This window comes from Rosa chinensis, chromosome 5 (genome assembly GCF_002994745.2).
Source record: "Rosa chinensis cultivar Old Blush chromosome 5, RchiOBHm-V2, whole genome shotgun sequence".
NCBI classification, from domain to species: Eukaryota; Viridiplantae; Streptophyta; class Magnoliopsida; order Rosales; family Rosaceae; genus Rosa; species Rosa chinensis.
In genome coordinates, this window is record NC_037092.1 from 25,814,776 (window position 1) to 25,886,864 (window position 72,089).

The 72,089-nt window shown below is 40.1% G+C and overlaps 2 protein-coding genes and 1 pseudogene across 7 annotated transcripts; all 3 read right to left on the minus strand.

Moving 5' to 3' along the window:
- Positions 1-534: 534 nt before the first annotated feature.
- On the minus strand, positions 535-6,642 carry LOC112201492. Of its 6 annotated transcripts, none has more exons than XR_005800842.1 (9): positions 6,225-6,642; positions 5,639-5,785; positions 4,327-4,403; positions 3,766-3,919; positions 2,406-3,672; positions 1,616-1,787; positions 1,409-1,478; positions 1,061-1,159; positions 535-861 (listed from the first exon to the last, which is right to left on the minus strand). XR_005800842.1 is itself a non-coding variant. In XM_024342374.2 (8 exons), the coding sequence occupies exons 4-8, from the start codon at positions 1,656-1,658 to the stop codon at positions 769-771; spliced, it is 375 nt and encodes a 124-aa protein (XP_024198142.1). In that variant the 5' UTR covers positions 1,659-1,724; positions 4,327-4,403; positions 5,639-5,785; positions 6,225-6,642; the 3' UTR covers positions 535-768. The 6 variants fall into 6 exon arrangements, 1 of the variants encoding a protein (XP_024198142.1); XR_005800843.1 differs by having other exon boundaries at positions 2,406-3,207; positions 3,342-3,919; XR_005800844.1 differs by having other exon boundaries at positions 1,616-1,724; positions 2,406-3,919.
- A 14,703-nt stretch (positions 6,643-21,345) lies between these two features.
- LOC112167682 lies at positions 21,346-27,417 on the minus strand (annotated as a pseudogene).
- A 27,630-nt stretch (positions 27,418-55,047) lies between these two features.
- On the minus strand, positions 55,048-56,637 carry LOC112201591 (F-box protein SKIP23). Its single transcript, XM_024342498.2, has 2 exons — positions 56,517-56,637; positions 55,048-56,225 (listed from the first exon to the last, which is right to left on the minus strand). Exons 1-2 carry the CDS (start codon positions 56,533-56,535, stop codon positions 55,075-55,077), a joined length of 1,170 nt encoding a protein of 389 aa, XP_024198266.1. The 5' UTR covers positions 56,536-56,637; the 3' UTR covers positions 55,048-55,074.
- Between the last annotated feature and the right edge of the window lie 15,452 nt (positions 56,638-72,089).

Consider the following 72,089-nt stretch of genomic DNA (forward strand, 5'->3'; position numbering starts at 1 on the left):
CGTCCCTGATATATATTTAACAACTGTTAGTAATTTGTTTGTGTTGTGGGATTTGCATAAGGTATAACAGTGCGCTGATGGGATATGTCGTCTAATAGGAACTCAGACCACAGTTAGTAATTTGTTTGTGTTGTAGGATTTGTATAAGATATAACAGTCCGCTGATAGGATATGTCATCTAATAGGAACGCAGACGACAGTTTTCATTATATTTAGTTATGCTAAATGAATCTTAGTCAACATATCATTGTTATATCTGTTGACTGAATTAAGTATCAGATGACAGTCATTTTGTTGTACATGTTACATGAATGGAGATCACACAACGTTAAATTTATTATTTCTGTTGTCTGAAATGAAGTTCAGACAACATGTATTATTTGCTGTTTTTAGATGTGTTGTATGAGTGGATCTCAGACAATATATGGTTTTGTGAACCCTTCAGTTGTGTGATATCTTTGGAAACTACAGTTATCTGACCTATATATGTTGTCTGAATTAACTTTACACAATTGTTGCAAATATGAACATTCATATCCCGAACAAATCCAAAATAAAACATTGTCATATATCAATGCCATCTGTTCTTACATTGCCAATCCAAAACATTTCCAAAAGTACATATCCATATCCAGATATGATCAAATCCAACAATCCTAACCAAAAGTAACCTCAATCTAGCAAGTAATAATATTGTCTATCTTGTAAAATCAAGGTTACCAAAATAAGTCACCAACCACTAACCAAAAGAAGTAACCAACCACAAGCTTACATATATGTTTTAACAACAAATTTTGCCCACTCATTTCTGACTTCATCAATATGCTGCTGGGTATATGCTGCTTTCCCTCTTTTCTCCCACTGAAACAAATTGATTTGCACTTAGTGTTCAGAAAACTGTCCAATAATTCATGACTATATATTTAAACAAGTCCAATGCAATAAGTTCTTATCCAGCAAACTAGTCCAAGTTGGTGACAGACTGACAGTCTACAATACCAGATGACAATAGTCCAACATAATCCATTAAAATAATAAGTAAATGCACAATTTTAGTTACCTTGCTGAAAAACTCTAAGTTCTTATCCTCCACGATGTCCTTCATGTATCTCATTATGAAATAGCTACAGTCTTTGCTGCTTTGTTGCTCTGGAATACCCTATAAACAGTAAAAAAAAGGAACTTGTGAGATACATGAAGGAAATAGTAAGTGGAGGATAAGAATGTTCCATAAACATACTGCACAGTTTTTCCACGTAGTTGGTTTTCGGCCTTGCCTTTTGACTTCAGCATTATGTATTTTGATGCCACTTTAATATTAACAGAAAATTTGAGTTAAATAACATAATAAATGCATCTACAGACATGATATAAAATTATTTACTGATTAAGAAAAACCACGACTTACTTGTTCACAATGTCCTTCCACTCTCCTGTAGCCAATCTTCTCTTCAAAGGATCCATGAAGTAGATAATGTCTTCATGAGGGTTTATCATAGTTAGCATCCAATGAGCCATTCCAAAAAAGAAAATAGCAGCATTCAATATCAGATGACAACATATTGGAGCATATCAATGTCAAAAAGCATATTTACAATATATCAAGATCACATACCCGGAGTTATATGGCAAGAAAAAAATATGGCCACGCTTTGCATTTCTCATCCCATTAGCTATAGCACGGGAACACTTAATTGGATTGCCACAACCAATGGCACCAATATCTGTAGGACAAATAAATCCAACCATTTTGACCATCTTTGACTTTTTCAACACCATGAAGATAACTACAAATCAAAGAATGCAACAATAAACCATAATTCAATCTCACAATATACATAAATTTCAACTAAATCAAGCAGATTACCTAATATAGATAGATATACAGCTACCCGATACTTCCTTCATGGTAGCAAAGTTATTACTATCCTTCTTATTAACAAAAGTTTTCGACACATTGCCAAAAATCTTTTCATCAAAGGTGCAGAAAATTGTCTTCCCATTTGTCAATGTTTCTTTGACCCACATGCATACTAGTTTAAGGGATGCAAGGGCTGCAGATATTATTTACATCGCTAGCATTTTCTAAAGCAAACTTAAGAAATTCCTCAACACCTAGCTCATACGTCTTTGATCTTCTATCAGCATGCATCCAAGACTTATCCATCTTAAAAAAATAAAAAATAAAAAATACAAACTTTTTTTTTTAGTTGAAAAGGTCGTCCATTATGCAATTCAGCAAGCAGTACAATGATGACTTGCCCGTAAAGGTAATTAGAAAAAGCCATCACACAGAGTACACATCAAAAGCACACTCATAACAAGCATACCACTACGCACACCCACATTTTAGGATTAAACGCAAAAACAAGAGAATAAAACTACCCCAAGAAAAAATAAAGTACCTAAGAAGCAGTCTCTCTCTCGTCAATCTTTCTCACTCAAGTAGAAATAATAACATTGGAAGAGGTAGTCACATCCTCAAACATCGAAGCACCAACAGTCTCCCCATGTGGGTTAGGGAGGACGCACTCTTCTTCACCCACCATAGCATGCTTATCCACTGAGCCCTCAGACGAACCCAACCCATCTGTAGACTCCAGAGGTATGTCCAGAGAACCGGTATCACCTTGAACTTCATCCACTAGCAATTTCAACAATCTTTTCTGACCCTTCACTCTGGATCGGGGCTTGCTCACTTCCACCTCCTTCGTCGCAGCTTTGTGCTTATTCCTAGAGCCTTTGGGACGACCCAGTTTAGTCTTCTTTGGAGAGATCAATAACCGGCCTTGTTCGTGAGGAAGCGACAGAGCAATATCCTCATGAACTAATAACTTCTGTGTCGGAATAGATGGAAGACGCTTCTCGGGTTTCAATAGAGTAAACTCTGTTTGTCGTTTATGACCAATGAGCTCCCCCTACAGTAGTTGCCAGATTTGGGATTGACAGAAGCCCATTCTTCATCAGCCCTGAAGCCTGAAAACCAACAGTCAGATGGGAGAAAAATGCCGCCTGGTTCCTATGCTTAAGAGCCTTCACTGCTACATCTTGGGTTAGAAACCCTAGATCACCCGAAATCCTGGGCTGTCTAGGAGACATAACCACTCCAAAAACCCTAGCAGCTGGAGAAGGACGAGACACCTCAGCCGCCGTCGTAATCGAGAGGTCAGCCATCTCACCAACTGGAATTCCATCCGGCAAAGCCTCCTGCTCCTTAACAAAAAGCAGATCGCAGCCCTCCACATCATGGACAAATAGACCACAACTCTTGCACAACCCCTTAACCTTTTCATACACAAAAGCCAAATCCACTGCCACAACAGGCGAGAAAGAAAACTTACGATAAAAACGAAAACACCGTCTTGTATCGATCACCAGTTGGATTCGTTGCTCTGCATCATTGCGGCGCATAGCCACCTGATCAAATTTCACGACCTCCCCAGTAGCAGATCCAATCATAGACAAGGCAAACTTGTTTCGTGGCTTTCGAGGTAACCCACGAACCGCCATCCAGATCTCCATGGTATGAAGAGGAACTGAATCAATGGGAGACACCCCGTCATAAGGTGCAATGACCAGCATGGCATTGCGATAAAACCAGGGACCGCCATGGAGATATTTATTCCAATCTGATTCGCGATCAAATTGGAATACAAATCTCTCCCCCACAACCTGCACAGAGAGCCCTTGCCTCATCCTCCAAATGGTGGTAATAGATCTAACCAAACCAGCGGAATTAGGATTATGAGATAGTAATCTTCCCACCATATAGTGGTAATTATCCTGTAGCGCCGCCGCACCAGCCCCCCAAGATCAACATGTGCCTCGTCAGACAGAACGAAGGCTGCAACCAAGGTGGAAGAAGGATCCGCCATGGAAGAAGTGAAAAATTGTCATAGACGGCCGTCTGCAATAAACCCTATTAAAGAGACTACTAGGTCAGGAAAAAACTCTTTTGAGAGAAAAATAACCTCAAAAAACAAACTTAAGTTCAAGAAAAATGGAAAAACATTCCAGAATGTATCAACACAATATAGCTGGTTTAAAAGAAGAAAGAAAAAACCCACAAAACAGATGAAGCCAATTCAATTCACATTTAAAAACATATAAGCATGTTTCCATATTCCGCAAAAACACAGAGACCTTGCATTAGCAGAATAAAACATACTCTCTTAATGTCCAAGTGTAAACTATTCATATACTTAGGATAAATGGTCATTATTGCAGGGCATATATATATCACATAACTCACAACCACAAACAGCAAACTACAAGGCATGAAGCCTATTTAAAGTTCATATTCAAAGAAGAAATTAAGACACATACCTTAAGGATTGAAAGCTTAATTTCGTCCAGCGACGCTAGCTAACCTTCTTCAACCCTCAAAGCTTTTGTTACACAACCTTATCAATCAAGAATAATAGAGGAACTATTAAAAAACAACTCTAGACAAAGCTGAAAGTATACAATTATCACTTTTGCACTTGTACCATTATCAGCTATACCAATGACCTAATGCAATATCAACACAAACATGTTTCGTCAAGCACACCATACATTTCAATATAAACCACAAGGATATTACAGTCGTACCAACCATACATTACATGTCATTGGACCTATATATGAATTTCAAGTCCCAAATTCCAAACAGAAGCTAGCATTATCCCAAACCCCACTTTGTGTTCCATTTAATTCAGCCAAGCACATTTGACAGAAAGAACTCCTTTGGATATCACTTTCCTTCACTTTTGACAACCACTAACTAACAAATAACTGCAATTTTATTTTCAATATATTATGAGCTCAAGTTTTTTTCCCCCCTTGAAAAACTCAAGGGTTCTCTTGCATGGTTGTTTTGTCCGCAATTGCCTGTAGTTGTTTTATTTTTGGTTTTGTACTCTTGTTTCTTGCTATTGCAAAAAAAAAAACATTATCTGTTACGATATTTGGTTTGCTAGAAACCAACTAATTTTTAGACATGTTAAAAAATATCCAATTCAGATTGATTTTGCAGCTACTAATATGATGAAACTTGTGATTCTTATAATATGAATCTGAGTAGGAAAAAGAAACTTGTGATGGCTTATGCAGCTGCTAATATCTCGATAACTTGTGATTCTTATAATATGAATCAGAATAGGAAAATTTTCAACAACCAAGAACCATTTTGAGTGTCGTCAACAAAAACAAATAATAGGGCATTATTTTGGTTTTTATGGGTACTTCTTCCTTCCAATTCAAAGGTACCCAAAAGAATAGCCAATTCAGTGGTTAAGACATTGGTTTGGTCGGTTGTATTGTGGGGAAATCAATTCAGCTAACTACCAGATCAATTATAGAAAAGCTAATTAAAGTGAACCACCCTTGGCCAACCACACCAAAAGTGTGAAAAAAGGCACGAAAGGAATGGACCATCACAAAAAGGAACAAACTTAAAACAGTAGGGTTACTAAAATCGTAAGGCCAGGTGCATTATTATGGTCAATTCTGCAGTAATCAGTCTATAAAGCAAGGATCATTCCCATCACAAACTCTACCAGTAATCAGTCTAGTGCATTATTATGGTCAATTCTGCAACTGTTAAGGTCAGTATATTAATAGATGTCAAACCTGATATAATATAGATACTACTCACATTCTTTGGAGCAGAAGAGAGGTAAGAGATGCTCAGTTCCCCTAGAAAAAGCTCCTTATCCTCAACCACAACCGTTCTTGCAGTAGCTACTAACACAGCCTCAGCAATAGAAGCTATAGCTCCTCCATGGAATCCACCAAAAAAGTTCTGCAGATTCATCAAACAAACGTCATTCCCTTGCTTCTGTTGCCAAGCCTATACATAGAAACAAATCAAATTGAACCCAGAGTTCCCTATCCTTTTCTTTTTTCAAGAATGAAAGACTTTGATACCAAGATCAGGTTCAATTAGAGTAACACATGGTGAGCAAAGTGGGTGAAATTCCAATAAAAAAAGTCAAACCTTTAGCCTAGTCTAACAAAGTATCATACTTTGCCTCAGATTAAGTAATACCCAGGTTAGAAATCGACTAAAAGGAACTGAATCTAAGTAATTTTGAAAAAGGGTCCTAATCTTTGCTTCCAATTTTCCCCTGTAGAGAGCCCAGTTCATAACCTTTTTTTTCTTTTTACCAAACAAACACAAACCAATGAAAAAGCTTACAAATTTAAATAAAAACAGAGAGAAGAAGCATGGAAAACTTTACAATAAAAGCAGGTTTAACGGAGAAAGGGGTAGATGACACAGCCTTGTTGAATGTTGAGGGGCTTAAGGATGCCATGAACGAGGTAGGAGTAGAAGTCTTTGGTGTCGCAGTGATCTGGAATAGAGTTGGTTGCAGATGATGAAGAAGAAGCTCCGGTCATCGAGCTCGCCGACAGCGTCTTCAATCGTCCTCTAGCAAACGATTGTGAGCTCTGGTCCAAGTACACGCAGAGGGTGAGTGAGAGCTGAGCCTTAACTCATCGAATGAGGGCTGAGAGCGAGAGGTTTGTGCTGGAATGGAATTAAGGGGAGAGGCTGAGAGCGAAGAAGGTTTGTGCGGGAATGGAATTAGGGCTCAGAGCGAGGGAGTTCTGTGCGGCGGGAATATTGGAAAGAGGTTTGTGCGGGACTGACCTAAAAAAAAGTCAAGGCATTTGAGTGTCTGTTTTGGTTTCGGACAATTTAAAATAAATGTAAATTTAAATTTTTTTTTTTTTTGGGCTTGTCAGACAACAGATGTTGTTGTTGTTGTCCGGAATTTGGTAATTTCATTAAAAAGATGGAATTTGACCATGTGTTGGCTAAGAAGAGAACAAACGACTGGTTTAACAAATCTGTCGTCTGATTGACTCAGACGACAGAAAAAACGCATGTGTCGTGTGATGAGTGTCATGTGATTAACTTATGCTTGTAGTGAAATGAATAACTAAAAGGTCTTCAATTTGATTAATTTTTTACAGAGCTAATCTTTGTATTACGTTATACAACATGAATGGTCGGATTAGAAAATTATAAAGTTATTATGCCTTAATCGCAAGAGAGGATGAATATGCTCATTCACCCTAGGGATGAACCTAAGAATTGTCCATTTGGATATCAGTTTCCCAGTACGTTCCTTAAAGTAATAGCAACTTGTAAAAAGTAGGGATAATGACCAATAAGGTAAAGTCCGTTGGTCCAAGAACCATGCGCAAAGTCAATAGGATTTGTTCCGTGCAGACCATTAATTAACAAGGCTTTCAAGAATAAACATTAAAGTTTCATAAAATTATGAAATTTGTCACTGAACATTCAGATCCTGTCAAACATAAGAAATAAGATATTCAGAATTATCTTGGCCCAATTAAATTTCCCAACAGTGTCTCATTACTTTCGCTCAATCATTTTCCAATCTCATTTCTTTCGCTCAATAATTTTCCATTCTCATTACTCTCAAAACCAAGCTAAAGATTATGGTCCATTTGATATGATTAATAAAACTATAATTCCCCTAAAAGATTTATTCATGAACCTTAGCTAAGTGATTTTTACCAAAAGTAACAAGCTAATAAAATAAATCAGAATGAAATGCTACTTTTCTATGCAATGCTACTGTATAACAATAATATTTACAGTTTGACAACAACTTTTATAACTACGTTTGGCCCATAGTTGAATGACATCCAAAAGTCACACAAGCATATTCTTCTTAGCAAACAATCAGATTTAGCTACTACTCCATATAGTTAGTAAACTATTACAAATTACTCACAAGTCTAACTTACAATAATTACAAATTTTCCAAATATGACAACAAAAGAAGCATTACAACAACCACATTTCTCAGGTAATCAAAACTTCTTTAGCAGTGAGTATCAAATGTTATTGAACCTCAACAATAAATAGTCATAAAAGATTGTCCTCCTAAATAAATAAGCCTCTTTAAATCCTTGCAAATAATCTCACATAGGAAACTCTGCAAAAATAGAATTACTCATCAATTGTTACTAATAACAAATATGCAAATGATAGTCAATAATGTTATTGGCATGCTATTGAGTGTTAATAGCAATGATGCTATTGAGGGTCAATAGCAATAATTACTTATCTCAAAACACAATTCAAAGCAAAGAAATAGTTGTTTTCTCTTATTAATTAACTAATAATGTCAATCACATAATTGATAGTCAATAAAAATTATAAAATTGTTAGTGGCAGTCATAACAAATATGCATGTGTCACACATAATATTAACATCCAGTTGGTTATAGAAGCAGGTAATAACAAGTGATACAAATATAATGTTATTCACAGTCAATAGGTAATGATGCTAATATAAATTATTGTTATTGACATTCAATACCAAACAATATCATTGAAGTTTAGTGTTAATGTCTAAAGTTCAGCGGTAGCTAAACCTTGGTTAACGCTGATCCGATGGGCGGACCGCTACTTGCGATATGATCGATACTCCCACTACCTGTCAAGTAAAATAGAAAGAGGCGTCAAAAGGGAGACCGCATTGGGCGGTCTTCTCTTCTCCGATGCCTAAGTTAGTCAATATATTTATGTTGACAACGTAACAATAGGTAAGTAGTAAATGCGTAATTAATGAGGAGAGAGGAAAGAACCTTTTATAGGTGAGGAAGAGGCTGACCTTTTCCTTGTTTTCGATGTGGGACTGATATGCTTCAGTTCCCAGCTTTTGGAGCTTCTGATGCTATCTTGACTCGACTCATGGTGGCGCGTCAACAGTGATCTGGGGATGAGCCGAGGCTCAGGCGGTAGCCTACTTGGCTGTGTTTCAGTAGGTCACACCGTTGGTGGTAGTTGGTACCGCTGGCGATAGCATGAGCGTGGCTCATTCTAGCTAATTATGCTTGGCATATGCTCATGTAAGTACAAGTCCCCCAAGTCCCCAGTCAAGGAGGGCAATCTTGGTTGGGGAGTTGCCTAGCGGTTTGAAGCGTTACTTCTGCTAGACTTGCAAGAGCATAATTAGCGTCAGTGCTTTGTCAACCATGGACTTACTGAGCAAACGCTTTATACCCTTTCGGGTGGGCCCCTGCTAGGCCCCCCAAGGAGTCCCCCACTCCCCGGCTAAAATAGACCTCCGTTTGGTCAGTATATTGTTTGTTGAAGGGAGCTACACGGAGCAGAGGGTGTTGGGTAGTGAGCCCAATCTTTGATACCCGAGTGGCGGGGGTCAACATGCCTGATCAGGGCCGTCGTAGACTGTTGATAAGTCCCCCTGTCCCGTAGGGACGTAGCTTCTGCCACACCACGTGGCGGTCGTCGTCAGAATGAGGCGTCACCTTGGGAATCGCAGTTGGCGAAAGTCCCTCCGCTGATAGTAAGAGGCAAGAATTGTCGCGGGGACCTGGCTGGTTGCCGTTCAGCGGACTGTCTTGGTTGCTAGAGGGAGAAGTTCCTATAGCAGAGTTGCGCTTAACGGAGATTCTCGTGTGCAAGAAGAAAGGGAGAAGTTCCGCTAGCGGGGTTACACTTAGCGGAGACTCTCGCTTGCAAGAAGAAAAAGGAGCGGTGTTGCGCTTAGCAGAGATTCTAGCGTGCAAGAAGAAAAGGAGAAGTTCTGCTAGCGGTGTCACGCTTAGCGGAGACTCTCACTTGCAAGAAGAAAAGGGAGAAGTTCCGCTAGCGGTGTTGGGCTTAGCGGAGACTCACTTGCAAGAAGAAAAGGGAGAAGTTCCGCTGGCGGTGTTGAGCTTAGCGGAGACTCTCGCTTCCAAGAAGAAAAGGGAGAAGTTCCGCTAGCGGTGTTGCGCTTAGTGGAGACTCTCGCTTGCAAGAAGAAAAGGGAGAAGTTCCGCTAGGGAGAAGTTCCGCTAACGGTATTGCGCTTAGTGGAGACTCTCGCTTGCAAGAAGAAAAGGGAGAAGTTCCGCTAGCGGTGTTGCGCTTAGCGAAGACTCTCGCTTGACGGTTGATATACCTGCTTTGTGGACGGTTACTTCGGATGAACACTTCGTCTGACGGCGCCTGACACGTGGCTGACATGTATTGGGTTAGCGTGTGGAATAACATCTCCTTAGCACGCCCGCATCCTCGCCATTAATGCGAGTAATTATGGATTTTGTAACCGAGGCGACGCCTCGGCTAATCCGGAGAGTAAGTGCGATCGTGGGGCACGTGTATGGCTATGGTGCGATGTCTTTTTATAATGGATGGCCTAGATTTGTTTGATGTTGACATAAAAGAGAGGGAAACTGAGTGGTTCAACACTTTGCATCTTGAACCAGTATCGTCATCTTCAAGCTTCGCTCTGAGATCCGAGAAGAAGATTCTACGATTCCGTGAAGTTATCGATCTGTGGAGGAAGAAAACCCCTTGAAGTGAAGACGAGCACCCTCGAGCACACCAAAGTTCCCATCTTTGAGGTTGGTAGCGTGAATCTCGTCCCTGTTTCGTTGGATTTTTTGTTGCTTCTATCAATTTCTGGTTTCGAAATGGTTTCTGCCATTTCCTGGTGTGTATAAGGGTCTAGAATTGTGTTTGGGGGTGGGTTTTAGGTGTTTGACAGAGGGTTGGGGTTTCTTGCCTTGCTAGATGGTCGAATCTGGGTTTGAGTGTAGATGCGTTTTGTTATTGTTTTGGCATTTTCTGGGTTTTCTGGGAATGGGTGTTCTTGATGTTCTTGGCTACAATCTAACATAGGCACAGTTTAGATCGTTGGTGAACTAACTTACCTGGGTTTTAGGGTTTGTGATGGCTAGCGTCGTAGAGATCTCGAGCAGTGAGGATTCCGGGTCTGATTTGTCGCTCAGCGTGGCCGATAGGATATTTATTGACTCATTGCGTCCATCTGCCCATGCAGGAACCTCACTGTCTGAACCGCTAGAAATCGAGCCGCTACAGACAATACCTTAGGAGGTAGCAATGGGTCTTGCCGGGAGTCCAGAGAGCTCTAGCCTCTAGGGCAAGGGAGGATGTTGCCTCGCGTAGTAGGCGCGAGGAGAGGCTAGCGAGCAATAGCTCCGCTAGCGGTTCTGCTGGCAAGGGAGAGGCTGGCTGTCAAGAGATAGAGTCTGCCTGGGTTCTATGTGATGGTATTGCAGTTGATGAGGCTGGAGGGCCGATGACTTTGGCCGTCGTCAACCGTCTGAAGCGAGTGTTTCGCCTGCCTGAAGTGGTGAAGTTGCGCCCGCCAACCACTGATGAGAAGGCTTCCATTCTGCCAGCAGGGTATGCTGCCGTACACGAGGAGATCTTCCTCCAGGGAGTGACGCTTCCCCTTCTGCCAAATCTGCAAATTTTGGTTTGTGAGTTTGATCTCGCCTTTGGGCGGATATGCCCTAATATGTGGCAGTTGTTAATGGCACTCAACTCGCTATAGCGCTTGTCCAGTTGCAAGGGTCCAACCGTGGCGGAGGTGCTACATTTCTACGAGTTGGTATAAGTGAAGCGTCAAGGTTGCAGCAGGCAGGTGAATTTGAGCCGCCGCCAGGGGGAGCCCAAGCTAATCGAGAATTTGAAGGATTCCATGTCTCCTTGGCGGGGGACCTTCTGCGTTGCTACTGCTGGATGGGAATATCAAGCGGGGTCGAATGTGGGGGCTCTGACATTCAGGATTAAGTCGGAGTTCCAACCTATCCAAGGTTGTCGCTAGCTTCCGCTAATCCGAGTTGTCAGCCTTGCTTATATGAGATGCCTCTGTACCTTGTTCTCACCCGTATTTCATTTTGTTTTTGTAGCGGGCTTGTTTTTCAACTTGACGCGCGAGGAAGAGTGCCGCGTGGCAAGGATTAGAGGCTGCTGGCAAAATCGCAACCTACTATATCTTCGCCTACTTATCGGGTGGGAGCTGCTGGTAGATCAACAGTTGACACGCGCCCTTGGTAAGTAACCTCCGCTAATCTGTGCCCTAGCTCAGTTTGTATCAGGCTAACCCGTTGCCTTTGTATAGATTCTCTGCCGGGTAACAAAGTGAGCCGCGACGCTTTTGCTAAAGCCATGAACCGCGCAGAGATGAACAATTTTTTGGAGGGTATGTACGTTGTTGGGTTGGCCGTTAAGCAAACCGTCGTTGACCCTCAGACACTGGCAGTGAGCCAGTCAGAGACTCCTATGGTGCTACCGATGCTGCACCACTCTCATCTCGGCGCCGATGGTTCTCCCGTGGTTCAGGCGAGAACTGGCGCAGATCGCGGGGCTGCCTGCGAGAGATGGGTACAGACCACCACCGAGAAGGTGAGGGAAAGAGTGCCAGCCAATCGTCGTGGGCCCCAGCGGGACAGAGTGGTGGCAGAGAGGGAATCTGTTACCGTTGCGTTATTGGAGGCGCAGGTAATTTCGAGGCCTGTCGCCACCGGTGCCACAAGGGTAGTTCTACGGAAGAAGCAGCTACAAAATGAGGCTGATAAAGAATAGGAGGGAGACGATATAAAGACCATCAGGGCCCGCCAGCAGAAAAGGGCAAAACAGGCCCCGCCGAAGGTGACTATGGTCGCCGACAGGGAGGCGCAGACGAGCGATCTAGATTCGTTTGCAGCGTATGTCGAATTCTTGATCGACCCCGAGCGGGAGTTTCTCTTCCACCTTTGCGAGTGGCTGGGGTTCGGCGGACTGGAGGGGATTGTGCGCTCAACCGCTATTGACCAATCGCCAATCAGTTAGGCCTTCGGGCATTTGTCTATTAGGCTACATGAGATGTTCCTAGTGGCGTTGAGCCAGCCTCGGGCTGCGCAGCAGCTAAGGGAGGAGATTAACGGTCTCTAGAGGGAGCTAGGGGAGGCCAAAGACAAGCTAGCGGAAGTTGAGCAGCGCCTGACCAAGGCAGAGTGCGACGATGCAGATGCCCGCGGCAAGCTGCATGTAGCTATTGAGCGGGAGCTCGAGCGGAACAATCGTGTGTCCCAAATGGAGCAAGACATAGCTCTGCTGAAGGATCAACTGGCGGCAAAGGTCAAGAAAATTGAGATCCTTCAGCGGGATTCTGCCGCCAAATCTGCGGAGGTGAAGCGGTTGGAGGGCGAGGTTACCCAGCAGGAAGAGGAGAGAAGCCGCACAGAGGCCGCCGCCGTGGAGGCGTTCAAGCAATCTGCCGAGTACAAGCAGGCACTAATGGGGGTGGCAAAGGCTGGCGCCACCGCTAACCTAGAACTGCTGCACCAGAAGGGCGCCATTGACTGGGTCAAGGCGTCTCAGTCTGCTGGGCCGTCAGGGCAGAAAAAATCTCCTACGAGCGGTGTGGTTCCCACCCAAGCTGAGGGTGTCCGCTCAAGTAGTGGCGAGAGCGGTAACCGTCTGGCGGAAGACTGTCAGCGGACTCCGCCCCCAACTCAATCAAAAGTCTCCCGTGCAAACTTTATGGAAGCCCACACCCGCGCGGATGGCACCATGGTGACGCCAAGCCCTACAGCTCATGGTCTGATCAAACAAGCCGCATGGTCGATCGACAGCCACCGGTGGATGGTGAAGAAGTTGCTGCCGCGCTCAACAATCCCTTAAGATCATTCAAGCGCTTGTTAACTTCTCTCTTTTTTTGTAATGCCGCTAAGGCTTCTCTGTACTTTGACAATATTTTTGGGCGGGGAGTCTCGACCCTAGATATATGAAACGTTGTTTCTCTGAAATTTTCTAAGTGTTGGATTGTTTCTAATGGATGCGTTGTTTGCATGTTGACATACCGCTAGAGTTTTGACTTAGGCTTTTGTCGATCAACGAAACATTAAAGGAATTAAAATTGTTCCAAGTGCACGATGTAGCGGACGTGATCCGCCGAATATTGTTGGTGTTGCCAGTTAATTCTTGTGCTTGGACTTGGTGACAATGGTTTGAATAATTCCTCATTTTATTGATAGCTGATAGATCAGCGTTTACAAAAGCGGGGTTGTACCCGTTGGGTAGCTTCCCTTAGCTAAATATTGCACAAAAATTTAGCTAAGTCAAGATGCTCTTGGGTAGCGGTATGACTATTTGTAATAATACCGAAGGTGTTCAGTATTCCAAGGGTGGGTCGTTGTGACGCCATCCTTGTCCATTAAGTAGAAGGTGCCGGGGCTAATGACTTCCACAATTTTGTATGGTCCTTCCCAAGTTGGGCGAAATGTCGTTGGTGGTGGAATGACTTCCTTTATTACCCAGTCCCCCAGTTGGAGGTTCCGGGCTTTGACTCTGGCATTGTAGAAACACAATACCCGCTGCTTGTTTTACAAGTTGTGCAAATAGGCCTTGTGTCGTTTCTCCTTGATGAGGTCCTTGTCGAGGTTGACGCCTTCATCGTTGGTCTCGGGGCAGTAGTCCTCCACCCTAGCGGTAGGTTGGGTGACCTCAATGGGTAGGACGGCCTCAGTACCGTACATCATACAGAATAGTGTTTCATCAGTGGCGGAAGTTGGGGTAGTCCTGATGGCCCACAGAACTTCCGGGAGTTTCTTCGCCCACAAACTCTTGGCGTAGTCGAGCTTCTTTTTTAGCAGCTTCTTGATTATCTTGTTTACTGCTTCGACCTGGTCGTTGGTTTGGGGGTGAGTGACAGATGCAAAGCTCATCTTGGTGCCCAGGTTAGTGGTGAAAGATATGAGTTCCTTGTTGTTGAACTGTGTGCCATTGTCTGTGATGATGGTATGGGGAATGCCGTAGTGGCAGTAGATATTCTTCCAGAAGAAGTGAGTTACCTTGGCGGTAGTTATTGCCGTCAGTGGTTCTACTTCGATCCACTTGCTGTTGTAGTCTATAGCGACAATGATGTACTTGAACTGACCCTTGGCGGTTGGAAATTTGCCGAGCAAGTCTAGGCCCCACATGGAGTGAATCCATGGGCCAATGATGATTGACAGGGGTTCCGCCGGTGCATGGGGGAGGTCAGCGTACTGTTGGCACTTGTGGCAAGACCTGAAAACCTTCCTGGCATCGTCGTCGAGCGTGGGCCAGAAGTAGCCCTATCGCATTGTACGGTTGGCCAGGAACTGGCGCCGGAGTGGTTTCTGCATTCTCCTACATGTATCATTGCCAGAACTGCCCTTCCCTCCTCTGGGGTGAGGCATCGGAGGTTGGGGTGGGTGAATCCCTAGCGGTACAGCTTGCCATTCTGGATGTTGTAGCTGGTTGCTCTCCGCTTAAGTTGCCATGCTTCGACCCTGTCGGTTGGCAGTGTTCCATTGCGCTTGTACTCGATGATTTCATCCATCCAGCTGGGATTGACTTCAATGTTGAAAATCTCCGCTAGGGTTTTTGTGATGCTGGGCTTGTCAAGGCACTCCACCCTTGTGTCCGCTGGACTTTGGTGAGGTTGGGCAGTTGCTAGTCTTGCCAGTGAATCAGCCTTGGCGTTCTTTTCCCTGGGGATATGTGTAATGGTGTGAAATTTGAATTTTTTGAGGAGCGTCTTGATGTATCCCAAGTATGCCACTAACTGCCGGTCTTTGGCTTGGAAGTTGTAGTTGACCTGGTTAACGACTAGCTGGGAGTCACTGAAAATGTTAACGCTGTTAGCCCCTGAGTAAATGGCGAGGAGTAAGCCTGCAATGAGCGCTTCGTACTCCTCCATGTTGTTTGAGGCTGTGAAATTGAACTTTAATGCGTATTCCATGTTTAGTCCCCCTGGTCCCGTCAAGATGACTCCGGCGCCGCAGGCCTTGGTGCAAGCGGAGCCGTCCACATGGAGGTTCTAGTCTGACTGTTGTGGGGCTGGTTCTCAGTGGCTACCATTTCTACGCTGGTCTCTGCCCTTGGGTTGGGTTCATCATGACGCTCGGTGAGCTCAACAATGAAATCTGCCACCACTTGGCCTTTCATGGCAGTCCTTGGCTTGTAGTCAATATCGAACTCGCTAAGCTCAATGGCCCACTTGCTAAGGTCCTCGGAGTGCTCAGGATTCTGCATTACCTGCCTCAGCGGTTGATTTGTTAGGACATGAATTATGTGGGCCTGAAAGTAAGGGCGGAGTCACCTGGCGACAACGATGAGTGCGAGAGCGAGCTGCTCCAGGAGGGGATATCTTGTTTCCGCCCCGTTCATGCCTCTACCGGCGTAGAAAACTAGGAGTTCTTCCTGGCCTTCCCGTCGTACAATGGCGCAGCTTACCATTGATGTGGATACCGCTAGGTATATGTACAGAACCTCACCCTGTACAAGAATTGAAAGAAGTGGGACTGCTGCCAAGTATTCTTTCAAGCTCTGGAATGCCGCCTCACAATCTAGGTTCCAGTCGATCACCTTCTTATGGGTTGCCTTCAGAACTTTGAAAAATGGGAGGCATCTGTCAATGAGCCTGGAGATGAACCGAGAAAGGGCGGTTAGTTTGCCTTGGAGGCTCTGGACGTGCACCTTCCACTCTGGGGCCTTCAAGTTGAGGATGGCCTGCACCTTGTCAGGGTTAGCCTCTATGCCTTGCTCACTGACGATGTAGCCCAAAAATTTCCTAGCGGTGAGGCCAAAGAAGCATTTTTCTGGGTTGAGGCGCATGCCATAGGCCAAGAGGATGGCAAATATGATGCGGAGGTTTGCCACGTATCTACTGGCCTTGATGTTCTTGACCAACATGTCGTCCACGTAGACCTCAATAATTTTTCCAAGGTGCTTCGTGAACATGGCATTCATCAACCGCTGGTATGTTGCCCCAGCGTTCTTCAAACCGAAAGGCATGACATTATAGCAGTATAGGCCCTCGTCGGTTGTGAAGGTGGTGTACTCTTGGTCGCCAGGGTGCATCTTGATCTGATTATAGCCGGAGAAGGCGTCCATCATGTTGAGCAGCTCGTGTCCAGCGGTTGCATCGACCAGTTGATCAATGCTTGGGTAGCGGGAAGCTATCCTTGGGACATGCCTTGTTAAGGCCCTTGAAGTCGACACACATCCGCCACTTGCCGCTAGGTTTCTTGACCATGACCAAGTTGGAAATCCACTGAGGATAATTGACTTGGCGGATGAACCCAATGCCCTGGAGCTTGGCGACTTCCTCCCCTATTGCACGATATCTCTCTTCGTCAAAGGCCCTTAGCCGCTGCTTGACTGGATAAAAGGATGGCTTTATGCTCAGCTTGTGTGTGATGATTTTAGGGGAGATGCCTGGCATATCAGCGTAGGACCATGCAAAGACAGCGACGTTGTCACGTAGAAACTGAGTGAGCAATGCCGCTATCTCTGGGGCTAGCTAAGCGCCTATGCGGACTGTCCGACCAGCGTGCTCGTCAGAGATGCCGATAACCCTCAAGGATGTTTCGGGGTTGACAGGCTCCTTTTTCACATACTTCGCCTCGTCATCCCTAGGGTCCTCAAAGTTATTCGGTGCTGGTGCATGGCCTCCTACAGTTAAGATCGGTGTTGGTGCATGGCTTCCTATAGTTAAGATCTCATGGCGGCTTGTCAACCACGACACAGTCATTGAATAACACTCTCGTGCCAGTTGTTGACTTCCTTTCACACAGCCTGTCCCGTTAGGAGTAGGGAACTTCATGAGAAGCATGACCCGGCTATGATACACTTTAGTTTGTTGAGCGTTGGTCGACCAATGATGGCATTGTATGAGCTGAATCAATCGACAACGATGAACTCTGTATGTATTTCCGCTGTGCATGGGCTTGCGCCAATGACCAGGCGCATGTAGTCAGAACCAAGTGGTTGCGTGACGTCACCGGAGAAGCTGAGCAGTGGCTCATGATCCTAGAGTAACTTTCTGTTCCGCTTGAATTGGTTGTAGCATCCATTGAAGATGACATTGACAGCAGAACCTCTGTCAACAAAGACCCTTCCCACGGACCATTTATCGAGCATGGTGTCGATCAAGAATGGATCGTCGTGGGGTAGATGCACTCCGCGCTCTTCTTCTTCCGAGAAGGTGATTGGTTCCCAACCAGACTTTGGGAGTTTAGCGGATCTCTCATAGCGGATGTTGCAAACTTCCTTGGGGTGGTTAGAGCGGAGATAGAGCTTTCTTGCCCTATGAGACATATTGGTGATTGGAGTGTCGTCGTCGATGGTGTTGATGCGACGCATGGGCTCGATGTTGGCGACTACAGGTGGCGGATGATGCACCTTGAACTGTTCCAACTTACCGTCACGATACAAAGTCTCAATTGCCGTTTTGAGAGCGTTGCAGTTGTTGGTGTTGTGACCGCTGTCCTCGTGGTACTTGTACCACTTGCCAGTGTTTCTTGGTTTTCCCACTCTTGGGTACTTTCTTGGGGGTAGCGGTGGGATATGGTCTTTGCACTGGTCGTATATCTCTTCATACGAGGCTGTGAGGACTATGAACACTACGTACCGCTGGGAGGACTCCGTCTGTTTGTTACAGTTATCCCCCTGGGATGAGCGGTTGCCCTTGTGGTAATGTTGGTCCTTCTGCCGCTTGCTCTGGTAGTTGCCCTGTTGCCACTCTCTCTTCTTATCAGTTGGCGGCGGAGCAGGGGTTTTGTTAGCGGTCTCCTGATGGGTGGAGGAAGGCTGAGTGGCCTTTACTGGTGTTGGCGGAGGCGGTGGGGTTTCTTCATATGTAATGAATTCTGCCTGTGCATGGATGACAGCCTCGCCCATGACGTGGTCATATGCAGCATTTGGATGGTTATAATTGAGATGATAGAGGAATGGTCCCTTTAGGAGTCCTTGCTTGAAGGCTGCCAGCGCCATTGTTTTATCAAGATCTCGGCACTGAGATGCCGCTGCTCGCCACCTGGTGATGAATGACTTCAATGTTTCCTCTGCGCCCTGTTTGACGTTGAACAACTGAGTTGTGTTGTGGTGTCCGGCAGCCAACCGGAGAGGAAAGCATTTGATAGTGCGTGGAATGAGTCAATGGATCCTGGCGGGCACTCAAAGAACCAACTCATTGCCTTGCTATCCAACGTTTCGCTGAATAAGTGGCAGAGGGTAGCATCATCGAACCCCTTGTTGTTAGTGACTTTCTTGCAGGTGTCCATATGGACAAAGGGGTCAGTCATGCCGCTGTAATGTGACATCTTTGGTGTCTTCGCATGTGCCGGGCGGATGACATGCAGGATCCTGGCGGTGAACGGTCCTGGCCTGGACGCAAAGAGTGGATTTGGAATTGGCGCTGGGGCGCCTGCCTCCCCCCGGATTAGCCTTTGCTCTAATTGTTGCATCCTTTCCAGAATTAGGGCGGTTGCGTCGCCAGCGGGCCCCGCCTGGAGGTTGCGCTATGCCAGCTCCCACCTGGGGGTAGGTAGATTACCTTCAGTTCTAGCCCTGATTGCCGAGCAGTTGGTGTGTGGCTATGACTCCGCTTCCTGCTCCAACATTAGTCAGGGCTGGGGAGGTGGGCCCATTTTCAATAGTTCTGGTGGGTTCAGCGGTACCTGCATCTATATGATTGGTACGAGTACCAATCTGCCGGTATTAGGTCGACTGCGTCTAGTGCTCCGCGATTGCTTGCTCTGCGCTGGGTTAGCATTTGCTTCCAGCGCCTTCTTCAGCTCATCAAATCTTGACATCAATATGGCCACCTGCTTTTGGGCCTCGGCCTTCTCTCTACGCTCCTGCTTGCGCTCCCTGTTTTCCTTGTAGAGGTCCGCCAGTGCCAGCTCATACATAACGGCGAGGTCCTGCACCGGTGGGTGACTGCTACTCGGCCGAGCCTCCGCCGTAGTTTGAGTTGGCGGGACCTGGGGTGTAATCTGGGATTCCAAGCTAGGGTTGACCGGTGTGTTGAACAGTGCACAGTTAACGTTAGTCGTTGGGTTGGTGGGATGGGGGTTGGCGGATTGATCGGCCTGCTCTTCAGCGTTTGCCCCGCTACCGTTAGTCATGGTGATTGTTGTGGTGGGATGACCTTTTGTTCAAGGATTTCCCACAGACGGCGCCAATGTTAATGTCTAAAGTTCAGCTGTAGCTAAACCTTGATTAACGCTGATTCAATGGGCGGACCGCTACTTGCGATATGATCGATACTCCCGCTACCTGTCAAGTAAAATAGAAAGAGGAGTCAAAAAGGAGACCGCGTTGGGCGGTCTTCTCTTCTCCGATGCCTAAGTCAGTCAATGTATTTATGTTGACAATGTAAGAGTAGGTAAGTAGTAAATGCGTAATTAATGAGGAGATAGGAGAGAACCTTTTATAGGTGAGAAAGAGGCTGACCTCTTCCTTGTTTTCGATGTGGGACTGATATGCTTCAGTTCCCAGCTTCTGGAGTTTCTGATGCTATATTGGCACGGCGCGTCAGCGGTGATCTGGGGATGAGCCAGGGCTCAGACGGTAGCTTACTTGGCTGTGTTTCCGTAAGTCACACCGTTGGTGGTAGTTGGTACCGCTGGCGGTAGCATGAGCGTGGCTCATTCTAGCTAATTATGCTTGGCAAATGCTCATGTAAGTACATTTAGTAACAAACAACAACACAATGCTATTGAGGTTCAGTAGCAAATAAAGCTATTGAAATTCAGTATCAAACAATGTTGTTTGGTATATACCTTTGAAGATCATTTTCAGAGAGATAATCATGTTATCTAGTGCATGCATGTGGTCTCTTCATCATAAAACTAGTGCAGAGTTAAGTCGTGTTCATTACTAAGATCGTAATACCTGAAAAGTAAAATCAAAATCAAACTCAAAAGACAAAAAATACAAAAAAAAAAGAAGAAAAAAAAAAAGATATTCAACTACACGCAGAGCAATCAATTACAAATTTAATAAATATAGAATTGGAAAATTTAAAATACAAAGACCCAAACCTTAAATGGTTGAAATTGCTTGCCAAACTCCATATATGGCTGATGATTCTACATTTTTCAGCCTTGAATTATCCCAATCTCAATGTGGGTTTTGTTCTCGTTCTTGATTTGGATCCGACCTCTCGTTCTCTAGCTCTCTCTTGTTCTTGATTTGAATCCTGCTCTCTTTCTCTCAGTAACTCACTGACTCGCTCTCGTTCTTAATTTGAATGTGGATATGGATCTGGATCTGGATCTAGATCATGATCTCTCTCTCTCTCTGCGTCACTATGAGCTTCTCTATCTTATGTATTCAAGGGGCAGTTATGTCAATTCTCATATACATAATAAAATAAAAATTGTCCTCATGTGCTTTAGCTGTTCACGTAGGCCTTATGAGCTTTGCATATGGGATGTAAAATTATTGGGCCCTGCGCGTGGTAAAAAGTGTGTTGGTTTTGTAGTTAGTGGTAATTTGCTATAAAAAGTAACGGACCTTGCACACTATCGCAAGGGAAATATGAAAAACATGCTTGCTAATGGTAAATTTTGGGCTAAAAGTGTATGTAGTGGTAATTTGCTATAAAAAGTTATATAGTTATTGGAGATTTAGTCCTAGCTAAATGTCTGATCATTAAATTGGTTTTCTTTGAACTTGTACAAATATGAGAGGCAGGGTAAATTATTCATATAATAGTCAATCTCCACTAGATGATCGAAGCTGCTAGTTTGCTAGGCTGACCGAAGAAATCAAGGAGCTAGCCGGCGCGGATCACGTGGGAATAAGGATGTTTTGCGGATGTTATTCAAACCACAGAAGAGCATCACAACACGCTCCAGCCCTGCTCCAGATCCACCATGGGGAGGTACACCATACCTGAAGGAATCAATATATGTTGATATTGTCTCGACTTCAATTCCACATGCTTCAGCACGTTCAGCCAACAATTCTGGTACATGGATATGTTGTGCACCTGATATAATCTCCTCACCTCGAATGAAGACATCAAACGAATTACTGAATTCAGGATTATCGTCGCAAGGCATGGTATAGAAAGGCCTAGCTCACAGCCAACGAATAGCGGGCAAGTATGTAGAACTCAGTACGTGCTCGTATTTCTCCAAAACTATTTGGCCCAACTTCCTCTCTGCTTCAGTATTTAGGTCCCCCATAGGATCAACTTCGACACCGGCATCCTTCAGCATTTGAACACCTTACGCAAAGGTAGTCAAAATATGAAATAGAAATGAAGAGATATTTGTGAGTGATAAATTTTCTCATATCAATTCAATGGTGTAAATGGGGGTATATATACAAGCCCTACACTACTATATTACACATCTTGTTCTCTAAGTAAACTTGTTCTCCAAGTGTACTTGTCCTCCAAGTTTCCTTCTTCTACAAGATCTTTCTCCTACAAGTTTACTTTATATGCAAGAAAACTTATTCTACACAACATGACTCACAAGTCAACACTCCCCCTCAAGTTGGGGCATAAACGTCACGAAGACCCAACTTGCCTTGTGAGTCATGGAACAACTTGCTAGATACAGCTTTGGTAAGTATATTCGCTAATTGCTCCTCAGTCGGAACAAAACGAAAGGAGATTAATTTTGCATCCAGCTTTTCCTTAATGAAGTGTCGATCAACTTCCACATGTTTTGTTCGGTCATGTTGCACAGGATTATGTGATATGTCAATAGCTGCTTTGTTATCACAGTACAATTGCATTGCTGACTTAGGTTTAAAACCCAAATCTCGAAGTAAATTTCGTAGCCACAGAAGTTCACACACTCCATGTGCCATACCTCTATATTCAGCTTCAGCACTTGACCTTGCAACAACTTTTTGCTTCTTACTTCTCCAAGAAACAAGGTTTCCTCCCACCAAGGTGAAGTACCCAGATGTAGACTTCCTGTCTGTGATAGAACCGACCCAATCTGCATCTGTATATCTACTAACATTGAGGTGCTGATATTTAAAAAACATTAAACCTTTTCCTGGTGCTGACTTTAAGTACCTCAAGATTCTTACCACTGCCTTCATATGCCGTTCACTTGGATTATGCATAAACTGAGTCACAACACTAACTGCATAAGCAACATCAGGTCTAGTGTGTGACAAATAAATCAGATGTCCTACTAACCTCTGGTATCTTGATTTGTCAGTTGGAACCTGATCAGGATATTCTGCTAGTTTGTGATTTTGCTCGATTGGAGTGTCAATCGGGCAACAATCCAACATGCCTGTCTCTGCCAAGAGGTCCAACACATACTTGCGTTGACATAAAAAGATGTCGTCTCTCCCCCTGGCTACCTCAATCCCCAAGAAATACTTCAAGTCTCCCAGATTCTTCATCTCAAACTCAGATGCCAACTTCTTCTGAAGACTTCCAATTTCTACCAAGTCATCCCCTGTTATCACCATATCATCCACATATATAATAAGCACAGTTACCTTTCCCTTTTGGTGCTTTAGGAACAAGGTGTGGTCTGAATTGCTTTGCTTGTACCCAAAGCATCTCATGCACTGAGTGAATCTGCCAAACCACACTCGGGGTGACTGTTTAAGTCCATAAAGAGACTTCTTCAATTTGCACACAACATCACCAAGTGTATCTGGTGCATAACCAGGAGGAAGATTCATGTACACTTCTTCATTTAATTCCCCATGAAGGAATGCATTTTTGACATCAAACTGATGGAGTGGCCAGTTTAGATTAGCTGCCAGTGACAATAACACCCGAACAGTATTCATCTTGTCTACTGGAGCAAAAGTCTCATCATAGTCAACCCTATATGTCTAAGTGAACCCCTTCGCCACCAACCTCGCCTTATACCTGCTTACTGTGCCATCTGCATTATGTTTCACAGTAAAAATCCATCTACACCCAACAATCCTTTTGCCACGAGGAAGTGGTACAAGTTCCCATGTGTGATTCTTTTCTAACGCCTCCATTTCTTCTTCCACTACCTTATATGACTTTGACAATCTATGAGTTGACACAAAGTTTGCAATTGAATATTTAGATTTAGCATGAAGAGTGGGCTCATACTTCTTGGTAGGTTGACCACGAGTTGACCAGTTAGGTAAGGAATATTTGGTTGGGCCAGACTCAACAAGAGTAGGTTCAACATTATTATTAGACTCATATATGGATTTAGAACGTACCTCTAGATGATCTTCAGAACTTGGGAAATCTTGGTCAATGAGGGATAATTAAGGAGGGGAAGTCACTGTCAAAGGTTCTTCGGCTTGATTTTCTGATTGGTCGAAAAAGGTTCTGTGTTCTTCTGCCATAGAATTTGACTGGTCAAGACTATGTTCCTCAGGATTTGACTGGTTGATGGATAAGTTTGACTGGTCAATAAAGCTTCTTTGTTCCTTCGGATTTGTCATTGATTGGTTGATTTGGATACTTTGACCTGTCGAATCATGGTCGTCAGTACATTCTTCTTCATCCTCATGATTTTTCTTCAATGCTCCATCAACAAACATCTCGTCAAAAAACTCATTCTCCCCCTGAAGAGAAATGTTGTTGGGGGTAAAATAGCACATGTCCTCATAGAATGTTACATCCATTGTAACATAGAACTTCCGAGTAGGTGGATGATAGCACTTGTAGCCCTTCTGATGAGAACTATAACCCACAAATACACATTTCAGAGCTCGGGCATCCAACTTTGACCTCTGATTTTTGGGTATGTGGACAAAGGCTACACAACCAATCAAAGACACGGGCATGAACATTATGGAAGGAAGGAATAGAGACATGGGTTGACAGGACTTCAAAGGGAATACGCCCCTGAAGAACACTGGAAGGAAGGTGATTAATAAGATGTGAAGCAGTCTGAACTGCTTCACCCCACAGATACTTGGGCATATGAGCACCAAATAACAATGCTCGTGCTATGTCTAAAAGATGACGGTTTTTACGTTCAGACACACCATTTTGTTCAGGTGTTTGGGGACAAGTGGTTTGATGGATTATACCTTGTTCTTGGAAATGTTTCTAAAAATCATGATTAACAAACTCTCCCCCATTATCAGAACGAAAAACTTTAATATGACCATTGAACAGTGTTTGAATCATTTTTTGAAAGGCTTGAAAAGCAGAAAACACAGCATCCTTAGATTTAAGCAATGCTACCCATGATAATCGAGTGCAATCATCAATAAACAAGACAAAATAACGCATTCCAGAAACAGTGAGTTCTCTGGAAGGTCCCCACACATCAGAGTGAATAATCTCAAAAGGGGTAGCACTTTTATTGGAAACACTTGAAGGATAACTAGCACGATGACTCTTAGCAAGAACACAAGTTTCACGATGACTCATTTATCCCAATAAACAAAGAAGGTATGGTTTTTTTCATATTGCTAAAAGAAGGATGCCCAAGACGGCGATGCCATAACCATACCTCACTAATTTGACCAGAACTTGTTGTCAAAGCAGCTCGGGTTGTCTTTGTTGGCTTCTCTCCACCATACATGCAATCAAGATGGAATAGTTTCCCCCTCAAATATCCACGACCAATTATTTCCCTAGTAAGAAGATCTTGAAAAATGGCATACATAGGGAAGAATGTTATCGAGCACTTAGACTGAGCATTTAATTGTGATACGGATATTAAATGATGAAGTAAAGCTAGAACACATAAAACATTATGAAGCTCTAAAGCCGGAGTGACTCGAATTCTACCTATCCCCATTACAGGGAAAGACTCACCATTAGCGTTTATAACACTAGACACAGGCGGGGGTGACAAACTGGAAAAAAGGGATTTGTCATAATTAGTCATATGATTTGAGGCACCTGAATCAATTATCCAAGTATCTCCACCAATAAAGTCAGAATTTTGTAAAGCAACACCAACCTTACCTCGATTTATGTGAACAACCAATGTAGAGATCTTACCATCAGATTTCGAATTGTTAAAGTAGCCAGGTGGGTAGCCAACTAATTTGTAATATGTTAATTTGGTGATTATGCAGCGAAATTGAGACAGAAGGTATGTTTGACAAGTCGAGAGGGATTAATCGACTAGTCAAGAAGCAGCAGTACTTCCTAAGTAAAGAGAAAAGAAATCTGATCCTTGGGTGTTGCCTATCACGCAACCTTTCGGTAACTCCTTTTAATGCGACTAGATAAGGAGAGTTAAGATTTTGGTGAAGCAATGCTCACTTTTCAACCTTTTGGTTACCTTTCTCTTATTCGATCCTTGACCTAGACATCGCATTAATTAGATGGACCTAGTGGTGTTGGGCCAGTAAGCTCGACATTACAAGGATAAAATTCACCTTCTAAAAGATAGAGAACAATCCTAACCTCCGAATTAGAGGAAGGAACAATCTTACCCCAGAGTGTGAGGAAAGAAGAATGAAGGAAAAAACAAAGAGACAAAGTGATCCTCTCGGACCTTTGCTCTGATACCAAGTCAAAATATGAAATGGAAAGGAAGAGATATTTGTGAGTGATGAATTTTCTCATATCAATTCAATGGTGTAAATGAGGGTATATATACAAGCCCTACACTACTATATTACACATCTTGTTCTCTAAGTAAACTTGTTCTCCAAGTGTACTTGTCCTCCAAGTTTTCTTCTTCTACAAGATCCTTCTCCTACAAGTTTACTTTATATGCAAGCAAACTTATTCTACACAACATGACTCACAAGTCAATAAAGGTGAGATATGAGTCTCACGCAATTGTACTTTCTTGGTTCGAATGGATACTGCCTCCTTACAGCTTCAAGTTCCTTCTCACAATTTTTGTTCAAATAGTCAAACATAGGGACAAACAACCTGCTAACAATATCCATAACCTCAAAATAGCTCCACACAATCTCCATCTCAATATCGAGACTAGTGAACTGACATAGATGCCTATGGGTGTAAGAGTCCTCAGCTCTGAAAACAGGACCAATCTCCAAAATACGTCCAAAGTCACCACAGAATCACAGATGGCCATCTTCTTGTGGAGCTGCGTGGCTGGGCAAGGCAGGCAGGTTGCCCTTTGTAGTTCACTTTAAACACAGAAGCCCCACCTTCACTTGAACTAGCGTTCAGTTTTGGTGCGCTGATTTCAAGAAGATATTTACTACTTGACTCTGGATTCGGAAAATCCCCTACAGGTTTGCCAGTGTTTGCAAGTTAAGTGCTCGGTAGTTTAAGCGTTTATCCTGTTTTACGCGAACCAGTTGTTCTCCATCCTCATTAGGTTTTTCACTTCGAGCAGCATCCTCAATGTTAAAAGGCAAAACAGCACCCTTACTTATACAGTACAACTTTCTAAATTGCACCCTCCACCTGCTGTGAAGTGCCTTTAATTCCCTTATCCCTTCAATAACAATAATCGACGAGCCGCTCAACGATGCCACGTACTTCACCGTCTGACGGCTCACAATCTCCGGCTGAACCGTCACTACGCACTGAACCGTGAACCCCTTCTTTCTGACCACAGTAAACGCCATGTTCTTCCCGACGCTCGGATCGTCTGTGCACGGCCGCGTATCAGAACCTTCTGGTCCTTCAATGCCTCGGTCAGAGCTCCTATATCCTTCCCTTCGGTGACGTCGGCTATCTTCTTCGGTTGGGGCTGAATGAGCTGCACGTCACCGTAGTTCGCAGCGAGTGGGTCCTCTGGCTCGGCAGACTGAGTGCGAGCCGCTGCGGCTGCCGCTTCTTGCTCTTGGCTGCGACGGAGCTTCTTGAGCTTGGCCGCTTCTTTCTTCGCAGCCTTTTTGCTCAGAGAGGCTGACCCCTCGTTCTCTGGCTCGTGGTTGGGCTCGGTGGCTGGCTGAGGTTTTGACATTTTGAGAATCTAGGGTTTATGGAATGAAGGCGTTGTTTTTTGTTCGACGGAGGACTAGGAATCTGAATTGCTTGTTCTTATTGAATCTTAACAATATTCATGTTTGAAAGGAAACATAATTCAGGAAACAAAATAGCACATTGACCCGTCTGTTGTTTTACAGACGAAAACTTGGAACAACCCAAATTGGTAGTCGATTGCTCTTCTTCACCAAGTTCTTAGCCTGTTTGGTGTAAGGCTGTGAAAAACTTTTATCTTTGATGTTATAAACACCATAATCATGAGGTCCGTAACGGCTAAACAAATCACTATCATGGTTGAAATATATTTGATTCGGTCGACATCTGGAAAATTTTGAGGGCTTCACAGCTACTGAAGTGTTATCTCCCAAAAAGAGCGCAAACTCACCTAAGGTGGTTTCTTCAATCCACTTGCACAAATTGAAATTCAATTTGAAAACTCTAAATTTATTTGTCACGCGTATATGTTTTTCATCGTCAAACTCAATGTACTTTTGAACCATCCTCAGTTCTCTCTCTTTTGTTTCCACAAGATATCTCTTGATTATGCAATTTTCTTTGAATCCGGCCGGTACTACCAATTTTACATTTGAGTATGACTCAGCAGTAACATCAAACGATATGAGTTCACTCCAATGGTTGACAGCATAATATTTACCTTCAAGGCAGGTAACTTCTTCAACCAAGCGGCACCCTCGATCAGTATTATCTACACTTGCATCAACATAAGTCCATGTTGTGTCTTTACCCGGTTTAATAAAAGCCAAGAGAGTTTGTTCCAAATATATAACAAAAACTATGCAATTGTTTGGATCTTGTATTGGGTCACCTGACATTGTAGCCTTGTAGACATAATCCTCACATCGTCTAAGCCACTTTTCCCAACCTGGAGGGGTTAGTGGAGGAAGGCGAATGATGGAGTTTTCTTTCTCTCTACTTCCTCTGACCCTAAAGAATGGATTAATTAGGGTCACTCCAAAATTCTTATCCGCGACATTTTTATCCACAAATATTAACCAATCTTTTGAAGACCCACAAAGCCGCTTATTGGGAACTCTCACTTGCAAATCCAGGAACCTGTTAACCATGATGTCGTATAATTTCCAATAATCTTTTTTGCCTGTATAAATCAAGAGCATTGGAGCTGTACGTCATCCTTGCACGAATAACTTTATTATCCTTTGCTGCAGAATACCATGACGTACAAACAATGCTGAATCGCAAGTAGTCTCCTGGTAACACTAATCTCTCAAGAACTGAATAAAGAAGGTCCTTAGGCAAAGATGCCCAATCTGGAAACAGAAGAACAAACAAAATTAGAGACAGACGATCTCAATCTTCTTAATCGATCTCTAGTTTTTTGAACTGGAAACCGTCTTAAAACAAAGTATTTCTAGTTAATTCAGGAGAAAAATAAATGTAAATTTAAGAGACGATAACACAAAACTATACGCGTGCGTTTATTAGATTCATCATCTTAATTATAGATAACGGCCATCATAACAATACTAACAAGTTTGCATTATCTACTGATAAAATCATGTAAGATATAGAAACAAAAGTTTCACCGAGAAAACGTACACCGAGGTCCTGGATCCATAAAGACTTTTTCTAACTCAGAACTTGCGCTCTGAAAACCCAGAAGATGGAAGATATGGAAGGCAACGATCACTTAAGTAAATTTATTTAAATGTCTCCCACTCTCAAGTTTCTCACAGATATATTAAGGAATTAAGCTCTGTTGTTTATCCTAATCCGTACCCATTTTGTTTTCGTTTCCAATGTTGGTTTGGTCACAGAATTCCGTGCTACCGGCCCACAAAGAGATATTGATGGTGTTTTCGTTTTTTTTTTTTTTTTTTTGAGAAGAAAACGAACTACAACATGAAACCCCTTGGACACCCAAGGCTAGCAGAATCCTGAAGCAACGCTGTCGAGGCCACCGTCGGAATGGAATTGAACCAAATCTTGGGAATGGAAAGATCATGACCCCTTGAGGTGATAAGATCCGCAACGAAATTGGCCTCACGAAACACATGAGAGAAGGAAACAGCCTCAAATTTCGCAGCAAGGCAAGAAATGTCGGCGATCAAGGATCTGATTCTCCAAGGAGTGGCACAAACTTTATTAATGCAGTTGATAATAAGAAGCGAGTCACCTTCCACCTGAATTTTTGTGATGTTATGACGAAGCGCCTGGAGAAGGCCATCTTTGAGAGCAGAACCTTCCGCAATAGGAACTGACGGGACACCAAGCTTACGGGCACCCGCCAGGATAGGCCTACCATTCCCTGATAATGAAACCCGCAACAGCCCTGCCGTGAGCTTTAACGGAACCATCAAAGTTGAGTTTAAAAAACCTAACAGGAGGAGGCTTCCACATAATAGGAATGGCTGAAGAAGAAGCCGTCTTTGAAGCAGGCTGATTGTTTCTTCTGTAGTTGTAACCAACAGAGGCAGCAGAAAGAGTGATGCTATTTGGGGAAGCAAGAGAATTGTTGAAAATGAAGTTGTTCCTTGCCCCCCCCCCCCAAAATTTGCCAGCATAGCAAAATACAATCTTCAATAGTGGTACAGGACTCTTTATCGAACAAATGTAAAATCCAGTCCGAGAGATTGGAAAATCTTGTAGGAGAGGGTAACTTGGGCACCAAACTCCAGATTTGACTAGCAAAAGAACAGGAATGGAAAAGATGGTTGCAGTCTTCCAAACCTGTTCCACAAAAAGCACAAGAAGATACCATAGCATGATTATAGCGAGCAATGTAAACCCTGGTTTTCAGTCTTCCCCTAAAAAACAACCAAGCAAAAATTTTAACTTTCGGGGGAAGGTTAAGCTTCCACATTTTGTTCAGAATAGAAGTCTAACTATGAGAATTAGAATTGCATTGGAGCCAAGTAGCAGATTTAATGGAGAAGGATCCATTTGCTGCAAGACCCCAAACAAAATGGTCTTTCAACTCCGAAACCGGAATATGAATGCCAACAATATGGTCAATAATATGCTGATCCAAAACCGAAGCCAATTTTTGAACATTCCAGTTCCCAAAAGCGATATAGTCACTAACAGATTCATTTAAATCAACAGCAGCCTTAGTAGCATCATCCAAAAGATTAAATAAAGGAAAATCAAAAACCCAGTTAAAGGTCCAAAACTTAGCATCCTTACCAGAACCAATTATCCATCTCATTCCCTGAAGGATAAGTTCACGAGAATCAAGAATGCCCTTCCAGGCCATCGAATGATTAGCCTGTTTCTTTTGATAAAAAAAAGAATGCTTTCTTAAATATTTATTCCTCACCAACTGAACCCACCAGTTATCTTCATCAGTTAAGAGCTTCCAACCAAGTTTAGCTAGAGCTACATTATTAACAAAAGCAGAGGGCCTAACACCGAGACCACCTTGATTCTTAGGTAAACAAACCTGATTCCAAGCAACAGGGGAACTGCTCGAGTCATTTCCCCAAAAAAAGTTCCTCATTTCTCTGTCAATGGATTTAGTCACCTTGGGAGGACACCTAAAACAAGACATAATATGGTTAGGTATACTGGATAAATTTGATTTAATCAAAGTAAGTTTTCCAGCTCTAGACAAAGTGTTGTTTTTCCAGCCACTAAGCTTCTTGGAAATTCTGATAAGAAGCTCTTTAGCATTCATTGGGTCCTTCCAAAAAACTATATTTTGAATTCCTAAGTATCTGCCAATAGAACATCTATGGTTTATCCCAAGAATAGCAGAAATATTCACTTTGACATTGGAAGGGGTTTTAGTAGAAAAATAAATAGAGGATTTATCAAAATAAATCTTTTGGCCTGACACATTAGCAAAATTGCGAAGAATAGCCGCTATATTCCTAGCTGCCGTAGGAGAAGCCCTGCCAAAAATTAAACAATCGTCAGCAAACATAAGATTTGAAACACTGATCCCTTTAGGGGAAGATAACAGACCAACATGATTTTTAGAACGAATAGCAGACTGATTCAAATGTCTGATCAAAGGTTCCATACATAAAATGAACAAGTAGGGGGATAAAGGATCCCCTTGACGAATTCCCCTAGAAGGGGAAAAATTACCTTCCTGATTGCCATTAATTAAAAGAGAAAAGGAAACTGACGAAATGCATTCCATGATTAGGGAAATCCAACGAGGGCTAAAACCAAATTTGGACAGAACTTTTTGGACGTAATTCCAGTCCAGATAGTCGTATGCTTTTTCAAGATCCAGCTTTAAGGCCATAACACCTTGTCTGGCCCTAGACTTATTAAAAACGGAAAAGAGTTCATGAGCTATAAGGATGTTGTCAACAATTGATCTCCCAGGAGCAAAAGCACCCTGGTTCTGAGAGATACATTTTTTCAAAAGAGGTTTAATTCCAGAGACAAGGATTTTCGAAATAACCTTATAGGCTACATTGCAAAGACTGATAGGTCTAAAATGAGAAACAAGTTCAGGAGAATCTACTTTAGGGATTAAAGCTATATTAGTATGATTAAAATACCTTAAGGAAGAAACATTGGTAAAAAAATCGAAAACTAAATTTGACAGACTTCCCTTTATGACTTCCCAATGTTTCTGAAAAAATAAAGCATTTAAACCATCAGATCCAGGAGCTTTTAGGCCACCAATTGAGTGAACAGCACAATGAATCTCATCAATAGTAACCGGTTGAAGTAATAGATTGTTATCATCCTCAGAAATTACAGGGTCTATAATGTCAATAAAATCTGACAACGCGTTTCCATCAGGAAGACCACGGCTCCTGAACCTATTCATAAAGTCCTGCAAAAAACAGTCCCTGATGTCAGCTTGATCAAACAACCAAAGGCCAATATCATTTTTTATTTTACTAATTCTATTTTTTTTTCTTTCTAATCGTAGCTTGAGTCTGAAAAAATCTAGTGTTTTTATCCCCAAGAGCAAGCCAATTAGCCTTGGCCCGTTGAGCCCAAAAAAACTCCTCCTTTCTTTGGATGTCAAGGATGTTCTCTGACAGTTCCAAAACTTTATCATGTAGGAACAAAGACTGGGGAAACATCATAAGCTGATTTTGATAGAAAAGAAGATCCTTTTGAAGGGTATTGAGTTTAGCAAAAATATTTCCAAAAACCTCTCTTTTCCAGAAAGAAAGGTGGTGAGCAAAAGCTCCAGAAATAGTCAAAAAAAATTTGGGTTATTATCACAAATGGTACCTGAACTTATCCTCTATTTTATCGATGGTACCTGAACTTCAATTTTGATCACAACCAGTACCTGAACTTTTCGATTTCATTTTAAATGGTACCTAAGGCCACCTTCGATCACTATTCCGGCCAAAAAAGCCAAATCTAAAAAAACAAAAAACAAAAAAACAAGTTCAAGGCAAGTCTATTACAAAAAAATAATCACTATATATGATCGCAACCCTCGAAATCATCAAAAATCATCACTATGATCACCTCCCATGCCGTTTTTAGTCGGAATAGTGATCGGAGGTGGCTCTAGGTACCATTTAAAATGAAATCGAAAAGTTCGGGTACTGGTTGTGATCAAAATTGAAGTTTAGGTACCATCGATAATATTGAGGTATAGTTCAGGTACTATTTGTGATAATAACCCTTAATTTGAGGGTTAGAATCATGGATTTGGGTCCAAAAATTTCTAACAATATGAGAAAAATCAGGATGATTCATCCAAATGGCTTCCAGCTTGAAAGAAGATTTTTGAAATCTTCTTGAAGGCAAAGTAGTTAATAAAATGGGGCTGTGATCAGACCCAACAATAGGTAAATTCTCAACAGTGGAATTAGGGAACAAATTCAACCAAAAAGAGTTAGCAACAACTCTGTCCAATCTCTCAAAAATCACCGTGTGGTCCTTATGCTTATTAGTCCAAGTAAAAGGAATTCCTTTCGCAGGGATAGTAGTCATATGAATGTCATTCAAGAAAGTAATAAAATTCTGCATATACAAGTTAAAAGGGGAACAGCCCCCAATTTTTTCAGCCGGGGAGACAATGTTGTTAAAATCACCAATCAAATTCCAGGGAGTATTATCATCAATATTCAAGTTCTTTATTTCATTCCAGAGACTTGCTTGTAGGGGCTTATGAGGATAAGCATACAAGAAAGTAGTAATCCAAGAAATATCAGAAATAGGGTCAGTGATTTTGCAGTGTAAAAATCTGGGGTGAGAATGGATAACATTTAAATGAACAGTAGCAGTATTCCAAAGTAAAAGAAGACCTCCAGATTGCCCAGCAGAAGGAACAAAAGCATAGTCCGAAAAATAACCAGAAAGAAAAGAAACGATTTTATTAGCCTGATTACTATCAGGCATCCTAGTATCTAGGATAAACAAAACATCTAACCGCAAGCCAACCACAAGGTGTTGAACTTGGGTTAGAAAACCCGACCAGGAACTACCCTGGCTATTCCAGCTTAGCAATCTCATTAACAACTTTGTCGGTAGGGGTCATAGAACCTAGGATCTTACTGTCACTCATTTCCATCATTTCTACCAATTGCCTACTTCTTTTCTTAGGGCTAGGAAACAAAGAAGTACTAGGGCCAGGAACATCAGAAATGGGAATCATAGTTCAATCCTTAACAACTATCATGGCTTCAATCTCTCCCTGCTTAGGTGCTTCCTCAGCATCCAAGTATTGATCCACCTCCTGCGATGAATCAGAAAGCACAATTATTTCCTTCTTTTTTGTCGGGATAGCAAGGCATCCATCACTCCTAGCAGCTGCATCCTTAAAAGTACGACCTGGGATAACAAGAGCATTGTTTCGGATGCTGAAACTTGCCGACTTGTGGGGAAGTGAACCCATCTTTGAGAACCTAGCATCTTTTCCCTTTCCCTTTCTGGAAACAATTTTCCAAGAGCCATCATCTTGATTCTCAGAGGGTCTATAAGAAGGTATGGGGAATTGGTTTGACACAAGAGGCTGAGGGAAAATAATAGAGATATCATCAGCTAGGAGAGGTTTAATGTACTCATTATCTGCCATTTCAAGAGGGTAAACAACATGCTCCTTATCGAACCGCTCCACCATGAAGAAATCGTCATTCACCACCCTATTCGGACAAGAATGTAATCTGGTACGATGTTGTCCACACCGAAAGCACACTTCGAAAATCACCTTATATGACACTAGCATTGTAGAGGGAGGTTTATTCCCATTATTTACTAGGACAGTCCGCTTTAGAGGATAGCGCAGATCTAGCTCAACAAGAATCCTAGCGAACATGGTCTTCATACCGTTGATGGTATTGTCATCTGCCATAACAAATTGACCAAGATGCCTGACCAGGAATTTGAGAGATTCAGTATTCCAATGATGCCTTGGTAGATTAGGAAGGCGCGTCCAGACTATAATCTTATCAATGCGAGCTAGGGTAGGATCAAAAGTTGGAGTCCATCTTTGGAGGTGAAATAGCCGACTACGGATCAACCAAGGCCTCCTAAAAAGAATGAACTCAACATCCTCCTCAGTAGAGAACTCAAAGCTAAACCAGTTATTGACCAACCGGTTCATGGTAATTGAACCTTGCCGATTAGCCCAGAGTTCAGAACACCTATCAAAAATAGTCTCTGGAGAAAGTTGTTTCCCAAAAATTTTACCAACCAGGCAAAACTTAGAGAAATGAGAGAAGACACCCTCTGGGGGGGGAGCAAATCTATCTGCGCAGCAAAACGATCAACATCAAAGGACTCATCCCCAATGTTAACCCGGATAGGATCGAAATCAGTGTTTCGGGGAAGGGGAGGGTAAGTCCTATTTTGGGGAAGTCTTCTAGGGCTGGAAACATGAGCCTGGGAATTGGGACTGTAAGCCATGGTGCTTGAAGTAGAGATTGTTGAGAGAAAAATAATTGTGTGAGAGAAGTCCTCAAAAGATCTAGTATAAATACTAGTCGAAGTGCTTGGGGCATACATAAAATCATTAACAATACAATCACGCAAGATAATCTTAGGGTTCTTGGTTCCCCAGCTATAGCCCTGAGAAAAGAAATCATGAAGCAAAACATCTTGGAGATATAAAACTACCACCAAATCACGCAAAGGAAAATTGCTCCAGAAGTTGGAATAAAACGAGCATGCAACAGATAAACCAATAACAATGCAAGTATAATCAATAGACGCCCAACTGGGAAAAACAAGGAAGGCATTCGAAAGGTTAAAGAGATCTCCCTGTAAATCTGTTATCTTGAAAATTGGAGAGGCTAGAACCCACAGGGCAGAGTGAATCGCACGATTAAGAACGTGGTGAGAAAGCAAAGTAATCAAACGGCTGTGCGGCAACGAAGAAGAAAGCTTTATCTTGGGAATGATCAATTTCTCAGAACAGGGGGTTGTAGGGAAAAATGATGGAAATCGCCGAAAAGATCAGTTCCCAAATCACGATCACCAACAAGGGGAGTCATCGAATTGAAGCCGAAAGAGAGGAGACACCTATCGTCAGAGGTTTGTCAAAACCTGGCCAATTTGCTCTCCAAACACTCACCCAAGCAACCCAGAGGACAAGGACAGAGCATCGAAGGAGAAATTATAGAAAACCTAACCCCCAAATTGAGAAGGCGCGTGAGGCGCGTTCCATCTTTTTGTTTATCTACTGAGGATTAATTGCTAAATTGCATTTGGCCATTTGGAATAGCAATGTCCCTTCGTTTTCTTTTTTAGTAGATACTAAACAGCTTTTTATTTTTTTTTATTTTTTATTTTTTTTACATACAAAAATTAAATTCAGAATTCTTTTAAAATATTTTAAGATTTTTTTCTCTTAAAGAACTAAGAAAATGACATACAAAAATCTCTAGGGCAACTACAATTAACCTAATCTAAAGTGAAAGTTGATAGGGCAAAGAGCGAAATCTACTTTGATTAAGTCTAGGGATCTATTTTGTTATGGCCAAGAGATGTAATTGCATTAGCCATGAAGTCAGATTCATGATCGAAAAACATAGTGAAAGGAAATAAGATTGATAAAAATAACTAAACACGAGAATGAGTCTCATAACTAAACTCGGATATATATATGATTTACATATATATTACAAATGTAACTATTGTAGTATTGTGATTGCATATTGGGTGATATTGCGATTCCATCAATTGAAACTACGATTCAACTTAATCGAAACTTACTACACAAATCAAAACTGTGACTGCACTAATCAGTATTGTGATTGCAATAACCAAAACTATGATTGCACTAACCAAAATTGTGACTACATTCACTGCACTAATTAGAGTTAGGACTGCACATGTGTCATATATAATTGTCACTTGGCATTGATAACTAGGGTGCGGCAATTGCTACCCTACCATTTTCTTTGTTCACCCTACTTGCTCATTACACCCTACATTTTAATTTCAATTATTAAATTTACTTATCTAAACCATTTTTCTTTCTAAAAATATTCTTATAAGATGTATCCAATTAGAAAATAATTTTTTAACATAAATTTCACATTTAATTTATAGCAATAAAAAATACTAAAATTTCCTAATAAAATCATAATTAGATTTACTTCCATTTTAATTGTTTTTTCTTTCAATTTCAATGTTTGTCTATTTAAGTCCATGTCAAAAGATTAGTAAGTAAACAGCTATGAGCAACGAAGATGAAATTGATTTTTTTTAGTATTTTAAATTTTTACTTTCGGTGTTCACAAAGGGTACTACATGCAAAGATTTTGATGAAGTTAACATTAATGGTTTTGTTAATTGAATAACGAATTAACGATAAGGAAGCAACAAGACAAAAAATAGTAATAAATTCACATTTGGGTGGAGAAGATGAAGATTAATGCTGTCCAATGAGAAATTAAGTAGTGAAAATGTTAATTTGTTATTCGTAGGGTTTCCACTTTTCGTACCAGTTGCATTAAAGATAACTCAAACTTGGGTGATATCTTTTATTGTCGTGCCTTGTTATCATTTGCAGTCTTTTTGTAGTATGTTGTTACATATCATGTGTAATTAATGTTTGATCTTAAGGGTGTCTATTCATATCTTCATATTTGGATGTTTGCTTCTGCTGGTGTTAATGTCTAGTCAAGGTCCAACTCTATTTTAAGAAACTATGAATGAACCTTTTTGCTTCTTTGATTGTGTGAGGCTTTAGTATTTTTTTAGTCCAGTATTAGTGTATTACACATATTTGCCACAATAGAAAAAGAAAGATAGTTGCAGCAGTTGTCTGTAGAAGACAACGTTGTCACCTTTTTATTCAATAAGCAACAAGATTTCTAACAACCTTTTTATTCCTCTTCCTTCCTGTTACGTTTAAGATCGATAACACTGTAACATGAAACCCGATCGTGATGGGGGTTTCAAGGGGCTTTAGCAAAGCAATTAAGCATTAAGAACAGGGTTTGCATAAAAGAACCAAACGAAGTATAACCTTAATCAATCAACTTGACATGATGAACATTGAATGTTCTATTACTGAGCATATTAAAAGCATAAAGCAATTAGAATCATAAAGCAAGCAGAACTAACGAGTACTAGCTAGACAACAACAAATGCATTTATGGGAGCTACGTACAACAAGCAAAGACAGATGAGGTAATCATCGATCAATAGCATTCCTAGCAGGTCTCGTACAAGAGAACCGAGCGTCACATCCGATCCAATTAGTCCCGCAGAGATCATGTGATGCAAATGTGTTGGGCGGCGGCGCCTGTGGGAAAGATGGGGCAGAGACAGCCCTCAGTGTTACAAATTAAATTGGTTAGCCACAGTGTGATTGGCTACATAATGAGCTCTTAGTGGGTTGTTATCTTGCCTAAACTCAAAGTACTTCATGCACTTGTTGCACTTAACCTTATCGTGAACATCTCTTACATGCCGTAGATGTTCACTGCGCTCGTTACTCTCATTGTTACAGTAGACGCATTTTTCCGCCATCTATTACTACAAAATATGAAATTCTCAGTTTACGAAATTAAGGAGCTCCGACTAATGCAAAATACACCATTAATTTTGGAGAAAATTACAAAAAAAAACCCAAAAACTGAAGCTCTTATTAAGAAAAACTCATTCATATATTTTCTTTTAATCTACACTCATTCACATAATTAAACCTTCCTTATAAGTTTTAAGTCTATAATTAAGTTTTTTCACGTTTTTTTGGTTTGACTATTTTACCCTTCTGATTGAATAAGGAAAATATTCCTCAAATATAGTTTTTTTTTTTTTTTGAATTTAATATGGCATCAGTTATAAACACAAATTAGAATTTAATACAATCAAGTTATTTTTCCCTTATTTAAAAACGATTAATTGCCTTAATTATTGTATATCTCTTCTTTTCTGATTTGATCTATATATTTGCCATTTATTAGTAGATATGTTTGTGCAGATATTTCTATAATTATTAGATATCTCAATGTGATTAATCGCCTTAATTATAGTATATAACTGATGCCATATTTTAGGAGATATGTTTGTGTAGATATTCCTTATTTAAAAAGATTAATTGCCTTAATTATTGTATATCTCTTCCTTTCAGATCTTTATATTTGGTAATTTTTAGTAGATATGTTTGTGTAGATATTCCTATTAGATTTCGTAGATTTCTCAACGTGATTAAACATTTTTTTGTGGAGATATTCCTATTATTAGATAGCACCTAAACTCTAGGTGGGAGTATTCTTTAGCCATCAAGAACACCTTAACTCTAGGTGGGAGTATTCTTTAGCCATCAAGAACTTGTAGAATCTATTGAGAAACAATAAGAAGAAAAAGAAACATGCAATCAAGAACTTGTAGAGTCTATTACACCTATTCAATAGCATAAACCCTGAAAAATCACAAAACAAATACCTCTTCGTCAGGAAGACACACATCTATTGAATAGGTAGCAAACACAATGCTCATCAACCGTGCCAATCGGATTAAAGGGATATGTAGTTGAACAAAGGCAACCCACCAACATCTGATTGTGCGATCCATTTATATCACAATCACAATTTGAAATCAAAAACATAATCGCATGATTGTGGAGAAGGTCGCACCTAAACTCTAGGTGGGAGTATTCTTTAGCCATCAAGAACTTGTAGAATCTATTGAGAAACATTACAAGCAAAAAGAAACATGTAATCAAGAACTTGTAGAATCTATTATACCTATTCAATAGCATAAACCCTAAAAAATCACAAAACAAATACCTCTTTGTCAGGAAGACACACACCTATTGAATAGGTAGCAAACACAATGCTCATCAACCGTGCCAATTGGATCAAAGGGATATGCAGTTGAACAAAGGCAACCCACCAACCTCTGATTGTGTGATCCATTTATATCACAATCACAATTTGAAATCAAAAACATAATCTCATGATTGTGGAGATATTGATATTGGCTTTGAATGTAGAGATTAGGCTTTTGAATGTGGAGATTACATAACCTCCAACCCAGAGGAGAGTTTTCAATTGTTGGAATCAAGGGTTGAGTAATTCCATCGGCAGCAAGACTGGATTTTAATATTAATGGTGAATGGGGAATTTGATAGTGGCAGCTTAGTAATTCTTAACAACATTGGGTTTTAATATTTATCCTATTTAATAGGTTTTTTTATTTTGAATAAGCCTAATTAATTGGCTTAGGTGTATATTAAAACACTATTATGGATGGGTTTATTCTAAAAGGAGTGTGTGAATTTGAGTGTAGAATCAAATTCCCCAACTTAGATAGAGTATAATTTAGCAAACACTACCCAAAATAAATAAAAGAGTCATGAGCAGAAGAGACAATATATGCAAGTTTGTTAATTAGTTGAACAAATTAAATGCATGCAAATGAGGAGAGGAAATGAACGTATGATTGAAATGAAACTCAATTGGGAGTTTGGGACTCCATGAGTACCGTGTGATCGATCCTGAAATTTACCATGGAAAGAGATAAATAGAACAAACAAATTGGCCCACACTAATCCGATTATATGAAAACTTATTACATATATACACACACTGATGACGACGTAAATAGTTGCATTACTTTTATTTGATATTTGAGTAACTAAAATTTTACAGTGTCGGTAGCTATTTGTTTCGTATTGCTTTCTTAATTTTCGTATATAGATATATGTAAAGGATCCCTCACAATTGACGAAAACAAAAGAACTCATCTCAATAATATGACAGAATTCGATCAAGTACTAAAATAGTCAATATCAAAAGGGACAACAGATGGACTGTATAAGCAAATTTAGGAGGATAAATTTACTAAAGCCCCATAACACTACCTAAACTTCTAGCAACCTCATTTAATACATATAGTATAAGCTAACATAAAACCTCAAATAACAAGTAACTAAAATTAGACTGCCATATATATATATTAGTATAGCTAATCCTTCGCCAGTACCAATGTGATTCTCGGCCTCCTCTTGATTCTATTCATGATCATCTTCATTCATTCCATTCTCTTCAGTAGCTTCATTACACTATCAAGCTTGGCCAGCAGGCCTTGGTTTAACACATTGGTGGCTAGAGTCGTTCTCAAATATCGGGTTAAGGCAATTCTGTTTGTTGCAGAATGAAAACTTTAAGGTGTGTTTCGCCTTGTAATGCTCTTTTAATGCTTTCGCAAAGGCTGTGTCAAATTTCTTATTGCAATTAATGCAAATCAGCTTATCATGAGCCTCTTTGAGATGTTGAAGCTTATCAACAACCCCAGAGAAATTATAGACACAGTAATCGCAGCTCATTGTAATAACCTTAAATTTTCAGTAAATATTATAGATGATATGTTGGTCTGATAGGTTAGTTCTAGAGGAGAAAGCAATATTATATATATGCTTGGTACTCATACAGAACTCTCCTTTTGCGGTTAAAACGTATATGGAATGTAAGTAGAAATCTTATGATTGCGATTACACTCCTCTTCCATGCCTAATTTCTCTTCGGAACAGTCGGAAGATTCTAACAAAGTGAATGCATTTCTTGTGTGCTTTGTACCGTTTGATACTAAAATGATTTTCCCACTTTGAATTTCTAATCTTTATTCACTTCATGGCATTGCTAATTATTTACTTTTACTTTTATCCAAACAAATTGCATGTCACGTATATTGTCATAAAAATGCAAACACTTTCATGTATCTCTTTTATTCTAGAGAAGTGATACAATTGGTAACCATGCATCGTGGCTTTGGACCAAAGTTAATTGACTAAATTTTAACTATAAATATGGATCATATATAATTTCTATAACCACATGCCACTCTAATAGTCTAACTGGGCAGGCCACTGCAGTGGTATCACAGCATATAATATCATCTAGCCTTGTTGGTCGGTAAACTGTGATGTGCTTTAACCCTCTAATATTTGACTCTCTTTTTTTTTTGCTGATCCTGTATTTGACTGCCAACTGGTTAAGAATTAATTATATATATTTTTTTCACAGTACTGATTGTTATTAGAGTACGTTGGTTGGAAGAATTTGAACATTTTGGAAGCAATTAAATCTCAAATTAAAAAATAACAAATGAGTGAAAACACAACTAAAGGTCACGCACATAAAGAATACAAAAGACAGATTGGTTATAAGGGCTAGCATAGTTTTCTATAGGAATTCCGAAAATTAATGATAGTATTACGTACATGTTACAAATCTACTCAGTTCGATCATTCCATATATGATATAAACCCATATGGTCTTTCAATATTATGAGAATTATGGTTTTATCGGAGATGAAGAAGAGGCTAGGATTTTCTTTTTGAAAAGGATCGAAGAAAGCCTGGTGAGCAACACCACTTTTGGTGAGTCGGAAGGAAGCATCTCCCTAGCCTCTCAAAGTAGAGTCCTGTTGTTACTGGGAAAGCTGGAGAAACAATAGAAGCTGGAGGAGGCCAGATCCATGCATCAACATTAAGCTTTAAAGAAGCTGACGGAGGAGGGCAAGATTTGATGGTGGCATGAGCCGCACGTCTCAGCTGAGTCACTGGGTTGGTTTGAGTGTAGAGGTGAAACGACCTGGCTGCAGAATGAGCAACTTCTGCCGGAATAGGTTACTAGGCACAGAAGATGAGCTGATTTCGGGTACGTCAAATAGAGTGGCAGAGCATGAAACATTTTACGGAAAATTCTAGTGTACTTGTGGATATCTCATACCCACATTTACAAAAGTGACAACAAATTTGTTGTCAGAGTGGTAATGTTGAGTCCTATTTTGTGTAATTTTAGTTCTAATAATGGTAATTACACCTCTTACGATATTGTTACAAGCTTTTGAACAAATTCGTTGTCAATATTGTAATTTTTGTTGGAATCTTAGTTCTAATAATGGTAATTACAACTCTTACGACATTGTTACAAGCTTTTGAATCTTAGTTCTGATAATGGTAATTACACCTCTTACGATATTGTTACAAGCTTTTGAACAAATTCGTTGTCAATGTTGTAATTTTTGTTTAACTATATGTAAATAGTGTAAATGAATATGGTAATTTTTATTCTCAATGTTGTAATTTTGGTTCAAATAATTGTAATTTTTTGTTCAAATAGTTATAAATGAGTGTATGAGATACCCACAAGTACCATAACTTGTATCTGAAGCTAGAGGGTGCAGTCTTAAAGCAATTAACCAGTCAATGGCACGCACGTTTGTTAAATACAGGACTTTCTAGAACTATAGTACATAATGTAAATCTATTGCTTCTGATAAAAAATTGTAATTCAACTCTTACGAGGACCAGCATTTGTGCACTAACTAATAGAAATGGGGAAATTACTGGTCACTCCCTGTACTTTTAGGGCGTTGACAGTTCAGTCCCTGCTATCCTAATTTCGACAAGTTACTCCTCAGACTTTCAAATCTCACACAATTTGGTCCAAAATGACTATTTTGCCCCTCCCTTCCTCTTTTTGTTTTTTATTTTTCTCTCCTCTCCCCTCCTTTCTTCTAAAATTCATAATTAATTCATACGAACTCCGATATTTGCGTTCCATATATGTACGAGATCGTATCGATGAGCTCCACAACTTTTATGAAGAAAGTTTTTCCAAATTTTGTATGTATAAAAAGTCAATTTTCACGACCGCTCCAAATAACATTCGTTTCGAAAATCCACTTTCTTCTAAAATTCATAATTAATTCATACAAACTCTGATTTTTGCGTTCCATATATGCACAAGATTGTATCAACGAGCTCTACAACTTTCATGAAGAAAGTTGTTCCAAATTTTGTACGTATAAAAAGTCATTTTCACTACCCCCCTAAATAACGTTCATTTCGAAAATCTCCTTTCTTCTAAAATTCATAATTAATTCATACAAACTCCGATATTTGCGTTCCATATATGTACGAGATCGTATCGAGGATCTCTATAATTTTTATGAAGAAAGTTTTTCCAAATTTTGTATGTATAAAAAGTCAATTTTCACGACCCCCCCTAAATAACGTTCATTTCAAAAATCTCCTTTCTTCTAAAATTCATAATTAATTCATACTAACTCCGGTATTTGCGTTCCATATATGTACGAGATCGTATCGATGATCTCTACAATTTTTATGAAGAAAGTTTTTCCAAATTTTGTATGTATAAAAAGTCAATTTTCACGACCCCGCCTAAATAACGTTCATTTCGAAACTAAAATTGATACGAAACCGTATTTCTCGTACAACTACTTATGAAATAGTCTCAATATTCATAATTCAAATATTTGATATTTCTTGGGTTGAAATGTGCATAATGAGAGAGAGTGTGTGTGTGTGTTATTTTGTGGTTGGGGGGGTGTCGTGAAAATTGATTGTTTATACATACAAAATTTGAAAAAACTTCCTTCATAAAATTTGTAGAGCTCATCGATACGATCTCGTACATATATGGAACGCAAAAATCGGAGTTTGTATGAATTAATTATGAATTTTAGAAGAAAGGAGATTTTCGAAACGAACGTTATTTAGGGGGGTAGTGAAAATGACTTTTTATAAGTACAAAATTTGGAACAACTTTCTTCATGAAAGTTGTAGAGCTCATTGATACAATCTTGTACATATATGGAACGCAAAAATTAGAGTTTGTATGAATTAATTATGAATTTTAGAAGAAAGTGGATTTTCGAAACAAATGTTATTTGGAGCGGTTGTGAAAATTGACTTTTTATACATACAAAATTTGGAAAAACTTTCTTCATAAAAGTTGTGGAGCTCATTGATACGATCTTGTACATATATGGAACGCAAATATCGGAGTTCGTATGAATTAATTATGAATTTTAGAAGAAAGGAGGGGAGAGGAGAGAAAAATAAAAAACAAAAAGAGGAAGGGAGGGGCAAAATAGTCATTTTGGACCAAATTGTGTGAGATTTGAAAGTCTGAGGAGTAACTTGTCGAAATTAGGATAGCAGGGACTGAACTGTCGACTCCCTAAAAGTACAGGGAGTGACCAGTAATTTCCCCAATAGAAATCATGCATACAGTCAACATATCAGATAACAGCATTATATATTCTTATTTTTTTTTTTTAATAAATAGTAGAAAACATAATTCAGCAAACAAAATAGCACATGGACTGAATCTGTTGTTTTACAGATGAAAACTTGGAACTACCCAAATTGGCAGTCGATTGCTCTTCTTCACCAGGTTATTAGCCTGTTTGGTGTAAGGCTGTGAAAAACTTTCCTCTTTGATGTTATAAACACCATAATCATGAGGTCCGTAACGGCTAAACAAATCACGATCATGGTTGAAGTATATCTGATTTGGTCGACAACTTGAAAATTTTGAAGGCATCATAGCTTCTGAAGTGTTATCTCCCAAAAAGAGCGCAAAATCACCTAAGCTGGTTTCTTCAATCCACTTGCACAAATTGAAATTCAATTTGAAAATTCTAAATTTCTTTGTCATGCGTATGTATTTTTCATCGTCAAACTCTATGTATCTTTGAACCATTAACAGTTCTTTATCTTTTGTTTCCACAAGATATCTCTTGATTATGCAATTTGGTTTGAATCCAGCCGGCACAACCAATTTTACATTTGAGTATGACTCAGCAGTAACATCAAAAGATATGAGTTCACTCCAATGGTTAACAGCATAAAATTTACCTTCAAGGCAGGTAACTTCTTCAACCAAGCGGCACCCTCGAACAGTACTATCTACACTTGCATCAACATACGTCCATGCTGTGTCTTTACCCGGTTTAATAAATGCCAAGAGAGATTGTTCCATATATATAGCAAAAACTATGCAATTGTTTGGATCTTGTATTGGGTCGCCTGACATTGTAGCCTTGTAGACATAATACTCGCATCGTCTGAACCACTTTTCCCAACCTGGAGGCGTTAGTGGAGGAAGGCGAATGATGGAGTTTTCTTTCTCTCTTCTTCCTCTGACCCTAAAGAATGGATTAATTAGGGTCACTCCAAAATTCTTATCCGCGACATTTTTATCCACAAATATTAACCAATCTTTTGAAGACCCACAAAGCCGCTTATTGGGAACTCTCACTTGCAAATCCAGGAACCTGTTAACCATGATGTCGTATAATTTCCAATAATCTTTTTTGCCTGTATAAATCAAGAGCATCGGAGCTGTCATCCTTGCACGAATAACTTTATTATCCTTTGCTGCAGAATACCATGACGTACAAACAATGCTGAATCGCAAGTAGTCTCCTGGTAACACTAATCTCTCAAGAACTGAATAAAGAAGGTCCTTAGAGCAAGTCCACTGGTATGACTTTGCCCGGGCAAAGTGAGAGAATGATGATGTGGTGACCGGGCATGGAGAGAAACCAGCTTCCACCGGCAAACTCTTGACCAGCCAAACTTTGGCTTTCCATGACTGAGGTCAAAAAAAGGGGCAAGCCCATGACTAAACTCTTGCCCGAAGTCATCCGGCTGCCAGCTCGGCCAACCACAGAACGTGGCTGACCTCACAGGGGCTGCGGAGAGAGAAGAGAAACAGACGCCACGGAATTGCTTCGATCTCGGCCTGGGGTTGCTTCCATCTCGACCTGGGGGCAGCGTCTGGGCCGGCTGACGCCACGGAGTCGCCGAATGAGGTGAGGCGACCTCGGGTTGCTTCGATCTCGGCCTGGGGTTGCTTCGATCTCGGCCGAGGAGCAGCGTCCGGGCCGGCTGACGCCACGGAGTGGCCGGAATAGGTGAGGCGACCTCGGGGGAGCCGGGTCCGTGGACGGAGGACGTCGGAGGAGGGAGAAACCGGCGGGTCGGGTCAGACGAGTGAAATGAAACAGTAAAATAGCAGAAAGTAAACAGTAAAAAAGCAGAAAAGTAAACAGTAAAAAACGCGGAAAAAACAAAAAAGTGAACAGTAAAAAGTGTGAACAGTAAAATGAACAGTAAAAAGTGAACAGTGTTGACCGGGCAAGAAAAAAACGGGTGCAAACCTACGTCCAGTGGCAGTGAATAGTAACTTGACTGGTCGAATTTTTGACTTCTCGACTTTGCCTTTTCTTGACTACGGGTGCACTTGCTCTTAGGCAAAGATGCCCAATCTGGAAAGAGAATAAAAAACAAAATTAGAGACAGACGATCTCAATCTTCTTAATCAACCCCTAGTTTTTTGAACTGGAAACCGTCTTAAAACAAAGTATTTCTAGTTAATTCAGGAGAAAAATAAATGTAAATTTAAGAGACTATAACACAAAACTATACGCGTGCGTTTATTAGATCTATCATCTTAATTATAGATAACGGCCATCATAACAATACTAACAAGTTTGCATTATCTACTGATAAAATCATGTAAGATATAGAAACAAAAGTTTCACCGAGAAAACGTACACCGAGGTCCTGGATCCATAAAGACTTTTTCTAAAGCAGAATAGTAACTTGCGCTCTGAAAACCCAGAAGATGGAAGATATGGAAGGCAACGATCTTATTTATTTAAATGTCTCCCACTCTCAAGTTTCTCACAGATATATTAAGGAATTAAGCTCTGTTATTTATCCTAATCCATACCCATTTTGTTTTCGTTTCCAATGTTGGTTTGGTCACACAATTCCGTGCTACCGGCCTACAAAGAGATATTGATGGTGTTTTCGTTTTCTTTTTAAGTAGATACTAAACAGCTTTTTATTTTTATTATTATTATTATTTTTTACATACAAAAATTAAATTCAGAATTCTTTTAAAATATTTTAAGATTTTTTTCTCTTAAAGAACTAAGAAAATTACCTACAAAAATCTCTGGGGCAACTACAACTAACCTAATCTAAAGTGAAAGTTGATAGGGCAAAGAGCGAAATCTACTTTGATTAAGTCTAGGGATCTATTTTGTTATGGCCAAGAGATGTAATTGCATTAGCCATGAGGTCAGATTCATGAAAAACATAGTGAAAGGAAATAAGATTGATAAAAATAACTAAACACGAGAATGAGTCTCATAACTAAACTCGGATATATATATGATTTACATATATATCACAAATGTAACTATTGTAGTATTGTGATTGCATATTGCGATTCCATCAATTGAAACTACGATTCAACTTAATCGAAACTTACTACACAAATCAAAACTGTGACTGCACTAATCAGTATTGTGATTGCAATAACCAAAATTATGATTGCACTAACCAAAATTGTGATTGTACTAATCAAAATTGTGACTACATTCACTGCACTAATTAGAGTTAGGACTGCACATGTGTCATAATTGTCACTCGGTATTGATAATTAGGGTGTGGCTATTGCTACCCTACCATTTTCTTTGTTCACCCTACTTGCTCATTACACCCTACATTTTAATTTCAATTATTAAATTTACTTATCTAAACCATTTTTCTTTCTAAAAATATTCCTATAAGATGTATCCAATTAGAAAATAATTTTTTTAACGTAAATTTCACATTTAATTTATAGCAATAAAAAATACTAAAATTTCCTAATAAAATCATAATTAGATTTACTTCCATTTTAATTGTTTTTTTTCTTTCAATTTCAATGTTTGTCTATTTCAGTCCATGTCAAAAGATTAGTAAGTAAACAACTATGAACAATGAAGATGAAATTGATTTTTTTTTCATATTTTAAATTTTTACTTTCGGTGTTCACAAAGGGTACTACATGCAAAGATTTTGATGAAGTTAACATTAATGGTTTTGTTAACTGAATAACGAATTAACAATAAGGAAGCAACAAGACAAAAAATAGTAATAAATTCATATTTGGGTGGAGAAGATGAAGATTAATGCTATCCAATGAGAAATTAGGTAGTGAAAATTTTAATTTGTTATTTGTAGGGTTTGCACTTTTCGTATCGGTTGCATTAAAGATAACTCAAACTTGGGTGATATCTTTTATTGTCGTGCCTTGTTATCATTTGCAGTCTTTTTGTAGTATGTTGTTACATATCATGTGTAATTAATGTTTGGTCTTAAGGGTGTCTATTCATATCTCCATATTTGGATGTTTGCTTCTGGTGTTAATGTCCAGTCAAGGTCCAACTCTAGTTTAAGAAACTATGAATGAACCCTTTTGCTTCTTTGATTGTGTGAGGCTTTAGTATTTTTTTAGTCCAGTATTAGTGTTGTTTGGCTCCAAAACCAGTTGGCTTGCAAACTGTCTCTTTTGGGCGAGTGATTGCGCAGGCGTGCCAGCATCGCGGGGTGCAGTCGTTGGGGTAGTCCCTTGACCTGACTTCTTCTTCAAGCGCTGTGGACGAGGAGAGCACCAACCTCGTCACAAGGTTCTTCTCTTGCCTTTCGGGAAAGGACTTTTGCCTTACGAATAAGGACTTTGGTTGTGATCTCTTTGCGTTCACTGTATCGATACTCAACGTTGTAGGTTGAGCAGAGCAATCACTGGGAAGTTGTGAGAAAGCACGGGTTTTGCTAAAGCGTGACTTTAGCTTCGCTGGGTTGCGAGGGTGTTACCCTTGCTTCGCTGGGTTGTATCGGTGGCAGTAGTACTGGCAGTCGGCACGCAAGGAGACTAGGACTGGAAGCACGGTCGCCGGGTTTCAACGAGGTTGAAGGTTTGCTCCTGGGAGGCTTTGTAATCGCTGGGATTGATTGAGTTGAGAGCTGTTTTTTCTGTATCATCTTTAGCCTCTATATATAGGCTGCTGCAGATGCACTTTCCAAATATGAATGAAATACTATATTTTAGGCCACAGTCATTGGCCTGAAATCAAATCAAAACTCTTAATAGTTTTGATAACTATCGTAAGCAATTAATAATTATCCTCCGTCGTCGCTAGAATATAGGCAAAGATTAATTGCCTCTTAGAGTCTCAGACATAATCTTCCTCTTGGATGTGGCAGGATATGCATTAATTATATGTATATATTCTCGCGAGGACTCTTCGCGAGCACTCTCAGTTCAACAATCATGCATATATATATTGGCAGCAAATATTTCCACGTCCACCTTAATTGCATAACTGTATGGGAGACTTGTCCTTAATTGCACCATGCATGAGCCATCACATCACATATATGTATATATATACACATATATATTCCTTCATTATTGACAATCAAGGATGATCACATGCTTCCTATCTCTCCCACGTCTAGCTACCATCAGTTGCATGGGAAAGCTTAGCTGGTGGCCCACCTTGTACTTCCTTAATTGATCAACCAATGACCTTAATTATGGGGAGAGAAGTATGTTGCCACATTCTCTCTTTGCCAAAACTTGGTAATCAAGCAAATAGATCACCATTAATTATCAAATATTTGATAACTAATAATAAATCAGTGAATATCTAGATTCGCTTCAAAATTGCTTGACCTCCAAGTAGGCTTTATTTAGCCTCTAAACAATATATTCTGAGTTTATCTAAAATATATAGGTTGGGCCACGGAAATTGGCCCGGTCTTCTTCGAGTCTCCCTTGTCGGGAAAAATATTTTTTTTGGGTTCAAACAAGTGTATTACACATATTTGCCACAATAGAAAAAGAAAGATAGTTGCAGCAGTTGTCTGTAGAAGACAGCGTTGTCACCTTTTTATTCAATAAGCAACAAGATTTCTAACAACCTTTTTATTCCTCTTCCTTCCTGTTACGTTTAAGATCGATAACACTGTAACATGAAACCCGATCGTGATGGAGGTTTCAAGGGGCTTTAGCAAAACAATTAAGCATTAAGAACAGGGTTTGCATAAAAGAACCAAACGAAGTATAACCTTAATCAATCAACTTGACATGGTGAACATTGAATGTTCTATTACTGAGCATATTAAAAGCATAAAGCAATTAGAATCATAAAGCAAGCAGAACTAACGAGTACTAGCGAGACAACAACAAATGCATTTATCGGAGCTACGTACAACAAGCAAAGACAGATGAGGTAATCATCGATCAATAGCATTCCTAGCAGGTCTCGTACAAGAGAACCTGAAAATACAAGGACAGAATATGATTTTCTGGAAAACGGGGATTGCAGTGCACTGATCAATTCTTACTGGGCAGCAGAAACCAAAATAACAAACTAAACACCAGATTTTGGTTACGCAGTGAAAACCTCAAGTATGAGATTAAAAACACTGCGGGGCTCTTACTCTTGAGAACCCAAAATAAAGATCATCATATTGAAAAGGATATGTTCTTTTACAAACTTTGAATAGCACTAGCTCGGCTATAAGATTCACACAAAATCTAATACAAAGTTTGTCTTCCTTCTAGAACTCCTTCACTTGAACGATCTTCAAATCTTGTTCTTCTTTCTTCACCGTCTCCCTACTGATCTCGAGAGAGTATTATGCATATGAAACTATGATCACAAACACTTATACATGGACCAAGTGTTTTGACTCTTTGTGAAGACACAAACTCAAACAAACATGCAAGACTCAAACCAAAAATTCTTGCGTATATGAAGTCCACTTTTTCCGAGTATATTCCTGCAATATATATTCAACCAGCGGCAACCATTCAAACAAACCAGAAACAACCCAAATTAGACTTCAATTAGGAAAGAGCTTTTATTCCAAGATATCCACAAAATCCTGAAATACTTAGGACTTAAAAACTACCCTTTTATTTATCAGAGAAAATCTTTTACGAATGTAATGCCATAAAGCCCAAAACCAACTTCCTAAAAACTGACTCAGATGCAAATGCATGTATACCTGATTTTCCGAGATCAGTAAAGAGACTCTTTGTATGGGAATGCCAATTCGACAGGTACAAGAGTTGTACCTATAGAACCGAGCGTCACATCCGATCAAATTAGTCCCGCAGAGATCATGTCATGCAAATGTGTTGGGCGGCGGCGCCTGTGGGAAAGATGGGGCAGAGACAGCCCTCAGTGTTACAAATTAAATTGGTTAGCCACAGTGTGATTGGCTACATAATGAGCTCTTAGTGGGTTGTTATCTTGCCTAAACTCAAAGTACTTCATGCACTTGTTGCACTTAACCTTATCGTGAACATCTCTTACATGCCGTAGATGTTCACTGCGCTCGTTACTCTCATTGTTACAGTAGACGCATTTTTCCGCCATCTATTACTACACAATATGAAATTCTCAGTTTACGAAATTAAGGAGCTCCGACTAATGCAAAATACACCATTAATTTTGATAGAGTATAATTTAGCAAACACTACCCAAAATAAATAAAAGAGTCATGAGCAGAAGAGACAATATATGCAAGTTTGTTAATTAGTTGAACAAATTAAATGCATGCGAATGAGGAGAGGAAATGAACGTATGATTGAAATGAAACTCAATTGGGAGTTTGGGACTCCATGAGTACCGCGTGATCGATCCTGAAATTTACCGTGGAAAGAGATAAATAGAACAAACAAATTGGCCCACACTAATCCGATTATATGAAAACTTATTACATATATACACATACTGATGACGACGTAAATGGTTGCATTACTTTTATTTGATATTTGAGTAACTAAAATTTTACAGTGTCGGTAGCTATTTGTTTCGTATTGCTTTCTTAATTTTCGTATATAGATATATGTAAAGGATCCCTCACAATTGACGAAAACAAAAGAACTCATCTCAATAATATGACAGAATTCGATCAAGTACTAAAATAGTCAATATCAAAAGGGACAACAGATGGACTGTATAAGCAAATTTAGGAGGATAAATTTACTAAAGCCCCACAACACTACCTAAACTTCTAGCAACCTCATTTAATACATATAGTATAAGCTAACATAAAACCTCAAATAACAAGTAACTAAAATTAGACTGCCATATATATATATTAGTATAGCTAATCCTTCGCCAGTACCAATGTGATTCTCGGCCTCCTCTTGATTCTATTCATGATCATCTTCATTCATTCCATTCTCTTCAGTAGCTTCATTACACTATCAAGCTTGGCCAGCAGGCCTTGGTTTAACACATTGGTGGCTAGAGTCGTTCTCAAATATCGGGTTAAGGCAATTCTGTTTGTTGCAGAATGAAAACTTTAAGGTGTGTTTCGCCTTGTAATGCTCTTTTAATGCTTTCGCAAAGGCTGTGTCAAATTTCTTATTGCAATTAATGCAAATCAGCTTATCATGAGCCTCTTTGAGATGTTGAAGCTTATCAACAACCCCAGAGAAATTATAGACACAGTAATCGCAGCTCATTGTAATAACCTTAAATTTTCAGTAAATATTATAGATGATATGTTGGTCTGATAGGTTAGTTCTAGAGGAGAAAGCAATATTATATATATGCTTGGTACTCATACAGAACTCTCCTTTTGCGGTTTATGTAAGTAGAAATCTTATGATTGCGATTACACTCCTCTTCCATGCCTATAATTTCTTTTCGGAACAGTCGGAAGATTCTAACAAAGTGAATGCATTTCTTGTGTGCTTTGTACCGTTTGATACTAAAATGATTTTCCCACTTTGAATTTCTAATCTTTATTCACTTCATGGCATTGCTAATTATTTACTTTTACTTTTATCCAAACAAATTGCATGTCACGTATATTGTCATAAAAATGCAAACACTTTCATGTATCTCTTTTATTCTAGAGAAGTGATACAATTGGTAACCATGCATCGTGGCTTTGGACCAAAGTTAATTGACTAAATTTTAACTATAAATATGGATCATATATAATTTCTAAAACCACATGCCACTCTAATAGTCTAACTGGGCAGGCCACTGCAGTGGTATCACAGCATATAATATCATCTAGCCTTGTTGGTCGGTAAACTGTGATGTGCTTTAACCCTCTAATATTTGACTTTTTTTTTTTTTTTGCTGATCCTGTATTTGACTGCCAACTGGTTAAGAATTAATTATATATATTTTTTTCACAGTACTGATAACAGTTGGTTGGAAGAATTTGAACATTTTGGAAGCAATTAAATCTCAAATTAAAAAATAACAAATGAGTGAAAACACAACTAAAGGTCACGCACATAAAGAATACAAAAGACAGATTGGTTATAAGGGCTAGCATAGTTTTCTATAGGAATTCCGAAAATTAATGATAGTATTACGTACATGTTACAAATCTACTCAGTTCGATCATTCCATATATGATATAAACCCATATGGTCTTTCAATATTATGAGAATTATGGTTTTATCGGAGATGAAGAAGAGGCTAGGATTTTCTTTTTGAAAAGGATCGAAGAAAGCCTGGTGAGCAACACCACTTTTGGTGAGTCGGAAGGAAGCATCTCCCTAGCCTCTCAAAGTAGAGTCCTGTTGTTACTGGGAAAGCTGGAGAAACAATAGAAGCTGGAGGAGGCCAGATCCATCAACATTAAGCTTTAAAGAAGCTGACGGAGGAGGGCAAGATTTGATGGTGGCATGAGCCGCACGTCTCAGCTGAGTCACTGGGTTGGTTTGAGTGTAGAGGTGAAACGACCTGGCTGCAGAATGAGCAACTTCTGCCGGAATAGGTTACTAGGCACAGAAGATGAGCTGATTTCGGGTACGTCAAATAGAGTGGCAGAGCATGAAACATTTTACGGAAAATTCTAGTGTACTTGTGGGTATCTCATACCCATATTTACAAAAGTGACAACAAATTTATTGTCAAAGTGGTAATGTTGAGTCCTATTTTGTGCAATCTTAGTTCTAATAATGGTAATTACACCTCTTATGACATTGTTACAAGCTTTTGAACAAATTCGTTGTCAATATTGTAATTTTTGTTGGAATCTTATTTCTAATAATGGTAATTACAACTCTTACGACATTGTTACAAGCTTTTGAATCTTAGTTCTGATAATGGTAATTACACCTCTTACGATATTGTTACAAGCTTTTGAACAAATTCATTGTCAATGTTGTAATTTTTGTTTAATTATATGTAAATAGTGTAAATGAATATGGTAACTTTTATTCTCAATGTTGTAATTTTGGTTCAAATAATTGTAATTTTTTGTTCAAATAGTTATAAATGAGTGTATGAGATATCCACAAGTACCATAACTTGTCTCACATTTTACTAGTACTTGAAGCTAGAGGGCGCAGTCTTAAAGCAATTAACCAGTCCATGGCCCGCATGTTTGTTAAATACAGGACTTTCTAGAACTATAGTACATAATGTAAATCTATTGCTTCTGATAAAAAATTGTAATTCAACTCTTACGAGGACCAGCATTTGTGCACTAACTAATAGAAATCATGCATACAGTCAACATATCAGATAACAGCATAATATATTCTGATTTTTTTTTTTTAATAAATAGTAGAAAACATAATTCAGCAAACAAAATAGCACATGGACTGAATCTGTTGTTTTACAGATGAAAACTTGGAACTACCCAAATTGGCAGTCGATTGCTCTTCTTCACCAGGTTTTTAGCCTGTTTGGTGTAAGGCTGTGAAAAACTTTCCTCTTTGATGTTATAAACACCATAATCATGAGGTCCGTAACGGCTAAACAAATCACGATCATGGTTGAAGTATATCTGATTTGGTCGACAACTTGAAAATTTTGAAGGCACCATAGCTTCTGAAGTGTTATCTCCCAAAAAGAGCGCAAAATCACCTAAGCTGGTTTCTTCAATCCACTTGCACAAATTGAAATTCAATTTGAAAATTCTAAATTTCTTTGTCACGCGTATGTATTTTTCATCGTCAAACTCTATGTATCTTTGAACCATTAACAGTTCTTTATCTTTTGTTTCCACAAGATATCTCTTGATTATGCAATGTGGTTTGAATCCCGCCGGCACAACCAATTTTACATTTGAGTATGACTCAGCAGTAACATCAAAAGATATGAGTTCACTCCAATGGTTGACAGCATAAAATTTACCTTCAAGGCAGGTAACTTCTTCAACCAAGCGGCACCCTCGAACAGTACTATCTACACTTGCATCAACATACGTCCATGCTGTGTCTTTACCCGGTTTAATAAATGCCAAGAGAGATTGTTCCATATATATAGCAAAAACTATGCAATTGTTTGGATCTTGTATTGGGTCGCCTGTCATTGTAGCCTTGTAGACATAATACTCGCATCTTCTGAACCACTTTTCCCAACCTGGAGGCGTTAGTGGAGGAAGGCGAATGATGGAGTTTTCTTTCTCTCTTCTTCCTCTGACCCTAAAGAATGGATTAATTAGGGTCACTCCAAAATTCTTATCCGCGACATTTTTATCCACAAATATTAACCAATCTTTTGAAGACCCACAAAGCCGCTTATTGGGAACTCTCACTTGCAAATCCAGGAACCTGTTAACCATGATGTCGTATAATTTCCAATAATCTTTTTTGCCTGTATAAATCAAGAGCATTGGAGCTGTCATCCTTGCACGAATAACTTTATTATCCTTTGCTGCAGAATACCATGACGTACAAACAATGCTGAATCGCAAGTAGTCTCCTGGTAACACTAATCTCTCAAGAACTGAATAAAGAAGGTCTTTAGGCAAAGATGCCCAATCTGGAAACAGAAGAAAAAACAAAATTAGAGACAGACGATCTCAATCTTCTTAATCGACCTCTAGTTTTTTTTAACTGGAAACAGTCTTAAAACAAAGTATTTCTAGTTAATTCAGGAGAAAAATAAATGTAAATTCAAGAGACTATAACACAAAACTATACGCGTGCGTTGATCAGATCTATCATCTTAATTATATATAACGGCCATCATAACAATACTAACAAGTTTGCAGTATCTACTGATAAAATCATGTAAAGATATAGAAACAAAAGTTTCACCGAGAAAACGTACCCCGAGGTCCTGGATCCATAAAGACTTTTTCTAACTTAGAATGGTTACTCGTGCTCTAAAAACCCAGAAGATAGAAGATATGGAAGGTAACGATCACTTAATTAAATTTATTTAATTGTCTCCCACTCTCACCCTCTCTCTCTCTTTTCTCACAGATGGATATATATCAAGGCACTAAGCTCTGTTGTTTATCCTAATCCGTACCCATTTTGTTTTCGTTTCCAATGTTGGTTTGGTCACACAATTCTCGTGCTACCGGCCCACAAAGAGAAATCGATGGTGTTTTGACTGTTTTCGTTTTCTTTTTAGGGTCCTTGACCCAAAACTCCAAAATGAGCCAAAGTTATCTCACTTACCCCAGCAACAGATTTTTATTCCCCACTACCCAATTTAAATTAAAAAGACAATTTTACCCTCAATCAAATTAATAAATTACACCATATGCCATCGAGCTCTCTCTCCTCTCTCCCCTCTTCGATCTGATTCTCTCTCTCTCTCTCTCTCTCTCTCTCTCTCTCTCTCTCTCTCTCTCTCATCCGGCAATAGTCGTGCAGCCCAGAAGCCGGAGCTCGTGCAGTTGGTGAAGAGTTCGTGCAGCCCAGAAGACGGCGGCGAGTTCGTGCAGCCGGCGCCATCGATCTTACAGCCGGCGGCGAGTTAGTGCAGCGAGCTCGGAGTTCCTTTACGTCACCTCCGTGCAGCTAGGTCGGAGTTCCGGTTCGTGCAGCGAGCTCGGAGTTCGCGCCATCCATTGCCGGCGGCGAGTTCGTGCTGAACACTGAAGTCACTGGTTGCTTGGCTTCGCCGATCACGAAATCAAAACCGCAACTCATCTCCAGCGGGAATTGGCGCTCGAGCTCGACCCAGGCTCTCCGGCCTCGACACAGGCTGGTGGCAGAGGAGAACATGGATCTGGTATGCCGGTGGTGGAGGAGAACCACGATTTGGTGCCCAGAGCTTTTCTCTGGGTGCCCAAATCAAATTTTTTTTTTTTGCTGTAAATTGGTTCAGAAGCCCCGAAATGAAAAGAAAGAAAGAAAAGGAAAAAAAAAAAAGGTTCTATAGGGGCAATAGAGGCCTCTTAAAGATCTATTGGGAGGCAATAGACGTCTATTGGAGGGCAGTAGACGTTTTGAATTGATGTAATCTCCCCAATAGAAGTCCTATTAGGGGGTAATAGACACCTATTGGGGGGCAATACATGGCTGATGGTCGTCTATTGGGGGGCAATACATGGCTGATAGTCATCTATTGGGGGCTGATAGTCGTCTATTGGGGGCAATACATGGCTGATAGTCGTCTATTGGAGGGTAATAGACGTCTATTGGGGGGCAATACATGGCTGATGGTCGTCTATTGGGGGGCAATACATGGCTGATAGTCATCTATTAGGGGGCTGATAGTCGTCTATTGGGGGCAATACATGGCTGATAGCCTGATAGTCGTCTATTGGAGGGTAATAGACGTCTATTGGGGGGCAATACATGGCTGATGGTCGTCTATTGGGGGGCAATACATGGCTGATAGTCGTCTATTGGGCGGCAATAGACGTCTATTGGGGGGCAATAGAGGTTTATTGCCCATCTACTAGGGGGCAAAAAAACTTTCCGGTGAGATTTTCAGCAAATTCCGGTGGGCGGCAGTAGGTCACCGGATTCCGGCGAAAGTTGGCCGGAATCCGGCGGCCGGTGACCGGCTCCCGCGAAGTCTCCCATGGTTTCTCTCTCTTCTATTTTCTCTCTCTCTCTCTCTAAGTAACAAGGGGGTGAGGGTAAAATGGTATTAAAAAAAATTAAAAACAAAAAAAAAAGGTATTAGGGAAGACTCCCTTAGAGTGTATTGGGTAAGAGATAATTAAAAAAACTTAATGGGGTAAGTGGGAAAAAAATCCCTAGAAATGGGGTAAATGGACAAAATCCCTTCTTTTTAAGTAGATCCTATATGTTTATGTTTTCATCTGTTTAGGTTTCTGCTATGTATTCTCATATCTCAAATTATATCAATTGCATCTCTTAGTGAAAGGATTTATTGTATGATCTTTGATTTACAATATATATAAAAAATAAAAAAAAAGGAAAACAACGTAAATAGAATTATATATATTAAAAATAACATTTAAATTTAACATCTTCATTAGAGCTAAAATTAGTCAAAATATCTCGAGTGGTTCAAGTGGTAAGGAGTTTGTTCCCCTTAAGCAAGGTCTCGAGTTCGAGTCTTGTGAATGGAGCAGCCAGTATTGGGAGAGCTTCCCCCCTAAATGGGTCCGACTCCGACCCGGCTCGAGAGGGATTAGTCCTTACCTACGGGTGGGGGATACCTTGGTTTAACCAAAAAAATTAGTCAAAATGTTAACATGTCATATGTCAAATTCAAATCTGACCAAAGCCAAAAGACATTGCCATTGGAGATGCTCTAAGAAGCCTTGTTTTTTTTTTTTTTTTACATACAAATATTAAATTCAGAATTCTTTTAAAATATTTTAAGATTTTTTTTTTCTCAAAGAATTAAGAAAATTACAAATAAAAATGTGTAGGGCAACTAAAATTAACCTAATCTAAACTGAAGTTGAAAGGGCAAAGAGCAAAATTTGCTTTGACCAAGTCTAGGGATCTATTTTGTTATGGCCAAGAGATGTAATTGCATTAGCCATGAAGTTAGCTTCATGAAAAACATAGTGAATGAAATAATACTTCGATAAAAATAACTAGACACAAGGATGAGTCTCTTAACTAAACTCGGATCCAAACCCTTTTTCTCTAAAAAAAAAAAAAAAGTGATTTACATATGTATCACAGCTGTAACTATTGTGATTGCATATTGCGATTCCATCAATTGAAACTATGGTTCAACAAATCGAAACTTACTACACTGATCAAAACTGTGACTGCACTAATCAGTAGTGCGACTGCACTAACCAAAACTATGATTGCACTAATCAAAATTGTGACTGTACTAATTGAAATTGTGACTGCATTCACTGCACATGAGTCATAAACAACACTCGGTATTGATAACTTTTCACAAAGTCAAAGGAAGTGAAATTTTAAATTTGTTATTTGTAGGGGCTGCACTTTTTCGTATCGGTTACGTTACAGATAACTTAAACTTGGGTGCTATCTTTTATTGTCGTGCCTTGTTATCATTTGCAATCTTTTTGTAGTACGTTGTTACATATCATGTGTAATGTGTAATGTGTAATGTGTAATGTGTAATGTTTGGTCTTAAGGGTGACTAACTGACTATTCATATCTCTATATTATTTGGATGTTTGCTTCTGGTGTAATGTCTGGTCAATAGGTCCAACTCTATTTCCAGAAACTATGAATGACCCCTTTTGCTTCTTTGATTGTGTGAGCCTTTAGTAGCTTTTCAGTCCAGTACTATTAAATTTATTTGCCACAATATAAAAAGAAAGACAGTTGCAACAGTTTTTTTTTTTTTTTAAGAAGCAGAAAGAGGACTAACTCCACGTCCTACCCCGAAATTTTATTAAAAAAATAATAAGGTTACAAAGGAGCTGGTGGACCAAACCAAACCAAGCTCAAGAGAAAGAGAACAAAAGCAAAAGGAAGCGGGGGACTAGGCCAAGACCGCATCCGATACAAACAAAGTAATGAGTAAGACAAAAAATAACAGGCAATACAAATTGAGACTCAAAACCAAGAGCCCAAACAAAGTAACTAAGAAAACCGATAACTAGTATGCGAAGAGTAATCATGACCAAACTCGGAAGTAATAGTGGACTGGAGGGCAATCCACCATACCGCTCCATCATGCAAAGCACCATAATTTTCCAGCTTGTCTGCTACTTTGTTCCCTTCCCTAAAGATGCGTGATACATGGAAACTCATTTGCCGAGACTTGAATACACAATTAAACCAATGAGTTCTGAGCCTCCAAGGAATAAGGTTTGGGTTTTTGAAATATGTAATTACTAGGGTGGAGTCCGTCTCCAACCAGATATGGGTCCAACGACGAACCCAAGCTACCTGAATAGCCTCAATGACAGGCAAAATCTCTGCATCAATGGCACTAGGAACATCAGCTCTTGCTGCAAAGGCCCCAACAAAATTTCCCTCTGCATCATGAAAAATCCCTCCAAACCCAGCCATATTAGAGCCTCTAAAGGACTCATTCGTATTCACTTTTAACCATTGGTCAGGTGGCGACTGCCAAGTTACAGGCTTGAAGCAAGGGGCTCTACACAATAATGGTGAAAGGCCTAGTAAGTTGAAGATTGGAATGGTACTAACAGAATGTGGGTAAGCTTTGAAAACCAGCTGCGCAGAGTCCTTCAAACAGAGAAGAAAGCGCTGGGAGAAGCGTCTAATACAAAAGGTTCTGCAACTATTTCTAAGGCTGTTGCGCTCAGTCCAAGTTAACCAAAGCAAATTACAAACTGCCATCCTCCACAAAAGCTTTGACGCTGCAGATAAGCTATTTAGTAGGTCTGAGGCAAATAAATCTGCCAAGTGTATAACTTGCCTGGGAGGAGAACGAAAAAGATAAAAAAGCCAAGCCCAAACTTTTTGCATGACAGTACATTCCATAAATAAGTGAACAAATGATTCAGAACTTTTCAAGCAAAGAGAACATTGAGAACAGAGATGCACACCAATTTTTTGCAGAAAATGGTCAATTTTAAATCTACCTTGAAAAGCTTGCCATGCAACTAGACTCTTTCTGGGCTGAATAGCTTTATGCCATATTAGTTTACCCCAGTTTACAACCGCGCCAGGAGGAGCCAGAGAAGCATAAGCCTCTTTTGCATTCAATGACCCTGAAGCAGTACTAGACCAAATTGCCGTATCTGACATTGCCTCCATAGGAAACTCAATACCAAGAATTTGATCAGCCACATTCGGGAAAGTAGAGGAAAAAAGAGGTGGTAAAACCCACTGCTTATCAAAGATAAATTTACTTACTTGATCCTAGAGAAATGGAGCCAACTTTGGCTCAATAGCATACATTGTATTCAGTGGAATGCCTAACCAATTGTCCTTCCAGAAGGAGACACTTTCACCATCACCAATTATCTAGCGCACATTGGAAAGAATAGATGGCCATAGTTTCTTCAATCCGGTCCAAACATAGGTTTTTTTATAGTAAGAGCATGAAAGCAAGCCTAATCTCAAGACCCCCGATTTAAGAAAGCTAGCAGAAGGAGAGACTCCCATCACTACCTCCCAACCACGTTTTAATAAAAGAGATTTATTCAAGTGGAACAGATTTTTCAACCCTAGGCCTCCTTGGTCTTTAGGAATGCAACAAAGTGACCAAGCAATAAGATTTGAACCTGTTTTCAACGGGTCACCAGTCCAGAAGAAGTTTCATGTCCAACTTTGGACTTTAAGGAGCAAGGATCTTGGCCACTCATACACCTGAAAGCAGTAAATTAATAAACTTTGGATTGTTGCAGTCTGGCTGCTTGAGAGAGCTGTAGTCCTTTCCAAGAAGAAAGCTTGCATTTGACTTTGTCGGCTATAGGTCTAAAATATATTGCCTTTGGACGGCCTTGAAAAACTGGTACTCCTAGATAAGTGAAAGGCAAAGAGCCTTCCCGAAACCCAAGTAGACGCTTAATTATAACCTCTCTTGGACGGGCGCATATTTACCAAGAAACACCAAAGATTTTGCTTTATTAACTGCCTGACCCGAGTTACAGGCATACTCATTTAAGAAACGCATCAACCTTCAAATACGCCTTGAACTAGCCTGCATAAATATCATTACATCATCCACAAACAGTACAAGTGAAGGAGGGGTAACATTACCTGGGCAGGCCAATCTGTCCAAACGCCCTCTGTCAACCAGATTACTCAGATCACGGCTCAACACTTCCTCCACGAGATAAAATAAGATTGGGGAGAGGGGATCCCCTTGTCTTACGCCCCTAGAGCAAGTGACAGCAGTTGTCTGTAGAAGACAGCGTTGTCACATTGAGTCACCAACACCACATGGCATATTAACCTAGAAACGAAAATAATCAACACAATGTTTACATTCTTATAAAATAAATAAATAAAAGCACAATGCTTTACATTCACAAATAAAAATAAGACACAAAAAAACGATATCAGGTGTGGAAAAAAAATCACCCATGTAAAGGACAGAAGACAACCAAAAGAAGCTAAAGTTGCCAGAATTTAGCACCAAGTTTACTCCTAAATCATTAAGGCTTCGCGAGGTACCTCCTACAATGGCACAGATACAAAGTGTTGAAGCTGCTGGAACAAAGAAAAGGAGGGGTGCCCTCTTGGAGCTCAGTACTCGGTAGTTCAAGAATTTATCCTGTTTTATGCGAACCATTTGTTCTCCATCCTCCTTAGGTTTTTCACTTCGAGCAGCATTCTCAATGTTAAAAGGCAAAACAGCAGCCTTATACAGTACAAATTTCTAAATTGCACCTCCACTTGCTGTGAAGCACCTTTAATTGCCATAACAGGAACATAAACAATCCCTTGAATGACAATAGTCGATTGCCAGGGCTCAACGCCACCACGTACTTCACCATCTGACGGCTCACAGTCTCCGGCTGAACCGTCACGACACACTGAACTGTGAACTCCTTCCATTTCTTACCACAATTAAACACCATGTTCTTCCCGAAGACCCGAAGGCATAGATCGTCTGTGCATGACCGCGTATCAGAACCTGTTAGATCAACACTATGTGTACTCAATCTAAATCACATAAACTGAAACCTATACTAGATCAAAACATGTATATGAATTATTGCAAATTACCAGAATGTGTAATTGAACTCGGGATTGAAAACAACCTATCAATCCTGAATCTGCAGAAAACAAGAACATAAGAACATGAACTCAGAAACTTACTCGATGCTCTCCCACTGTCTATGATAGCTTTGTCCTGATTTCACCTTTATGTTCTCTTAGTATATGGGACTAAAAACAAGAACAACTCCTGCATCAGAAGGGACCAATCTGACATATATGTACAGCAACCTTGCAAAGCAGTTTCATCCAAAAAGAAATTGCTGTAATACCTTAACTGCCTATCAGCCTTAACTGCAACCTAATTTTGAATTCAAATAACAAATAAACTTGTCTTAATGTGATACTAGTCTGCAATCACATGCATGTGTACGAAATTTTTTTTTTTGGTTTTTTTTTTTTTTTAAAGGTGGTTAGTTATTGCAAAAGAAGTAAATTTACTGGTAGTTATTGCAGAAAGAAAATAGTGGGAGAGAAAAGTGGGGGTTGTGAAATCATTTCTTTTTAATTTTCTTAATAAAAATCTATTTTATAATCGTCTTATTTATCCTTCTGATTTAATTTATGGGAAAAATTCACCAACGGTGTCTGGACACTTAGGGGACTTTCAGAATGATACCTGAACTTTCAAAGTTATCAATGTGATACCTGGACTCATTTTTTCGTATCAACGTAGTACCTACGGTCAATTTCCGTCACGGAACAGTTAACTATGACCACGTGTCCGGCACGTGAGGCACAAAATAAGGGTAAAAGACTAATTTACCCTCAAAAGTATTTTTTTATTATTTTTTTATTCTTTATTTTTTGCTTTCTTCCTTTCTTTTTTTCTTTTTCAGCTTCTTCTTCCCTTTGCTTTCTTTCAGCTTCTTCGTCAGCAATCCGAAGGTCCGCCAAGTCGGGTTCTTCGCCGCCCCAAAGCCCATCGCCTCCTCCCCTCCTGTCTCCGACATTTCCCCCTCCAGCAACTCTCTCTCTCCCGTCACGATCCCACCTCCACCTCACTCCTTCGACATCAAGTTCGCTTTCTCCCCCAGCCGCCCGCTCCGGTCCAACTCGGTTAGCCCCACTGCGGCCGTGATGACGAAGTTGATGGGGATTGGGGAGGAAGAAAAAAGAACAAAAGATGAAGCAGAATTGCAGAACTAAATGCAAAAGAAGAAGAAGAAAGGTCGAAGACCAGGACAGAGAGAGAGAGAAGATTCTTTTTGGTGTTTAATCTATCACCTAAGAACAATATACATATAAATATCGTAGAGGTTATAACATCGGCAGCTCGTGCCCCAGTGGTGGGGAGTTGCCAAGTTGAGCTGTTGTTCAAGAGGTTGGCGGTTCGAATCTCAAGTGTTCCAAGTTTTATATATTTTGTTTAATTATTTGTTATCTCCTAAAAAGAGTATAAATATGAAGTTTGGAGATAACATGTCGACAACAGTTCGTGCTCCAGTGGTGGGGAGTTGTGTTGTTGTGAGAGAGGTTGGGGGTTCAAAACTCATCTCTTCTACGGTTTGTAAATTTTGTATATTATTCGATATCTCTTAAAACATGTATAAATATAAAGTTTGGAGGTATTACATCGATGACAGCTCGTGCTCCAGTGGTGGGGAGTTGAGTTGTCGTGAGAGAGGTTGGGGGTTCGAATCTCATGTCTTCCAAGGTTTATATGTTTATAATTTTTATAATTATTCGGTATCGCCTAAAAAGAGTATAAATATAAAGTTTGGAGCAATTGTGTTGAGGTCAATTCGTGCTCTAGTGGTGGGGAGTTGAGTTGTTGTGAGAGAGCTTGGGGGTTCGAACCTCATGTCCTCCAAACTTTGGAAGGAATTAAATTTTTGATCGATTTTAGGGGAAATTGGGAGAAAAAGTCAGTTTTGCCCTCACTTTTTTGATCACGTGCCTCCGGATAACGGACCCATAACGGAATTCTGACGTAGGTATGACGTTGATATCAAAAAATGAGTCCAGGTATCACATTGATAACTTTGAAAGTTCAGGTATCATTCTGAAAGTCCCCTAAGTGTCCAGACACCGTTGGTGAATTTTTCCCTTAATTTATTCTTAAAGTTTTTTAATCTTTCAAGGTAAAATTTGTCAAAATTGAAAATTTTGACTAACAAAGCTTCTTCTCTTAATAATAGTATAGATGTATATCATAAGCTTATACTATATTCTAAACTTAGATTAATTAAATATATGAAATATATATATATATATATATATATATATATATGCAGAATACAAATTCTAGACAATGTATTGTTCCATAAAAAATGTTAATTTGCTTACAAAACCTTCTGGTCATTCAATATATATATATATATATATATATATATATATATATATATATATATGCAGAATACAAATTCTAGACAATGTCTTGTTCCATAAACAATGTTAATTTGCTTACAAAACCTTCTGGTCCTTCAATGCTGAATGAGCGGCATGTCACCGTAGTTAGCGGTGAGCGGGTCCTTTGGCTCGGCAGACTGAGCGTGAGCGTGAGCTGCGGCGGTGCCGCTTCTTGCTCTTGATTGCGACGGAGCTTCTCGAGCTTAGCCTCTTCTTTCTTCGCCTTCTTTTTTCTCAGAGATGCTGATTCCTCGTTCTCTGGCTTGTGGTTGGGCTGGGTGGCTGGCTGAGGTTCTAACATTTTGAGAATCTAGGGTTTATGGAATGAAGGCGTTGTTTTTTGTTCGACGGACTAGGAACCTGAATTGCTTGTTATAATTGATAGAGCATGCTTAAGTTCCTTATATAGACAACCATGGGGTAGCAACCTCTCATAAAGTTCCTAGTTCTACAGGAAAAGTTTATTCCTTCAAATGCAAGCAATAGGTTTGCAATCCTGAATATCCATGATTACTTGTTTTATCATAATGCTGAGACTTATATAAAGCGATGGGCCGGGCATGGAATTAAGAAAAATTTTAATTTACTTTGTTTGACAATAAAAATAAATAAAATGAAATACTTAGTTAACAAAATGCTAAATACAAAAGTCTCGTCCAATCAATGTGGCAATTGACATGGTTTGACACTTATGGGTACGGATTAGGGATTAACTTTTTTTTCACGCAAGCTAACTGATCGATTGACTTGCGGAAATAGTACATGCTTTCTCACCAAGCAAAACGAGTTAAAAAAAAAAAAAAAAACCCTTAAATCACACCCAACACCAAAAACCAAAATGATCCAATTGTCTAAGGAAAACTGAAATTGTGAGAGAATTGAGTCGTGCTTTCATTGATAATATGGGCCTCTTTATATAGAGGATTACAAGACATAAAATCAGAGTTGTACAAAGAAAGATAATAGTACAATTAATCGGATATCTATGAATATCTCCGAGAATATCTCTAATTCAAAACCCTATTACAACTAGGTCAAGTAACCTAGAGTTTGGGCCAGACACATATTCTGGATTTACTTAAACACTCTCCCTTGTGTATCCTAAACATGGTGCTCCTCTCGTTGCCTCATTAAAAACCTTGCCGAGAAACAAAAACCCTGTGGGACAAAAATAACCTCGGTTGAAGGGGAAAAATAGCACAACACACCCTTCACGTTTTGAGACCATACATGTAGACATAAAAGAGCACAACACACCCTTCCCCTTAAGAACATGTTTGCATAAAATAATATACCAAACGAAGTTGTTTGAACCCAAATTAACATTTTTCCTTACAAAGGGTGACTCGAAGAATCCAGGCCAATATCTGTGGCCCAAGACGTATATTGTGAGCCCCCGAAAATTTATTTAATGTAGAAGGTAATTTTCGCCAATAAGATTCTTCCGCAAGGTGATTTAAGTGAAGGAAGTGACTTTGGAGATTAATTTGGTGTCGAGACTACTAATTGGGCTATTCGAACTAAGTTCGGGCCGAGATTCCTTCATTTGGGCCTAGAAGGTCATAGAAGTTTATTGAGGCATTGACTTGTTGAAGTTTTGAAAATGATAAATTGAGTTGTGACAAAGTTTTGGCTTTTGAGTTTTTACGAAACCGGGTTCTGGGCCTAGGAAGAAGTCGAGAAATAACTTAGGAAGTTTCCGACGAAAAACGTGTAAAAGAAAAGCTATGAACCCAAAACCGAAAGCAATTAGCTAGAAGAGTTTCGTGATTTGTCGCAAGGGCAAAATGGACTTTTTGCATGGGCTATGAATAAATGGGTTAGAGAAACCCCAAGGTCTCCAAAATCTCTCTTCCCCTCTCGACCGTACCTCTCTTTTCTCTCTCTCGACCCATCTCTTTCTCATCTTCGCTCTCTGCACCGCCGAGAAAATCCCATCTCCGGCCACCACCTCTCGTCACCGCCACCTCCAATCAACTCAGCACCAAAATCCGACCCAAACCCAGGAAAAATCGACCCCATGCATTGACTCCGGCCTCCACCTGCGATCCTCCAAATCGCGACACCACTGCCTTCCCAAAACCTTCGATTTCCAGTCGCCGATTCACACCACCACTACCAGAAATTGAAGCACCAAGCCCTAGAGAGCCAAACCCGAACCATAGCCTCAAGCTCCGACCACCAGAAAACGCCATGCAAGCTCGCCGGAACTCGAGGTTCTGCTGTCTTCATTCTCCGATCTCCAGCTCGAATCGAACTTCAACCTTCCAAAGCCTCGTCTCCGACCCGACGCCGGAGAACTCCCTATACACCTTCGCCGGCGATCTGGGCTTCTGCAAAGCTAGGGTTATCACCTCCGGCCACGATTGAGCGAAGCCATCACCTTGAAGAAGCTTAGGATTGCACGAACCACCATAATCCCTAAATCCCGACTTTGGACACTGATCAGAACCACCGCACGCGCTACACGCGCCGCCGCTGGCACGTGAGTACCCCAACGCTGCCGTGTAGTACCGCCGACGACCTCTCCTTGCTTCGGTAAGACGAGCTAAAAGCCCTCTTGGTTGATTGATTAAGTTTTAAATCCAGATTAGAGTGGGTTATTAATCTTGAGTTCTTTGGTTGGCGTTCTTAAGTCCTGAACATGGAAGCAACGATGGGGATTCTGAAGAAAAAGGGGAGTTTCTAGTAGTGTCATCTGATGGGTTAAGGAGGACGATAAAGAAACAAGAAGAACTGCAGGATGCAGTATGTCTTAGAGACTGGGTTCGATGGGGTTGAGTTAGGGTAAGAAATCCTAGCCTTGAACTTATGATTTCAGTTTTGTTGGGATATTGAAATTGATTGATTGAGCAGGTTGTTTTGTGGTGGAGAAAAACACCTGAATTGTTGGGTCGAGGACATTAAGCCGAGGCTACCAAAGAAAAGATTTGGAAAGGTTATGACTTATGAGAAAGGTAATAACATGATGAAGGAAATGGATTTCTGTTTACTGTGCTTGTATTGTATCACTTGAAATCAAAAGAAATAAGTGGACATGGATAATTGCTTACTTTTATAGTACTCGGCTGATTGTGAATGAGTTGGTGTGAATGAGGTTATGTGTGTGAATGGCTATGTTTGGCATAGAAGGAAATTGATAAATGAGAATGGGCCGTTAATGAAAAACGAGTTACGTTGTGAACTAGGTTAAGGAACAATCGATAATGAAAATAATGGGTTTTGTATATTCAATTGAGGTTCATGAAACAAGGTTAGAAACTCGAAGTATTCTAATGTCACCATATCCCGAATGAGCGTTACTACGTTAAGTGAATCGTTCGGGAATGGTAGTCGTCATTTGTTTTCTTATGGTGGTAATGCTAAACAATTTTCGGGTCAAAGTGCTAAGTATAATCACCATATCCTAAATGATTCAAATGCTACATCATTTGGATTATTTGGGAATGGATGATAAGTTTTAATGACTAAAACAAAATTCTATGGGTTTCAAGGAAGTTAAGTAAATACTTTGGTTGCTCGGTTAATTGAGTTATAGTGTAGTCAATGTACTCATTGGTTTAATTTTATTATAAAGGACTTGTGCGTGTGCACTTGGATTGGGACAAAAGATCGATAGTCGGAGACGAACCTAAAAGTGGACAAGCACTCCAATTCCAGGTAGGGTGAGCTGTCCCTTCCTTGTTAGAGGCTTTTCAGTATATGTAGAATGCTATACTATGATAGTATGTTGCCTGCAAGAACGTTTTTGGTTGTTCATTAGTTGATGCCTCGTGATACATGTGTTTTCAGACCTGATAATTGCTAATTACGAAAACCGAGGCTAGACTTGCATGTTGAGATACTGTACCCCTGTATGTTTATACTTGTGACCTGAAAGTGAATGGGACCTAGACGCTTAGATTCCTAGGGATCCCACGGTGTCGATAACCGTGAACCTCCGGAGGGGGCCGTGCTCCTATGTTTGTCGAGGAAAGATAAGTATAGACAGTGAACCAGTCATAGGAGACTCAGGGCCAGGAAATGGACACTTTCGCTACTTGTAGTCAGAAGTACTACAGAGTAGTTGGCCGGTTCTCGAATTCAGGACGAACCAGGTCGGTCACCGATTTGTTTTATTTTAGCCGGCAGGTAAGTATCTCGGAGCTCCAAATTGTGCGAAGCATACTGCATATGCTTTATAAAAGAAAATAAATGTTTGTGGTTGCCTCTTATTAAAAGTATTTTTCGAGAAACGTGCACAATATTATGTAGTAAATATTTTTAAGTATATTATCTTTCAAACCTAGCATGGTTGGGTCGGCCCCTACTGGGCATGCGAGGACGAAAGCTCACCCCTACTATAGTGTGCAGGTTTCGAGCATGTGGTCGGGAAGCGTACAGGGGAGGCACATGGCCCGGCTTGGTGCATTTCTCTGTAGTTTAATCAAAAGGAAGGTTTTGGTCCCTTATCAGATTTTGAAGTAATTTGGTTATTTATTTCCTCACTAATTTATTTGTTTTCTATTCGCTCATTCACAAAATTTCGAGAGACCCGTAACCCTGGGGCGCGTCTCTCATACTTGTTTTCACTTCGTGATTTGTTATTTTCCAAATTGGACTCCGATTGTAAGCCCAAAACTCCTAGCCCATTTCAAATTCCGCTTTTGAAAATATGTTGTTCGGTTGCTAGAATGTTTTGAGACATTTGTCCAAGAAAGTGTTTTGTAAACCAACAACCTGAACCTAAAAGGCCTTGTGATTTCGGGTTAATGAGTCATCGGGATGTCGTTAGTGACGTGTCAGTTTCTCATTGGCTCGGGGTCGCGGCGTTGTGGGACCCCTATCTCGGGTCACCACATATATATTCGATAAGCTCGGAATATATTAATTAGAGGCTAAATAAAGCCTACTTAGAGATCAAGCAAATCTTGATATTCATCAATTTACTATTAGTTATCAAATATTTGATAATTAATAATGGTTGGTTTGCTTACTAGTATTATGCAAGCTATATATATGGCATGCAAGGTAATTATCAAGGTTCCCCATACATTGCAATGAAGGACGTGGAACAGTTTGGGTGACATGCAATCACCTTTTAATTGCAATAAACAAGGGATATATACATGATCTTATCATACATGATTGCATACTTACGGTAGATCATTTAAGTGTGCCACTTAGCTTCAAAATGATTGCGAAGATATATATGCAGTACGTGCATATCCAAAGATTTGGTTGTCAAGAGGCAATTAACCTTGCCTAGAAGATAGCTACGTGATAAGAGGCAGTCTCTTATTGCCTACGATAGTTATCAAGACTAATGAGTGTTTTGATTTGACTCAAGGCCAATAACTGTAGCCTAAAATATGGTATAACCTTTAAAAGTATTTGACTCTTATTAGGAAAGTGAATTTGCAGTAAGTAGCCTATATATAGAGGCTAAAGACAAAAGACAAAATACAACACACAACCTCTCAATCAACTAATCTCTCAGATTATCCAGAGTCTCTTCGGAACAACCTACCTTCAACCTAGTTGAACCAGGGAAGCCAGGGTAAAGCCCTAGCAACCCAGCAAAGCTAAAGTCATGTTTTAGCAAAACCTTGTACTTTCTTCTACTTCCCGGTGATTGCTTTGCTCAACCTACAACGTTGAGTAACGATTCGGTGATGCAGAAGATCACAACAAAAGTCCTTATCCGTAAGACATAGAAAAGAACATTGTGATGAGGTTGGTGCTCTCCTCATCCACAACTTTTAAAAAGAAGTCAGGTCAAGAGACGCCCCGAGGACTACACCCTCATTGTTGGCAAGCTCACGCAACATCACCAGCAAAACAGACTGTTTGCTAGCTCAAACTAGGCTGAAGCCAAACAAAAGTAACCCTAAATTTTTTAACTTGACATCAACGTGGAATGCTCTATTATGGAGCATATTAAAAGTATAAAGCAAGTAGAACTAAGGAGAAGTAGCTAGACAGCAAGAAGCAAAGATAGATTAATTAGGTGATCATCGATCAATAGCATTCCTAGCAGGTCTCGCATAAGAGAACCGAGCATCTCATGCGATAGACAACAAGAAGCAAAGATAGATTAATTAGGTGATCATCGATCAATAGCATTCCTAGCAGGTCTCGCATAAGAGAACCGAGCATCTCATGCGATCCAATCAGTCCCGCACAGATCATGTGATGCAAGTAACGTGTGGGGCTGCGGCGCCCGTGGGAAAGATGGGGCTAAGGCAACCCTCAGTGTTACAAAATTCATTAGCCACACTGGGATTGGCTTCACAATGAGCTCTTAGTGGGTTGTTGTCTTGCCTAAACTCAAAGTATTTCATGCACTTGTTGCACTTAACTTTGATGTGAACTTCTCTTACATGTTTTAGATGTTGACTACTCCCGGTAGTCTCATTGTTACGGAAGACGCATTTTTCCGCCATCTATTACCGCAAAATATTAAATTCGATCTAAGTTTCTTTACGGAGCTCCAACAAAT

Bases quoted from the DNA above. Each gene is read 5' to 3' on its own strand.
- LOC112201492 (XM_024342374.2), bottom strand. From the start codon at position 1,658: ATGCAAAGCGTGGCCATATTTTTTTCTTGCCATATAACTCCGG. The intron at 1,479-1,615 runs GTATGTGATCTT...ACCCTCATGAAG, and splicing joins TTCTTGCCATATAACTCCGG to ACATTATCTACTTCATGGAT. The intron at 1,160-1,240 runs GTATGTTTATGG...TACTGTTTATAG, and splicing joins CTACGTGGAAAAACTGTGCA to GGTATTCCAGAGCAACAAAG.